This window comes from Cyprinus carpio, chromosome B15, assembly GCF_018340385.1.
Source record: "Cyprinus carpio isolate SPL01 chromosome B15, ASM1834038v1, whole genome shotgun sequence".
Classification (NCBI taxonomy): Eukaryota; Metazoa; Chordata; class Actinopteri; order Cypriniformes; family Cyprinidae; genus Cyprinus; species Cyprinus carpio.
Window position 1 is genome coordinate 6,122,499 of NC_056611.1, and position 72,089 is coordinate 6,194,587.

Genomic DNA, 72,089 nt, shown 5'->3' on the forward strand with positions numbered 1-72,089 from the left:
TTTTTTTATTAATATGAACGTTTTTTTCAATGAAACACAATTGAAAGTACTTAAAAAAAAAACTAACTTCATGAAAAGCAAGATACATCTAATTGCAAGACAGCAGCGCCACGCCAGCAGGGTCAAGCTGGAAGTGGGCGGAGCAAAAGTTATCTTACTAGGCATAGCGCCTCGTAGTGTTTTGGATGGAAATGGCAATGGGAATTGTATTTATATAGCACTATTTACTACAACCAGAGTTGACCAATGTGCTTTACAACATAATATCTGAAAACAGCAGTAACACAATGAAAAATAAAAGTAAAACCAAGAACAAGGAGAGAAAGAAAAAAATAATAATTTTAAAGTGTTAATCTACGTTGATGTCAAGTCAGCATTTTATTATAAGGATTTAATCAGATGATAGATAGATGAGGTAGACAGACAACAGAAAGCTTGATTATTAGAATATTTAAATGTAAAAATTTTTTTTTTTTTTACAAAAACAAAAAACACACAATACACAAAAATAAAAAAATATAAAAAAAAAAAAAAAACCAAAAAAAAAAAAAACAAACAAATGTTAAAGCAAAGCAGGCACACATTTAACAATAATTATCAAAATTGATAAAAGAAAAATAAAATAAATTAAAATATTTTAGGCCCCTTTTGTCCATGCACTCATCTAGAAAACTGTCCATATTATCCTTATACTGGAATTGGAAAACAAAAGGTTATTTTGCCAGTTGCTGGTCGTCAGCCGTTTAGGCATGTGAAGCTGAAAAAGAGCTTTCTTCTGGTCTTCCTCTTTCAGTTGGAGGAACCTGCAGTGTGGAGGTCTTTTGTTATCCTTGGCTCCTGAATGAGGTGGACAAACAAGTGTTAGAGATGCCTTTAATAATACTGTGCATTTGGTATCACATAATACTAAAAAGTCATGAGCTTTAGTCAGGATGTAGCAAGCATTATCAAGGTTTGAAGGTTTATTTATTTTTATTTTTTTCAAATGCCCCTATTTGAGATATAAAAAACATACCCTGTTGCAGATTTCAGTCTTCTGCTCTTCTAGCACTTGCAACATAGTGAGGACATGTTTCCTGTGAAAATAATTATGGTAATTTGTAGTCTGGACAGAGAAAAACATAAGCGAGATCAAGATACCTTTCAAGTGCAAAATTTCTCAAGAGAATGAGGCACCACTATTTTAGTATTAGACGAAAATCAAACTGACAAATAAGGAAAAGCAAATATTAATATATCATCATATTGAGTTAAGTCCCAATTATCTTTTTAAACAACAACTTACAGCTGTGAAACCAGAGGGTATCTCAAGGACCATGTACAGAGCATACTGGAAAAAACAACTTTTTAATTAAGGGGTCAAGGAAAGCACTTTTGTTTATCCATTCTAATGAAAATGAATTTATATAAGGACTGTCAGTTAATACATATTTTTCATCTTATGAATTACATTATGTGTTAATTAATTGATCTAATTTGGTTGTGAAAATACCCCCAAAAGAAAGAAATTATTCATTTCATTTAACATCAAATTTATTACACATTTAGGCGACAACGGCTTTACATAAACTATTCAACATAAAAGAAGATAATTTGAGAAACATCAAACAACAATCAAATATGTTCCACAAAAAAAAGAGTATAATTAATTTTTTTGGGGGGGTGAACAATATCTTTAAAGTGTTTTTTTCCATTTTTTTTAATTATTTTTATGAAATAATACTCTAAATAAGAAACTAAAACTGGCAGCAGGTGACAGTAAATGTCCTTATGAGTCATTCATTCGATTCCTTCAAACTGCTGATTCATTCAGGAATTCAGTGCTCACTTTATGAATGGGCATTTGAAACATTGGTTCACCCGATTTGTTCAAAACGCGGATTCATACAAAAAACTGAACACAGCTGTGTCTCTATGAGATGCACAAAAATTCTGCTGTGGCTTTAGTTTATAGGTAATGTTTTTATTGGCAAAACAGAGCAAAAACAGACAATATTGTGTTATACTGTATATAACAAAATAATATAATTACATAATGATATAATATATGTAATATATAAAACCCAATAATATAATTTACATAGAATTGTGTTATATTTTAAAATATAACATCGTATTAACTTCTTATTTACTGAACGGCTGTGTAAAATCTCATTTGGGACAAACAGCAAACATGCGCCAATATCTTGAATTTTAGGGGCATAATGAAATAGTTGCCATGCATCATATCAAGGTCCTTTTCTATAGTCTTTGATCATATGTGATCATTACACACACACGTTAGGTCAGTCAGCATTTATACACCAATACCTCATATAACCTATATGTTATTTAACACTTTATATATATATATATATATATATATATATATATATATATATATATATATTAATTTCTCTTCCTTTTCCTCACCATCATTATGAAGATCCAACAGTCAATGGAGCCAGCCAGCTGTTGTGGAACATTCTAAAATAATAGAATATCATCCAGTCACTCCTGGAATAAGAATATGACTTCACATCATTTGTATTAGTAGCTTTGTTTTATGAAAGCCTTATAAATCTCACTTTGTTTTTGATCAGCTACTTTATCTATCTATCATCTGATTTAATCATTATAAAAAATAAATGCTGACTTGACATCTACATAGATTAAAACTTTGAAATGATCCAAAACACTACGAGGCGCTATGCTTAGTAAGATAACTTTTGCGCTGCACACCTCTGGCTTGACACTGCCGTCTGATGTAAGTGTTCTGCAGTTCTGCAGCTGGGGGATCATTGAAAAGCAAGAGGCAAAAGCCAAACTAAAGCAAACACTGATCACAATAATGATAGTTTTTTTTTTAAATTTCAACATTTAATCAACATTAATCACGGGTGCAAAAGTGATATTGATTTAATGCCATTGACAAATCAACTATTTTTAACATTGATTCAATGGGTTTCACCTTCTCTCTTGCAATCTGGGTTTGTTTTCAGGTGCTGCATCTAGTCATGTGACATATGCTCACGTTACATAAAAAGAGGAGAGACTTTCAATCCCAGGATACTGATGAGCTTCTGTTGAGAAGGGTTGGAAAAGATCATCAATACTCTATAATGTGCTTTATTGAGCACCTGATGGCAATAGATTCATCAGTATTTAAAATTAGTGATTCAAATAGTCATGTGCTTCAGAAAGTTTGCATGCTAATCTTTGATTATACATTGAAGAAAAAAAAGAAAGAAAAGAAAATTAGAATGATTTTGGTTTAGTACTGCTGATTGTATTGGCTTGTAAGTGAAAAAGTTGAATTTCCCTGGAAAACCTGGAAATATTAAGGAATTTTAATATTGTGATTTCTTGAATGAAGTTTTCTTTGAATGTAAATGTATATAGTGAAAATAAATTTATAAACTGTATTTTGAAAAGATATAACTAAAAATCTCTAGCTATCTTCAACTAAAAATATTTTATTGGATAGAAAGTCTTGCTCTTTGAGTATAACATCTAAAAAAACATAAATAAATAAATAAAGCCATGGAAATAGATTAGTCAAAAAGTTAATAGATTGCTTTTTTCTCTTATTTTATAAATGTTTTATTATTATTTAATTATTAATTTTAAAAAAATGTTTGTACATTAGAAAAATGTTTTATACACATTATACACATTATTTTTTAAATGTTTGGGGTCAGTAAGTTTTTAAAAACATTTATTATTATTATTATTATTTTCTTTGAAAGAAAATAACATTTTGGTGAGCAAGTAAGCATTAAATTGATGAGAAGGGACACTTGTAATGTTTCAAATAAACACGTCAAAGAATCCTGAAAAAAGTATTATGGTTTCCACAGAAATATGAAGCAGCATAACTGTTTTCCACAGTGATAATAACAAGAAATGTTTCTTATTCAGAAATTTTAGAATGATATTACAATGATTTCTGAATTATCATGTGACACTGAAGTGTGAAAATTATAAATCACATTTTTAAAATATATTTAAATAGAAAGTTATTTTAAATGTTGGTAATATTTCACAATATTAAACAATTTTTACTGTATAGTTGGTAAAATAAATGCATCCTTGGTGAGCAGGAGAGACTGCATAAAAATAAATAATAAAAAAATGACAAAAATGACTGCCCCCAAACTTTTGAATAGTTATAAACTTATTTTTGTAATTTTACTTAAATATTATTTGTTAAGATAAATGATATTAAACATTCCAAATATTGAGTTATGTATTCTTATCAATTCAAAATGTATCTTTTTTTTTCATTCCAAACAGATGTAATTGTTAGGTTTCTAGGTTGCAGTATGAGCGTGAAGACTTGGTCGTCATAGAAACAATGCTAGGTGACGTTCATGTTTACTGTTCAAAAAACAATATCTCTGAACAAATCTAATGTGGAATTTAAACATATTTAAACACAAAATTCCTTAATAAAAATTACTTATGTATTTTTTACTATATTTGAGAATATTAACGTGCCAAAATGTTTGTGCAGTGCTTTATTTTGAAAACTCAATAAATATGGAAAGAAATAATAATAATGTTCTCAGTTATTGTATCATTTATTTAAACCTGATTATTGTCATGTTATCATAAATGCAGCCTGTGATTACAGACTGCAGACTTTAAAACATTGAGATGTAAAAGGATTTGTGATGCCGTGCTTTCTCTGATGGATAACATTAGTGTTATGATCTTCATCTGAATCCTATTGATATAAATGACTGACTTTTTACTTTTGACTTGGCTATGGTCCAGAAGACAGTCATTGATACCCCCACAAAGAGGGTAAGTCACAGAAGGCAGACATCCCAACCTGCAAAAAGTCATTTCAGGGAGGTATCCCGAAGCCCCCCCCCACCCCCCAAAATAAGAGGAAAGAGGACAAGGATATGACAGTTCACCACAGGACATGACTTTACTAAAAGTTATAAAAGCATAAAATATTATTTCTATAAACTATAGGCCTATGCTATTATTCGTTAATTATGTTTAAATATGTAGATTAATTTTACTATTTATATAAGCTGCTTATACTATTTATGTAAACTGCTTTTTTATTATTTTTTTCATTGCAATTTTAAACAGGTCTAAGTAGTTTGTTGTTTTCATGTAGCCTTGGCAACTAGCCTGAATAATATGAAACATGTCAACTCACCTCAACATGCCTTTTGCAATCATTTAACCCACCATGGGCAATGCTGAAGTCGCTGTTACAAATAGTGCAGCGAGCAAGACTGTCATTATCTTTGACACTTATAAGACTTTCGTGTAGTCTGCCGTAAATGTGTCTTATACTTTTTTTTTTTTTTTTGGCACTCTCCCTCTGCCATGGTGCTCCTGTTTCTAGATAGACATAACTGATTAATTTGGTTCAGGAGAAGAGATAAAAGCCCGCCCACACTGACAATTGATTGGTTGATTTGCCGAAACACAGGCCAATCAGGATGCTCTCTGTCTTACATGCGCTTCACACACGCACACTAACACACACACGCAAGGTCTCTCGCTCCCTCTCCCTCTCTGCCGTGCGCGCGCTACACGGTTTGAAACACAGTCTCTGTCTCGCATGCGCCTTTGCTCGCTCGCTCTAGATTCCGGGAGATTTTAACTAATTTGCAGGCATCAGGGAGCCGCTATCAATATACGGGAGACTCCCGGGACTTCCGGGAGACTTGGGATGTCTGCAGAAGGTCATTACTGAAACGGTCGGCTGTTCACAGAGTGCTGTATCAAAGCATATTAAATACAAAGTTGACTGGAAGGAAGAAATTGGGTAGGAAAAGGTGCACAAGCAACCGGGATGACTGCAAGCTTGAGAATACTGTCAAGCTAAGCCGATTCAAACACTTGGGAGAGCTTCACAAGGAGTGGACTGAAGCTGGAGTCGGGGCATCAAGAGTCACTATGCTCAGACGTCTTCTGGAAAAGGGCTTCCAAGCCACTTCTGAAACAGAAACAACATCAGAAGCATCTTACCTGGGCTAAGGAGAAACAGAACTGGGCCCGTATTCACAAAACATCTTAAAGGTGCTGTATATAGGGTTTACACCAAGTGGTTGAACTAGGTATTGCAGTCCAAATACAAAATATTGGAGAGGGGTTTTTTTCACCTGGCCCCTCTTCCTCAGACTTGACGCACACGCAGTTTCACAGATTGACGACACCAACAGGAACGAGCGCACTTGACGATGAATGAAATGAAAAACACTGTGTTTTCCGCCAACTGGCAACACGGGGTGCCAAAATACAATTGGGTAAACTGGCAGTGGGCGGGTTTCACAAACCAAAACAAAGACCCACATTCCAGCCCAGAACGCACATTTTCAAAGGATAATAACTAACTGTAGCATTGTTTTTCAGATAAACAAGTATGTTAACTTAGCATGTTTCTTAAATATCTGCAAACATAGTATGGTATTTTTATGCTTTAGTAGAGTCAAAATCTTAGATACAGCACCTTTAAGGCTAAAAGTAGCTCATAATTTGCCAATTTAGGAGAAAATCATAAAAATAAGTGGCGTGTCAGTCCTAAATTTAGGACTCCTAAAATTAAAGAACTAAAATTAGCTCCTAAATCTGTGAAACGTTAGGAGTAGTGAAGAGGACTCCTAAGTCACTAAGACCAAATCTGAACTATCCTAAAATGGCTGTTGCCAGCAATCACCTCGGAATATAAATATTTTATAAACATTTGACGATAATGACCTTTTAAAAACGTTTGGAGGTTATCCCAACTCCAAATTTTTGATTATATCCTTACTATATAGCTGTTCTCGCGTCCAGTTTGATTTTGTTTTATGCTTGCATGTCTTACTATTCGCCATGATTATTCTACTTTGCTCATTAAAAGGCTGTTTATATGCATATTACCAAAATTGTATTAGTCCTTTAGTCAGCAGAAAAAGAAAAAAAATCCACATGAAGTGGCGAAATCTCACTGTCCGTGACAGACAAATCGTTAACGGCTGGTCTATGTGGTAATATAGTACATCAGGCAGGACATTCATATGCTCACCTAACATTCATCGACCTCAAGTATGGCTTATCATCTGAAATATGTATGTAGTAGCAACTTTATATGGCAGCTCAATCTAATGTTAGCCTAGAAAAAAGTGCAAAGCTCACGTGTTTGTGCGGAGTATGGAAGCTCAACAGTAGCACGCTTGGGCTACTGCATGACAGATGGAGGCACCGGTGTGATCATTTGCTCTTAAAATACTTGATAATTTTTGGTCATACAGATAAGAGTAATACATCTTTTGTATCTGTAAAGACTCTACGTTTATTTGTGTGTACTCAGAATAACAACGAAATGTTGCGCTTTTGTAAAATAATGAAATCAAATAGGATTTGCTTTCTGCCACCTCGGACTCTGTGAACTTGAGCGCAATTCAAATAGAAAACAAATATTCTCAGATTATGTAATCCATATGAAACATGTATACAGGCACATACCACGGAGATGATGAGTCAGTGTCACCAATTTCATCTCTTAAACCCGAAAACAGAAAGCACAAGTGTAACAATAAATTACTAAAACGTTAATGCAGTGTACTTGCTGTTTTTCTCTAACACATTCATAATTATTATATTTGCTGGTGCACTGCGGCAAGCCTTTTTTGTGTGTGCTTGAGTGCTTATTAGGCTATGTAGGCAATTAAAGGCTCATTATTATGATTTATATGGTTTATTAATAAAAGTGCAACTAATAGTCGACTAAAGCTTAAAATGAATGACTAGGCTACTAGTCGACCAGACAAATCTTTAGTCGAGGGCAGCCCTGATGCACACTGACTAATTGTTTGCGAGAAGCAAGAGGCTGACAATTAGCTGAATATATAGCCTACTTGTTTAATTAGTGACACTTAGCCTGCATTTTAAAATCTTTATTGAATGTGGCAATTAACATTTTTATTTTAAAAACTTTATTTGAATATGGCAGCGTAATATTGCACTCTACAATATTTCTACGAATAAATCTCTGACAGACTAGTAGCCAATCACTGTGGGCATAGTTAGTAAGTATGCTGACATCGTCCATAGCAACGAGGTCAACCCCGCCCCCTTACTCTGAGCTTAAGACTTCTGTCTATTCCTTAGTAAAAGTTTGTCTCAGCAGCTTTGTGAATAGGTTTTAAGAGAAAACTCTTAGCTAAAAACTTTAACTGCTATTTAGGAGAACTCTTAGTGGTAAGATAAAATGTTTTGTGAATACGGGCCCTGGACTGTTGCTGAGTGCTCCAAAGTCCTCTTTTCAGATAAAAGAAAATTTTGCATTTCATTTGGAAATCAAGGTCTGGAGTCTGGAGGAAGACTGGAGTGGCACAGAATCCAAGCTGCTTGAAGTCCAGTGTGAAGTTTCTTAAGTCAGTGATGATTTGGGGTGCTGTGACGTCTGCTGGTGTTGGTTCATTGTGTTTTATCAAGTCCAAAGTCAATGCAGTCGTCTACCAGGAAATTTTGGAGCACTTTATGCTTCCATCTGCTGACAAGCTTTATGAAGATGGTGATTTCCTTTTCCAGCAGGACTTAGCATCTGCCCACAGTGCCAAAACCACTTCCAAGAGGTTTGCTGACCATGATATTACTGTGCTTGATTGGCCAGCCAATATGCCTGATCTGAACCCCATATGGAATCTATGGGAAAATCAATTTTGCATTTAAAATAAGTTTTTGGATGTGTGCAGACCTTCTCTTTTAGCAGCATCAGGCAATCAGAGACAAATACTAAATTCTGATTGGCTGCCTTGACAACCAATACACTTAACCTAAGTCTGAGAACCTGACACCTTGTACTTCTGGAGACTCCAGGTAGGTGGCAGTTCTGGAAAATTGTGGCGCTGGAGACTAAATGGTTTCTGGTGATTTCACACCTTATTCTTCACCTTAATTCCTAAATATTTTGCAGTCTTTTGTTATCCATGTGTTTTTGACTGACCCTGCTGACCCACTGAGTATTTTGATGTCCAATGGTTATGCATTAACCTTGCAATTTCTTGTATTGTATTAGTTTTTAATATTTCTCATGGGCTTTTAATAATTATTGACTTTCAGTCTGAGTTAAATTTCTCTTTTTTGGGGGCTCATTTTATCTGTAAAAGAAAATCTGCTTAATTATGCACACCTGAATATTAGACATGTTTTCACTTCCAGCCTTCATGAATAATTATATATCAATTATAAATCACTAAATATCGGATTAATAATAGTTATTAAGAATGATGTCGTTTGGATTTTGTAAAATGTGCTTGGAAAAAAATATGATCAGAATATCAACTTGCATAATAATTATGCATGTACTGTATATTTCCTCTTCTGCTGCCGTGGTTATGCAAGTAATGTTGTGACTGGTTGTTAAGGGAGCCAATCAGAATTTAACAGCCTGGTCTCTGATTGGCTGGAATTATAGCATATTGTAATGCTGGGTTGGGTTGAGCAAGTGAGCCACTGACATTTAGAGAGCACTGAGGGCAGGCATCAGGTGAGCAAGCTAGTGAAACGTTGCACGCGCAAAAGAGAAGGTCTGCACACATCAAAAAACGTATTTTAAATGCAAAATTGATTTTTGTGCGCTCAAAATACTTTCTTCTTTGTGCAACAAACATTTTCTCCACAAAACTCATTTTGCGTGCATGCAAAATGCACTTTTGCATGCTCAAAATATGATCTTTTGTGCACAGAATTGTGGCAGAGGTCTAATCCCATATGGCCCCGACCAAGTATTGAGTGCATAAAAGAACATTATTTAAATAACTTGAACTTTTCTGTTTTGCAAATCCTTTTCTTAAGAAATATTCTAATATTTTGAGATACTGGATTTTCGGCTTTCATTAACTGTATGGAAATAAATAAATAATATTAATAAAAAATCATATTCTATCCCCTCTTGTGGACAACATTAGTATAATGTGTTGTCATGCAGTATGTTTTTTTGAGTTGCCAAAAACTTCTTATTTGATCTCCTAAACCCTTCACTGATTCACACACAATTTTGTCATCTATAGGCACTAATGAGAGAAATGTTATTTAATTTTAGCCATTTTAAGTTGGGTTATATATTCTAAACCTTTTCACTGTGTAGCTGTGACTCAGCACACTTATCAAACTATATCTTCTAAACCATTTGATGAATCCAAATCCTTTTGATAACTTTGTATCTTCAGGGAATGTAGATTTTGGGGACAAATTGGAAAAAAGTTTGAAATGGTAGCTTTATCAAAAAGAATTGCAGAATAATTTACACATGGCAAAAATCAGATGAAAAGGTTAGACTGCCTTCCCTGTGGGCAAGTGATGTTGAAAAGACATCAAATTGACATCAAAACTGACATCCAAAATCAGGTCAAACATGAAAATTTCTTCCAGTGGTAATTGGGTGAAAATAGGAAGTAAATCTCACACTGAAATTGGTTTAATGTATATGTAGGCCAATATGTTTGATTTTCAGTTTAGACCAAATCAACATCATGTCAAGTTTTTGACGTCAGTTTGAATTGCACATTTGACCTTTTTTTGAATAATGTTTGATGTCAATTTGATGTTTTTTTTTTTTAACAGTTGCCCACTGGGCTTGCATGTTCTGATAGATCTAATGAACATATCAATGTCTACTGGTGTTATAATGCTTTATACAGTTGGTTTTCTTTTATACTTTTACTGAAGCCTGATGTGCAAATGCATTCCTTAATAAATACCCTAAAGACACTGCTTTACATAAAAATTTAATTGTACAAATGTCACATTGACAAATATATAAATTACATACAAAACTTGCAAAACAAAACTGCATTAGTGATACACAGAAGAGTACTTAAAGGATTTCAACCATGAACATTGGAATCATTGAATTCTTCTGTATATCATGACAATGTTCGAGTCTGAGCACTACAGATCCTTCATATGATACAGAGCATTAGTGAACTGAACAACTCTGGAGACGTTCCTTCATGTGCACATACTTTTCATGTGTAGTTCAGGTACATGTTTGTTCTATTAAATCTATTACAAAATGTTATGTTAAATGCCATTAAAATCAACAAGATCATGACCAGCATGATGTCGGTGTATTCATTCTTTCATTACTTACAGTAAGTATAAATAGTCATATTATACAACTGAATCTCACAAAAACTTTCAGAACACTTTTCACTCCAAAGACAACAGAAAGATATCATATAAAGATAAAGATATATTTCACAATAAGATAATTACAGCACATTCCATTACCATTTCTAAAATTACATTCCATTAAGTTCTAAAATGTCTTATTACCTTCATACAAAATATTATTTCTTCTTTTTGTTTTTTGAATTTGGGGAGAAATGTGAACATGTTTTTGTGAAATTTATTTACAATTTGTTCTTGAATAAGAAGTTTTTTTTATTCAAGAACATGTTTTCTCTCTCTCTCTCTCTCTCACACACACACACACAAACACAGACGTGGTCAGTGTCTTTGGCATTGACGGTGGATCATTACACACGAGTGTCTGATATGTTCCTGTAAGCGGGTTTATTTGCTGCGTTTGAGCCAGTCTCTCCAGGGCGTCTGGTTCTGCTCCGGGCTGATCTCTGGTAGAGTGGACGGCCGTCTGGACTTACGCAGGAAAGAAAGACGACCTGCTGATCTCTTCTGAGGCTCTTCTGTCTGCTGTTGGTTCCTCAGCTGCTGATTGATGATAATCTGGATATCATCCTGCAGGGACACATGAATAGTTCACAAACATCCTAAATTATAACATTTTAAATATCTCCTTCAACATATCCATGCAATGTATTCGGTACAATTTCAATAAATCATTATAAATGCATTCTTTTGCACATTATTATTTTTATTCGTGTGTATGTGCTAGTCGATAGCAATGCAGTAACGTGAAACAATCTTTCTTTTTTTTTATAGCAAATAAATAATGTTTCTTCAACATTTAGGAGCATAGGGTAGAGTTCTTATAAAAATAAAACCATACAAAAACATGATCATTTCTTGAAATAAAATAAACGTTGTCACACTTTATTTTAAGGACCCATTCTCGCTATTAATAAACCAATAACTACAACTTTTGCTTCAATAAACTCCTAATTTGCTGCTTATTAATAGTTGGTAAGGTAGTTGTTAAGTTTAGGTATTGGTTAGGATTAGGGATGTAGAATATGCTCATACAGAATTAATTCTTTATAAGTATTAAAAAACAACCAATATGTTAATAATAGGCATGCTAATAAGCAACTACTTAATAGTGAAATTGATCGCTTTAATAAAGTGTTACCATAAATGTTAAACGTTAACCAAAATATAAAATAAATGAATAAATATTTTAGCCAGTTGCCAAGGCAACATTTCTCCTTTTAATTTGAATTTAATGTACAAAAACTAAAACTGACATAATAAAACTATAGACATAAAAATAAAACAAAATACTAAAAACAACAAAAAACATAAAATTACTAAAACTTTAAAATAAATACTGAAAATCTATATAATTAAAACTAATGATTCTAAATATTAATAAAATCTGTAATAGTATCTCGATGCTAAAATAACACTGACAAGGTGTTGATTTCAAAATGAATTTATATTTTAACTTCTTGTGGCTACTGAATGAGAACAGGAAGTTTTGAGAACATATAACACATTCACTTACAAAAGAACATTATACATTATTTTATTATTATTTCAATTTGATCTGTTCTCTTATTTAATGCTCTCAAAAGCAGTTACACAGCACATGAAACAGCTGCAAACTTCCACTGTGAACAGCAGAGGGCGACAGAGTGTCCACAACAGAAAAACACACCTTCTAAACCCAGCAAGGAGCAAGAAACCAGTCCTAATTACTCAGTAAGTGAGGACTGAGAGGTTTGGAGATTCAGCTGTTGTAATTAAAAAACAGTTGTTACCTGCCAGGCCTCCAGTTCCTGTGACAGCTGTAGTTTGCGTTGAATGGCTTCCAGGAGTTGGTTGTTCAAACACATCATATCATGTTTAGTCCTCAGCAGCTCTGCTTCCATCGCTGTCTTCCTGCATGACAGAAAACCAACACCAAGACGTTAAAAATGCCTCTTTTCTATTAGACTATTTATTCATTTAAGTTTTAAAGCCATATCAGCAACAATGGCTATATTAAGGCCAACATTAACAATATCATTTTAATACATCATTTACAATAATATAACATTTTCTTAAGAATCACACAAAAACATACAAATAGCAACTTTTCTACAAGACAAAACTATTTAAGTATCTGTTCCAATTAAAGAATATTACTTGCATAACTGCTAATGAATACTTTCTCATAAACATTTATAGAATCATAATACCAAGTGCATGTTCAATATTTACTTAGTGATGGCATCATCACGGTCCTTTATGGCCTGCTGAACTACTTCCTGCTCCACAAGTCTCTCAGCTCGCAGCTTGAGCTTGGCGTTTTCTGCCACGAGACGCTCATTCTGAGAGAAAAGCCAAACATGAGGATTAATATTTGAAATGATTTTGCAATTGAGTCTATTACTGCTAATAAGCATATTAATAAAAAAAACATTCTAAAAACAAATACATAAAACAAAATAACTTAATTCACACTGAAAAACTAATTTCAAGCATTTAAGCATAAGAAAAACTAATTTCAAGCATTTAAGCATAAGCTTAATACTTTAAGTAATTTTTAAATACATTTTTCAGCAACATATTTGTACAGAAAGTGTACAGATAAAAATGTCACAGTGTTTAGAAACAAACAAGCACTCCTAAAACTACTGTATAACTGGATTTCATTAAATATTTATGAGCTTTCTTTGGTTGTCCAATCAATGTTAATATCCTTGTAAATATTAAAATAAAGAAAGTTAACACAGAGTTTATACATATACAGCATGAAAACTCAAAACCTGCCCATCCAGGACTGACGTTAAACACAGGGCAAAGTATAAACAGTGTAAAACACTGAACAAGATAAGCCAGGGAGATGGTAACGGTGGGTTTAAAGGTGAAGCTTCATTTTTTTGGACCAGGAGTGAAAGCGTCATTAGTTTTGCAAATGGACATTTTTCAGAAATTAAACACTTCACCTTTACCAAATTTAAGTGTGAAGCCCAAAAGAGAGTCGATGAGGACTAGATTCACAGCACAGGCTTTCTTCCTTCCTTCTACACAAGGCTGTTACTCAGTAGCTTTGTATTGTTTTCCAGCGTAAATGTTTAAAAATTCTTAAATCGAGATCCATTTACTTGAAAAGCAAAATTACATAAGTCTTGACATAAGTCTTTTACATAAGAAAAATCTACTTAATTCAAACCCAAAAATGTAACTTAATCTACAATTCCTCTTGATGGATAATTGCTCTTTTTTTAAGCATAAACTCACTTAATCTATATCTCTATAAGACCTTATTTTGCATTTCATATTGTAAATATATCTTGATTTAATGATGTTTAGTATATTGTATTTTAGGAAGATTTTTTTAATGCCATGACTTCATTGCATTGATTAAAAAACTTTTTGAGGCTGTGATTTGTGGAAGTGCAAATTAAGACATTTTAAGAAACCCTGACTAAGTATTCTTTCCTTCCTGAAATCGATAAATTCACCACTTGACTGCATTTGTTAACTGTCTTCATACAGCTGTGAATCCCCGTCAGAAAGCAGTGAATCTTTGTCCTAAAATTCCTCAGGCGTTGCCAGACCCTCCAAACAATGGAGGCATTTTTAAGGAACTGAGCCCAGGTCAGTGGCGGTGGTATTGGGCTGCTGTTAGTTTAATGCCTGAAGAACTGTTACCTGATCCTGCAGCTCCTTTATCCGGATGGCATTCTCACACGGATCGCTCACCGATCCCACAATGGACTTCCTCTTCTCCTGCAGACACAAATGATACAGGAGCGTTCAGCACTGCATGCTGGATTTGTGAAGCGTGGTGACGGCAGGGTGTATCTCTCTACAGCATCAGTATCATGTAACGAGCATAAATGGCCCTCTGTTCACTCTCCCTCAGTCTCTACCTCTGGCTACATTTGTGGCTTCATTGATCCCCACTGAACACACCCCAACCTGAACAAAACCTCTGACGCAATTCCCACTTCAATACACAGCTGGCCAAACTGGGTCAATACTGCATCAACAGCACAGTGGGGAGTTTGTTTAATATCCAGACCTTTTGTGCATTAAACATACTGTACATTCATTTAAATCCTAATGTACTGTTTGAGCTCACAGAAATAGCATTTCAGTTTCAGCAATTACATATATATATTCTGATATAATTGGGTGAATCTCACAAAAACACATTCAGTTGGCATTTTACCTACAAACTAATAAATGGAGTTGCATTAAGCAAATAGAGCCTTTTTTATATTACCATAATTTTTCAGCAATATTTCATAAATTAGTATTTTTTTCTGTCTATTTTCTGTAATGCACCTGAATATGACTTCGAGATTTTGTTTGTCTCTTTATTCTCTTTTGTGTGTATGCTAATATAAAATGGCAATTTTAAATACAAAAAAACTGTAATACTATTACAAATTTGCAGTGTATAATATTAGTATTAAAAGTAGTTTAATAGTATTTTAATACTGTACAACAAACACACAAATACAGTACTACACCAATTAATTAATTAATTAATTTATAATTTGTAATTTTATTTTTTTATTTTTGCATTGGGAATAAAATTGCTTCATTTTCTTAAATCACATCATAATATTTCCCACGTTTGATGCCGGATTGGAATATGATCCAGGAAGGTTATGTGAGATTTACCTAATGACAAAACAAAAGCCACGAGGACACACACTGATATGGTCTGGATGAAGATTTACAGTATGAAGATATATGAATGTGAATCATTGTTGCTGAAATGTGAGACAGTACGAGATGTCAAAATACTCCAGGAAATAAGAAACATTACTTGCAGCACATTATATGTCAGCTTCTGTTACGTTTGTGTCCCGTAGAAAACAGCTGTACCTGTAGTGTCTCACTGTGTGCTATCCATTGTGCTGCGTGTTTCAGTTGTCCCAGCATGCCCTGCAGGCTGTCATCGGAGTCCTGCTCAGCCTCTGATCTGTAGGCCACAGGCTGCAGCAGTACCAGGATGTAGTGCAGCTCTCGACAGACCTGCTGAGCAAGACACGTGTTCTAGTTGTGGCCAAATGTCAAATGAACAGACTAATGTAAATCTCTGAAATGTATTTAGCTTTGTTCCAAAACCTAGAGAGCTGTCTTGCTGTCTACTGCGGCCTCCTAATGGAGAAGCTCACAAGAGACTAGGGGTTTACAATGCTTTGCATATGCAGCACCTCACTGCTTCACATAATAGTATGCACAAGAGACTTAACTCAATTTGATTTCAACAGAGTAACAAATCTAACAGTATAACCATAAAAATTAAGGCTGTCAAAGATAATGTGCTAATTTCTGTGATTAATAATTTCTGTTAAATGCATTACAATAAGTAACACAGTATCAGCATTTTCCCTTCCTGATGTAGCTGTTATTAATTTATTTTCCCCACATTGTTTGACAGGCATTGCAGCAAATGATCACATATCGATACTAAATGTTTTAACTACTATTTTCATTCATTCATTCACTGAATTCGCAAAAAAAAAAACTTAGTAAGGGGGAAAAAATGAACTGACAGCTCAGTCAAACAGGGAGAGCTGAACCTGACAGAGAGAGAAATATCACTATATGTGACCCTGGACCACAAAACCAGTCATAAGGGTCAATTTTCTGAAATTGAGATTTATACATCACATAAAAGCTGAATAAATAAGCTTTCCAAAGTTTCCATTGGCATTATTTTGCAGAGATATAACTATTTGAACATCTGGAATCTGAGAGTGCAAAATAAAAAAAATATTGAGAAAATCATTTTTAAAGTTGTCCAAATGAATTTTTTAACAATGCATATTACTCATAAAAAATTCAGTTTTGATATATTTACGGTAGAAAATTTACAAAACATCTCCATGGAACATGATCTTTACTTAATATCGTACTGATTTTTGGCATAAATCGATAATTTTGACCCATACAGTATATTTTTGGCTATTGCTACAAATATGCTACTTACAACTGGTTTTATGGTCCAGGGTCCCATGTTACTATATACAGTACACTATATACAACACACTACATAAAGGCACAGCTAAATGTGACATTATAATGGGTTTATGTCAAAATTGTTCTAAGATTAAATTAAAAATTAAAACTGGAACAGTTAAAAAGGCACATATTTGAGTTAAATTGCTTTATTAATCTAAATTTATCTCAAGAAATCGATTTGAATAATCCAGCATTAACATCAGCATTAGTATCAGTGATATTTGCCTTCATTCATAGCACTAAGTAAAAACATGCCATTAAACAAATATTTAAATATAAAATATTTATATATATATATATATATATATATATATATATATATATATATATATATACTAACTTTATGTTGTTTCTGAATATTTTTTTATATTCAATCTGCTAATATACTTATAATTACATCATTTTAATTTTAGGTGTGATTAATCATGATTAAAGAAAAATCTAATTTACACCTTCACACCGATGTGTCTCCAGTGCGGCTGGATAGAGAAAGTGAACTTAACTAATTAACACAAAAAGCAAATCAACACATATTTGTTGTGTGAACTGATACCCCTGTATGTATGTATCTTTCTACTGGACGACTCAAATAGCTCTGAGTGTAGTGTGCAGCTAAAAAAAATATCAAATTGAGATAAAATAACTATAAGATAACAGGTCTCTTCTTCTGTAACACACTGATTTTAAGAAGAATGTGGTCCAGTTTGGCATTATCAGGTTACGCTGTATCACCTGTTCTTTGTCCAGGCTCCAGTCTGCGGCGTCCAGATTGTTTTCAAGCTCAGACAGTAAAGACGAGTCATTGTGACTCTTCTCCTGGAGGGCCACTTCCTCCTGCAGCTCCTCGACCTGAGACTGCAGCTCTTGAGCCCGGGATCGAACCCCATCCACTTCCCGCCAGGCCTCTGCCAGCTGGGACAGAGGGAAAAAAATTTTAACGCTCATGTGCAAATACGTATAAGAGCCATTAAATTTTCTCTGAAATAAATTGTTTTTTTTACAATTATGAGGGACATGTTTTTTCAAACTAAAAATATTTTGTCAATTTTGGTGTTTATGCACGCTAGAAACGTATTCTGCCTCTTACCAATCACACACAAAAACACACACAAACAACATAAACTTTTTCTTATTCTTACTCTTCCCTCAAACACAAAAGAAATAAACTCAAATACATATAGAAACTTGTATGAAGTTTCATGATTCATTGTGCAGAATATGCACTGAGAATGTGGTTTCACCCAACAGTATTTCTATATTTTACCTTCCAAATGCTTCCGTAAGCATCATTTATGCGTTTGGAATGCAGCACATATTGGATACTCACTTACTGACAGACAGCTGCTTTCTAATGCTCCATGCACTTTGTGTGATCATTCTGAAGACACTCGTGGCATGTGACTGTAAATGCACTTGCATCTCAAAATGCTTACTTAATGTAAACACGATCGGTTATGTCTTAAAGGCAGGACAAAATTAGCCTATTAGAGCTGCCGCAATAATGCAGAGAAAAAGAGAAATATCCATAACTGCACACTCTCAGATAGTAAAAGCACCTTGTGTTTTATTGCTTGTTGTGTGTTTCTTTGTTCCCCTTTATTGATATATAAATTAGGTTTGTTCGAATTCTTAACATGCAATTGTTCTGCTTTATTATTATTTTTCAATTATTTTTATAAAGTACTTTTATACGTCCTTTTAAAAAAATGCACAAATAAATGTGATATTGAAAGTCATTACTAAGAAAATTGAAGAATCGAATTGAAATCGAAATGTCTCTGCTACATTTGTACTGTTCATAAGAGCTGTGTGGACATTTTCAGTTCATTTTTGAATTTTCAGAGACAAATCCTGGACCAGATTCCAGTTTTACTTAAACTACAGAGCAGTGGTACACATTCTGCTGAGTTGAGTATAGTGTGTGTGTGTGTGTGTGTGTGTGTGTGAGTGACCTAACCTGTTGTATGTGTGTGTGACTCTGTTGTTCCTGTAGATCCAGGCGTGCATGTAGTGTGGACATAGTGTCTTTTAGTTCCTCATTCTCATGACAAGTCATCTTCAAGCGCTGCTCAAGTGTTTGCTCCCGCTGCGTGAGCCGTGCCACCTGAAAACACATACACACACACACATTATTATAGCTTTTACCCCACACTGTTCTGTAAGTCAGCAAATTCTACAATCGTTCACGTTCACGTTCACTTTATCGTGTGCTTCTAGTTACAGAAAAATAGTTATGTTTGTATGCGATTACAATCCTTGAATGGAAGAGAAGGTGAACAGATTTTGCTTGCTGTCCATGATGAAGGGCTCGAGTATGGTGAACTCTTTCAAAGAACTGCATTCTGTAGCTGTGTCCCAATTGAGGCTGCATTTGAAGAACAAAATGTGTTGCAGCGGCACAATGAAGGACGTCCCAATTCAAAGACAACATCATTCCCCGAGTGATGAAGGCTACTACAGATGGATCCTTTGCAGCCTGGCCCAAGATTCATTGCACACCAGTGACAACTGGATTTTGATTAAGAAAAAAATCTGGATTATGATTTTAAATCTAAAGGGATAGTTCACCTGAAAATTCAAATCATTTATTCACCCTCATTTCATTCCAAACCTCTATAATCTTATTTGTTCTGTGTTTTAAAATGTTGTAATGTTCTATTTGTTCTATGGAATGGATTTTGAAGAGTGTTAGAAACCAAACTGTTGTTGGTCCCCATTAACTTCCATAGTATGAAGAAAAAAAAGAAATACTATGGAAGTCAATGGGGATCAGAAACTGTTTGGTTACCAACATTCTTCAAAAGATCTTCTTTTGTGTTAAGCAGAAGAAAGAAACTCGGTCTCTTCAGAATACAGATTTAGAACAACTTGAGAGTGAGTAAATGATAACAGAAGTTTCTAAGGTGAACATATTAGGCAGGTTGTGAACCCTGTTTTGCTTTCGCTCACATCGACCTTTAAGGTGAAGGTGTGGCCTTTTGAATTCTGTGTCCTTCCAAGAATGCAGCCTCTGAATTGGGGCACAGCTATTGTTTAGTCTAGAATGCCACAAACAAAGACAAATGTAATGATACAGCAGGGAAAGTGCTTTTTTAAAGTTGCTCAACCAATCAAATTAGCTATCTGGAACTTACTGTTGCATAACATTTAATAAACAAGCATGCATGGACAGCAGGCGATACAGTATAGGCAACCATTTTTTACTGTAATTACAGTATATCATTTTGTAGTATAAAATACGATGCAGTGTGCGAGTATGAACAGTTTCTCACCTGTTCTCTGAGTGCGTTGATGATTTCTTCGTCCTGGGGTCTGGCTTGCCCTCTTTCTCTCATTTCCTCTTTCAGTCTTTGAAGCTCGCTGGTCATGGCTCGCTCCACTTCCATTCCCTAAACATACACAACACAGCTCACTAATCAAACCACTGTACTTCCGAACGCTTTTTCAGCTTCCAAATATATTCATAAATCAAATGGGCGATATCCAGAAGAAGCTACATTGAGAAAAGAAAGTAACAATAAAAAAAAGATGTGTTTTTCCATCAAGGAATGCGTCCCATTTTCACAATGAAAAGGAGTTAAGTTCGCTTGATAAGAGCTGAACAAAAGCACGCATTGGCTGATCAGGGGCCTCTGGTGATGAACCTGAATCAACAGATAACTGGACAGACGTCAGTGTGCATCACACGCCTTCAGAACCGGATCAAAGAGCCGCATGACTGATGCAGCTTGGCATCTTGGTCTTGGCAGTGGCATCATCGTGCCAGATGTGAGCGTTTATGGGATGGGGGTGGGGAATGACCCCACGCTCAACAGCATACGGAGGGGCGGCTAGAGGTCCTGGTTCAATTAGATTCAACTACCAAGCACCACAAGGTTAGTGGTCCCATGAGGAAAGGGCTATTCAGGACTGGCTTACGTTAACCAGTGCATTGTTGCATTCAGTAACGCTCCTGCCAGCTGATGCCCCAAGCCAGACAGCGTCTCCAAAATAAATCTCAATTTACTTCTGAGAATCTTATTTCGGATACAATCTTGTCAGATTGTATAACAAGGTTAACTGAAACACTAGCAGTGCTAGCTAAATTAAAAAATAAAAATTTTGCATGACACAGCTGTCAAAATAGTAAATTCGCTCAAAATTCAGAAGAAAAAAAACAAGAAAATACAAATGAGCTCATGTAAAAAATAAAAGCTATTCAACAAGTGTAATTCCATTTATGGAATTTGTTTACATGCTATGAAGCATCAATATTGCCGTTACTCATACAGCTATTAAAACTTCGGGAAATGGCTTGGATGATACCTCAGATTTTGCAGTTTGTTGAGGACAGGTGTGGCATTACGTAAGACTGGTCCACCTCACAGCAGGTGACCGGAGAACAGCACAAGTGTGAATGATTTACGAAGCCATGCAATTAAACTGTGACTGATTTGCTGAATCAGAGTCGCATGACCTCAGCAGCTCTACACTTCCAGGATACTTCTTTAAAGTAAACAATTCACAGAGATATTCCTAAATGTGTGTGAGGTATGTTATCAAAACTGTGTCAGAAGACATCCCCACTATTAATTTCCTTTTGATGTATGGACGAGAATTAACTTATTATCTTCTGTGCGCAGTGAAATAAAGAGTCATGCAGTCCTGACTGCACCATGGAATGCTGTAGAATAATAATAACAATACTGATGTACTACAAAGCACATGTTTTTTTTTTTTTGTCAAATCCTACTAGGTTCAGACCTGATCACAAAAGCAAGCATATACAAGTGTGTTTGTAGCATCCCGAGAGGTTTACACCCTGGAACAGGAAGGCACAGCTTTTCCTGCAATAACAAATGCTTGTGTTAAGGCTTCTCTGTAAACAACATGGGAGGCTGATCTCCTCTAAATTACCCTGAATTCTCCTGATTGACTCTCTTCTCGCTTTTGTGCGACTATGTCCAATACAGACTGTTAGGTACTAAGAGTACGTCACAAACAGTAACAAATACACATATCTAACCCAACCTGATCCTAAACCTCACACAAAGCTTTCTGTATTTTTAAGAAAACATTCAGTATTTAGTAAGATGACATTAAGCTGTCTTTGTGGGAACACTGGTCCACATACATACACACGTTTACTTTTGTTCCCAAAATTATATCAAAACCCACAGACATTCACACAGAAATACTCACCATTCAAGGCTTCATACACCCCAAAAAGAGCTGTTTACCATAACAGACAAAAGCACATCTGAAATCGAAGCATAAAAGCGCTTATCTGTAACTCCACTCTAGACTCCGCTTGAGAGCAGTTATAATAAAAACATATGCATGGTGGAAGCCGTGGTGTAATGAGTAAAACACACACTTCCTCTTCCTTCGTAGCAGGACGGGATACATAAACATCAGTGTTTCCTGATCTTTGATTTCTTGGAAAAAGCGCTCACAGACAGTCTCCACTGCTGCTTCAGTGTAGTGACGTGTGTTGAGTGGTGGATGAGAGGGAGTGGAGTTAGTATGAGTTAGCCATTACTCTTCATGACTACAGCATGTCTGTCGTACCAAACTGTGATTAAACATTAGTAAAATGAGCTCAGGAGTTTGAATCAGGTGTCCTGGCAAGTGTGCAAACAGAAAAAAATCTGCAAACCTTGACCTTGAGCATAACAAATCTGTAAGATTAGATATGAGTGGAGTGTGAGAGGAAGGTGTGTGAAAGTGGTTTCCAGACAGAATGAGTCAACAGGAGCAGGTGGAGCTAAATTTAGGTTTCTCGACATGTAGGTGACTTATGGAAGCTTGTTTCCACCATGGAAATATAAACAAGACAAACTCTTGAATTCTGACTTTCTTTCGCAAAAGACACTTTATGTTTTGCAATTCTATTGTTTGTTTGTTTTTTCTGCCACAGAAAAATAAAATAAAATAAAATAAAATATAAAACGGTAGGCTAATTGTGATTTTTTTACTGCACCATTCTGACTTTTTCTTCTCAAATGTAAATTTATATATTTACGGTAAATACTTATTTTTTCTATCCCGTGGCAGAAACAAGATTATAAGGACTCCAAAAAGAGACGGAATTAATTACAAAATCATTGGAATTTATAATAAATTTCCAACCAGTTTAAATGAAATTAAATAAAAGAATAAATAAAAATAAAACAGTAAAATTGCTGTTATAAAATATATTGTTCTGACGCCAATATTCTGTTATAATCCAGTGTTATATAATTGCGGTGAATTGGTTTCTGTTTTGCCTAAATAATAATAATAATAATAATAATAATAATAATAATAATAATAATAATATTAATAATAATAATAATAATAATAATAATAATAATAATAATATTAATAATAATAATAATAATAATAATAATAATCCTTTTAATGAAAAGTTCGTCCTTGTTTTGACTTTTGGAGTCCTGCTACTTGTTTTGTATTTCTCTCTCTTTCTCTCTCTATACAATGTTAACACATAGGGACCAATTCTCACTATTAACTAGTTGCTCATTAGCATGCCTAATATTAACATATTAGCTGCATATTAGTGCTTATAAAGCACATATTCTGCATGATCAGATTCTACATCCCTAATCCTGCCCAATACCTAAAATTACCAAATACCTTACTAACTATTAATAAGCAGCAAATTAGGAGTGTATTGATGGGAAATTGTTAGTTAATAGTGAATGTACAGTATGTTCACTTATCTAAAGTGTTACCTTTAAATCCTAAAATATTTTTCGTTTTCTTTATGCAAAATAGAATGACCTTAGTCATATCTTGTTGTGGTTTCACTCATATGGCCTAAAAGTAAACAGGAATGTCACAAACTCTTGGACTCACACACATATCCCAAAAAAAAACACAGAAATAACAAAAACCATGACACAAACTCTGATATTGTTGTGGTTTCACTCATATGGCCTAAAAGTAAACAGGAATGTCACAAACCCTGAGCCAAATACTGTGATCGTGCACACTTTACAAAGCTAAAGTCAACATGTCACAGATTCATAAAACATATAAAAAAAACCCATAAAAAAACACCAATTAATTAAAATAACTAAAATCAACAAACAACAATAAACAAACAACTATCAACCTACATCAATTACCAGTGCATTAACTAACCCCAGCATTTATTAATCTTTGTTAATGTTAGTAAATAAAAACAGTTCTTCATTGCTGGTGCATGTTAGTGCATTAACTAATTTTAACAGAACTTTTTTTATTTTAAAAATGCATTAATACAGTAAATGATAAAATATACAATAACTAAGATTAACAAATGCTATAGAAATATTATTCATCATTCATGTTACGATACTGTAAAGTGTGTTACCCATAGATTTGTATGGACTTTCTTCCTCACACTACATTCACAATATTTAGATGTCAGCTATTTTTCATATCATATCTGATATGAACCCAGGAACAGTGTGACTTCATCTTTATCTGAGCAAGAGACAGTATCAGTTGCATTATCGGCCTTTATAATCGTTACAGTCTTTTATGAGCCCTATGTATGCGTATGTGCTCCAGTTAAGTGTGTGGTTGGGTTTTGCTGTCTGGCTAATAAAGGACACATTCATTACACAATAAAAGCAACAAATGCATAAAGAGACCTGCCCTTAATGATCGCATCATCAAAACTGGCTTGTCACTTTGATCACTGTGTATATGAGTATGGCAAAAGGTTACAATGATTTTCAGAAACAGAAATCGTGACTAAATATAATTCATCATGTAAAAATGTATTTACTAATTTTTTTGTTTTAATTGCATTAATCAAATGTGAGTGAGTGTGGAGGTTTCTGGCCAAATGATGCATTTGAGCTCTCATTTCATGCCTGCGGTTCCAGTGTTACAGGATGAGTTATGCACAAGGGATTTATACTTATGTTTGTGTTTGTTCAGATCAGCAACCATGCTAAAGGTGATGCTTGAAAAGATGAACGGCGTGGTTGATGTGAAGTACAGTATGTGTCACTGACCCTCTGCAGCTGTTCTCTGAGTCTGTGGCTGTGTTCGCTGTGCTCCTGCTTCAGTCTGCTCTTCTCTCTCTCCGCCTCGCTCAGACTCTGGCTCAGCCTCTCGACCCGCGCCTGCAGCTCCTGCACGTCTCGCTCCAGCTCGGACACCTGACTCTCCCACTGCACCCGGCAGTCCTCCAGCTTGACCCGCAGCTCGTACCTGCCCTGCTCCAGCTCCTGAGGACACACACCGGTCAGGCCCTCACACAAACCAATCTCAGATATCACACTCTAATTCCAGAGTCCACTGCAGACATTTGTCTAACTATGAGTATATTTGCAACTACATATCAACTAGCAGTCATTAGTGTATTAGACTGTTAGTTTAGGGTTAGTAGAATAAGTTAACATGTAGTTGCAAAGTTACTTATTAGCCAGTAGAATGTATGACATTTGTTTTATGTATTTTACTTTTCAGCAGACACTTTCTTTTGCATATATATATATATATATATATATATATATATATATATATATATATATATATATATATATATATATATTTTTTTTTTTTTTTTTTTTTGCAAAAGTGGTCATAACTTTTTTTTAAGTAAATTACTTTAAAATGTAGATTAGTCTAATTTGAAGTTGAAAATTAAGGCTGATTAGCACTTTGTTAACTGCTACTACATCAAACTAGTACTTAAGACAGAACTAGGCTGTTTATGCAACTGACCCCTGAATTCCACAGATGTCAGAAAAGGCACAGTGTATGAAACAATGTGAGGGTGAGTAAATAATAACAAAATTTTAATTTCCAGGAGACCTATTCTTTTATGATAACATATTTGATATTCAAAGTCATACAGATTTTTAAAACTGAATCGGATTTGCAATAATTAATTGTAAATAATTAAATGAGAATACACCAACATAAAATCTGATCTTATATGAAAATGCTAAAACTATGAAAAAGAACACTTTTCCCCCGTTTAAAAGAGCAGTTAAATTTATTGTTGTATTACATTTTGAATACCTGCCTAAAATATACCTTTAAATATAATAATGCAGTGGCATCAAAAGTATTTGAAAAGTAAAAATGTCTGATTGTATTAGATAAAGAATCAAAACAAGTGACATTTGCGTTATAGAAAGCTCACTGTTCAAAGAAAAAAAAAATGTTTTTTTCCAAGTGTTGAGTTTATAGTTATAAATCAACAGAGATGGAGCTGAGAATGGAAACACCTGTGTGAACCTGATGGAAACTGACTAAGCCACTAAAAATATCAAGACACCTGTTACATAAAAGTAAAATTAGTTTTGAGAAAAAAAAAAAAAATCTAACATCATATTTCACTTGTTTTCATATTTAATAGGGGCATTTAAGTGTCCAAAAACATGTTAGGACCTCTGTGCGTATAGTATTACACATTTAATATAATAACAAACAATTATAGAGACATGGGTTTAAAAATGAATATTACGCTTTATGTAGAACAAGAACCTTTACAAGAACACATTGTCGCAAAAACGGAAACTCTGACGGCTCTGTAGACACGCCGCGGTCATGAAGTGGCTCACCTCCAGCTGCTGCGCGTGTTTGTCGTGAAGCGCGTCTCTCTCCTGCTTCAGCTGTCTGTTCTCCAGCAGCAGAGCGTTTCCCACCTGAGCTGCCAGAAGAACCTCGTCCTCCTTCTGCCGAAGCGCTGCGAACACCTCCTCACTGTCCTTATACACCGGCAGACCTTCATCATTACTGAACTCATAAGAGTAAAAGTCTTCCTCCACTTCCATCTCATGTGCTTTATAACACAGCTCTTCTCCCAGACTCATAGCGCCCGTGTTATGAGAGGAAACAATGAGCACCTCAGGTCTCCATGGGTGCGAGAAAAAAAAAAAAAAAAAAAAAAAAAAATGGAAGAGAAACCTCTGGTTGATACACTCATGGGTTTGTTTGCAGACGGATGATGGAAAGGAACTCGTATGGGTGGGGCTTGTGAAGTTTCAGGTGACTCGTCTCTTTAAAACTAATATATATATATATATATATATATATATATATATATATATATATATATATATATATATATATATAGCAATAATTTACAACTGTGATAAAATAATTAGTTTTGATGGCATATTTCATATATATATATATATATATATATATATATATATATATATATATATATATTATATATATATTTTTTTTTTTTTTTTTTTTTTTTTTTTTTTTTTAAACGAGGCATAGGGTATGGGGTTATTGTTGAAAAACATGTTCATAAAAAGAAAGGAAAGGGATTCATAAATAAATTGAGCTTAAAATTGACAGCATTTACTGAAGGAAAAAAAAAAACCTAACAAACAAAACAACCTTTTCCACTTGAAACAAAGCGATGGGGGGGAATTCCAAAAGGGGGCGGGGCTACGGCTCTTTTTCAGTCTCCGCCCATTTGGACTGCTGCCTGCAGGCTACTGTATATCCTTCCTAGAAGTCAGTGAAATTTCAGATTGTTTATCAGTGCAGCAGCAGACTACTCTGAAATCTCTCTCCCCTGCTTTTTTCCCCACTGCACTTTTATAGTGTGTGCTCTGAAGTGTTTGAGACATGAAAGAGTATTTCTTTATATATTTTTACTTCTACACTGTTAAAAAAAAAAAAAAATAATACTAGTAATTTCTGAGTGAAAATTGTATCTACACAATTTTTTTTCTTCAGTGAACACAGTGTTAAATATGTATTACATATTTAGTGAAACTGTGAATGATTAATATATGTATATATGCAATATGTTAATATTTGTTAGAATTATCATTACTCTTTGGAACACTGCTTGTCCAATCAAATTTGTCAGCTAACTAGAGATAAGATAATAAATGGATACGTAATATAACAGTCTACAGTAGTCCGAGGTGTAATCTCATGTGGCTTTTTATTTCTTATATTCTAACATTATTTTATGCCTTCATAAAATACAAAACTAGTTTTTGTTTTTAAGCAGACATGCCCTTATCAGATAAGATTGTTAATTACAATGTTCCTGTAGGACCTTGATCATCTTAGACCAAGACCTTTATATTTGGAACTGATTTTATTTTTAAATTCATGAATACCACATCAGAGTATTGAAAGAGGTCCATATTTGTCTAGACAGGATTTTATTAAATCACAAACACAAACACAAACACAAACACAAACATTTTATATATATATATAAAGCAGAAATCATGACTGTTCAGATAGTTATCCAAGCTTTTTGAGTTATGACTATTTCTAATGAAACTGTTTAACCAAACTACACTGAGTTAGAGAGAAACAAATTATTACAAAAAATACAAATAAATGTTTATGTTGTGTCTCTGAAACCAATAAATAGCTAACATAACACATGTAGTTTTGTTTATTACTGGCAGCAGCACAATCTTTTCCCATGTGTTCATGTAGCCACCCACAACCTAACCACAACACACTCCACGTCACAGAAACTCTTTTAAACGTTAAACACAACAGCGTTAAACTCACCAAAACACCTAAAATAACACTTGATTTCAAGATTAAACCTCTGAGAGTCAAAAAAAAAGTCACAAAACTAGTTCACCAATCATGTTAAATTTTTTATTTAAAACATATTTCGCCAGACACGATGCCTATTGTGCAGTACTGAGACATTTTTAAAAAATGACACGTTTTCCCATTGAGTCCTCGTCGATTGAATGAAACATTCTTTCATATCAGCTGCAGCCAATGCTGATCATGCCACTACTGGTGCCACTCATGTCAACTAACAGAACACAAAGAGGTATGAACACATTCTACAGCATTGGACTGGCGTTTTTTTTATTCAATAACTTTTTTCCAAACATGTACACAGAAATGTCAATATACAGTGTGTATGTGTGTGTGTCTGTGTATACACAGACACACACACACACACACACATATACATATATATACATTATATATATATGTTGGTGTATATGATATTCTCTAAAAAGTCAAGGGCATGGGACATGGCTGCTGTGCGCTTAAAGAGAGGAAGGTAGGTTTCTGCTGTATTATTTGAGTCCACACGAAGGGTTCAGGATCCGCTAGACAGACAGTGGAAGGTTATACGAGGGTTACAGAGCATCTCCAGTGCTTTCAGTGGAGCACGTTGGGAGAAAGAACGTGTGGGAGCTGCCTACAGAGTGGAGAACACCAAACACTTCACAATACTGACCTTTTCCCTGCTCTGAAAGACGGGAAAGAGAGCCAAAAAGTGTGAAGAAAACTACTGGAGCTAAGACAGTACCTCAATTTGTTTTGTGAAGTTTAATCACAGAAACGCTGACCTCATGACAGACGCTCTGGGTGGAGTTTCCTGTTATGAAAGTTGACTTTTATTATGTTTTTTGATAGATGGTGCACACTGCTACAGTATTGAAATGACACTGTTCTCCCTCCCAACAGTACTTCAGATGAAATAGGATGCGGGATTGCGAAGGGGAAAAATTTCAAAATAAAGGTCCCATGTACAAACACACCGTTGGGTAAAAGTGCTGATCAGGTTTTTAGTCTCCAGTCCTCACAAGGCTCTAATTCTTCATCAACACTCTTACTTTGGGACACGTCATACACACTTGCCTATTCTTTGGTACAATTCAGCTCATTTATCACAGAGCTAAACATCCAATTCAAACTATGCAGCTCTACATGAATGGATAAATTACTGACAAGAGCGCGGGGAGGGTCAATCAATCCATGAATGTGCCAATAACATTCCTAGCTCCTTTTTTTAAGTCAAGGCATCACCAGTGTGATTCTTCCTCATGTATCTACAGGTGTGAGTACTGTAAAGTGTGCGCGTGTACACGAGGAGGAAAGTGTGTGGGAACAGAGATGAGCAGAATGTGAGAGTGGATTCGGAGGGACTGGTGTGGACTTCAGACCTCTACATCATACCCAGCTGCATCAGAGAGTTGGCGTATGCCATCGGCTTGACATTTGGATGAGGCTGAGGAGAGGAAAAAAAATAAATCCGTTTAAAGACTGCATTTTTCACAGGAACACATGCTTAATCAGTCATTAAATTACTCTTTTTTTTATTATTATTATTACATAAATGATTTTAAAAGGGTTTTTGCAGGTTTTATGAAGGTAAATTTTAATTAAAAATACTTTTAAAGACCGTTATAAGACCAATTAAAGACAGTCCTGCAAAAAGTCATGGCAAAAGTCTTGTCTTCTGTGAAATTAATCAAAATGAAGTGAGTTTATGATTAAAAAGAACAAATATCCACCAATGGACTTTTCATAACCCATTTACAGGCATTTGTTCTTGTTTTAAACTAAATTTTGTTCAGTTTTTCAGAAAACAAATCTTCATTTTGCATCTCAAGTAAACTGATTTTGATTTAAGGATGTTTAAATATTTGTTTTGAAAAACAAGACCGAGGAAGATATTCATTTTTAATCCCACGATGTTATGAATTTTAAAATGTATGGCTTTTAAAGACCTTTGTAAGACCTGCAGAAACACTAAATAATATTTAAATAATTGAACAGTGATCGCAAGAAATGTTTTATATGACATTTTCAGACAAACAATGTTTCTACAACAAATGTTGTTGCATTTGAACCAAAAATCATGTGATGAAAATGAACAGATATTGTTATTGTCAATATCAATATCTCAAAGGAGGTCAATATGAAGCTGATAAATGCAGTAATTTTAATAATAATAATAATAATAATAATAATAGTAAAAACTAGTGCTGTCAAATGATTAATTGCGATTAATCGCATCCAAAATAAAATATTTTGTCTACATAATGAGTGTGTACTGTGTATATTTATTATGTATATATACAAAAACTCTTATTTTGAATGCAATTAATCGTTTGGCAGCACTAGTAAAAACACACGTATAACAATTGAAACTATATTTATTTTTTTATAATAATAATAATAATAATAATTACCAAGTTAGAAAAAAACAACAACTAAATATGCAAAAAATTATTTGACAAAAATAGAACTTGCAAAATAGATTTACTTAGATGGCAACTTCTTGAATCTGTAATCCTTTTATACTATTTTTCACAAAAACAGCAAAGTCTGGACATGGACCATCATGCACACTTGTTTTTATGCAGCCTCACAGCTAGATTTAACAAAGTTTTCAAGGTTAAACATTTATTAGATATTCAAAGCCTTGTTTAAATGATATTTAAATGATGTACATTTGCTGAATGCTGAGGGTAGTTGAGAAAGTATGTTTAACAATGTAGTTATAAATTAGAGAGTAAACAAAGAAAGTAATCAGTATATAAAAGAGTATTATAGCATTTGCTTTTCTAGAAAGCCAAATGCTATAATACTCTTTCATATACTGACTACTTTCTTTGTTTACTCTCTAATTTATAACTAAAATTGTTAAACAGAGACAGTGAACTAATGAAGATGAAGAACAGGAGACGCTAACGTTCACAGCACAGTCAAAATAAAAGTCATGCTTCAGACACATCGGCTGAACAGAAAACTTATCAGCCAATGCAATAATTCAAAAAATGCCAAAAATGGGCTGATGTATCAGTGACGAATAGGTTCACACCTAAAAATGAGTGAACGTAAATGTAAATAAAATGCATAAAAATGAAAGTCCACTGACCACAGCAGTAAACTGGTGGAACTCTGGCTTGAGGTCGGATCCCCTGAGATGAATGTAAGCTCCTTTATTTCCCATCTGGTCACTAAAAACAAAACAGAAGCACACAGAAAGGAAAGAGACACATTTAATTCTGACCTGACCACAATACTTTATTTTCAATAAGACTGCATTAAATCATACATTATCCATCGTTTATAACTGTCTGTGGTTTTAAATTGACTAAATGTGGCAAATTACATCAGCTGCTTTTTGTGCCATATTCTAAGCGAACCACATAATGTAGAGCAAAATTATGCTGATTGCCATTAGATGATCATTTTCTTGACGGTACGCTGAAGCAGTAATCAGGCTTAGGCTTAATGCAGTGCTAATCAGGCTAATGCACAATAGAATTTTCTTATTTGGGGGTACAATACGATCAGGACACGTTTTTGACACCCAGATGTTTTTATGGCTATTGGTTAACTGGAAGCTCATTCATTAATCCAAATCTCATGATGCACTGATAAGGACAGCGAGAGGTTTCCGTACCAGTAGTTTGGCGCTGAGAACACGGTGATGCACTTCCCTGAGTGAGTGACCTCGTAACCCTCGGCTTTCACCTCATGACTGCGCACTATGTACTGCAGCTTGTTCTGTTCCAGGAAGCGCTCCGTGACATCAGGCCCAAACTGACAGCTCACACCCCGCTTGCTGACGGACCGTCCGTCCTGGAGGAGAACACACATCCTTCAAACATAGCTGTGACTGAAAACCTTGGCTTAGCTGAAGGAGGGGAACAGAACTGACCTGCGGCTGAGGATCTGACCACAGGAGATCACACATCGGACCTGCACAAGAAAGATACAACGTACAACTTGAGTTCTACATTGTTCAATGAAAACACTTCATAACACAATGCTAGAGTGTGGTAACATTTTTCTTAAATATATACATGCATGGGTGTGTGTTTATATATACATAATAAATAAACACAGTACACACACATATAATACGTAAACAAAAACTTTTATTTTGAATGCGATTAATCACAATTAATTGTTTGACAGCACTAATATTTAGCTTTTTTTTATTATTATTTGGATTTATTCGAAACATACAAGTTTGTACACTATTTGCCTTCATATTTAACAAGTGAATTTGTCTTGAATTTTGAACACTTCATAGGTCCCATACTTGGAACAAAATAATCTTTACCCAGATTGTTTTGTTTCCATCCACCTATTTTTATGCACATTTTTGAATATCGCATTAAAAAAAACACTAAGATGAGCATAAATTCTTAAAGAATATGCATATGCGCACAATTGAGTAGAATAAATGTTTTATCCGATAAGAAAAAAATGTGCATAAACTATGATGGAAACACTTTTACCGAATAAATTCCTCCATGCGCATCAAAAAAGACATGTGGCTTTGAGATGGAACAGCATAAAACTGGACCAACCAACGGACCAATCTCAATGCACAGCATCTGAAATGCTAGTTTTGTCATTCTCAAATGCTTGCGCAAAGTCTCATTATAATTAACTTCCAGAACTGCATTTCCAAACAGCATGCTCCGAAAATAAAATAACATGACTACGTTTCGTCTGCCCGCTCTGAATCTTCAATGATTCAGAGTCGACTATATAACAATATGCTATTTACACTAAGAGCAAATAGTTATAGATTCTATTTACACTATGTTAAAATAGCAAGATTTTCTGCTATATATACTACTTATTGCAAATAGTGTAATTATCTGCACTTCAGTATTGTAGTACATTATAAAACAGTGCGCAATAATGAAGTATTGAGTGTAAATTATAATTTTAATTCAATTATTAAAAGAATGTCACCTTATTGGGAAAATACATCCCACCCTACACCTACCCTAACCCTACCCGATACTTTATTTTCAACTTTTTGATTATTTCCTTAATTTTTATAGAAAATAAATGCCTTTCCGATACGATATGAGATTTGGAAAGGGAGAAAAAAAGTTTGGCAAAAGGTGGGTTCGAACTCGGGTCGATCGCATCAAAAAGCACACGCCTTACCATCTACACCACTGAAACTGATGTATAACGTGTCTTTTTTCAGCGTTGACTATCCCAGGCACACGTTGGTGGGCGGAGTTAGTGTAAATAGACACTCCGTAACTTTGTACAAGGTGCACTTTCAGATTTCAAACTTTGCAGGATGTTTTCATTCACTTAGAGATGTGTTGCACACTGCATGAAAGGTAATTTTAATCAAATCCATAATAGGGGCACTTCAATTTTTCTTCATGATATTTAGCTCAAGATTTTGTTCTCTTCAGCTCACTGGATAGAAACAGTGCTTTATTCGTGAATATGTTATGCGATATTCCAGTTTCGCGCACGAGTTCAATTCGCATCTTTGGATGCAAACATAGCTAATGTTGGTTGAATCATGTTGTAGTTATATTTATAAGTTGATGTTTAAAAAACATTAAAAAAATTAATGTCATAAAAAAAAAAAAATGTATATATATATATATACAGTACAGGTCAAAAGTTTGGAAACATTACTATTTTTAATGTTTTTGAAAGAAGTCTCTTCTGCTCATCAAGCCTGCATTTATTTGATCAAAAATACAGAAAAAACAGTAATATTGTGAAATATTATTACAACTTAAAATAATAGTTTTCTATTTGAATATACTTTAAAAAAATAATTTATTCCTGTGATGCAAAGCTGAATTTTCAGCATCATTACTCCAGCCTTCAGTGTCACATGTAACATCCAGTCTATCACATGATCATTTAGAAATCATTCTAATATTCTGATTTATTATGAGTGTTGGAAACAGTTCTGCTGTCTAATATATTTGATGAATAAAAGGTTAAAAAGAACTGCATTTATTCAAAAAATAAAAAAAATTCTAATTATATATATTCTAATAATATATTTTCTTTACTATCACTTTTTATCAGTTTAACACATCCTTGCTGAATAAAAGTATTGATTTTATTTAACAAAAAAAGAAAGAAAAAAAATTACTGACCCCAAATTACTGACCAGTAGTGTATATTGTTATTACAAAATATTTAATATTTTAAAAACATAGCTTCTTTTTTTTTTTTTTTTTTTTTTTTTTACTTTTTTATTCATCAAAGTATCCTAAAAAGTATCACATGTTCTGAAAAAATATTAAGCAGCAGAACTGTTTCCAACTTTGATAATGAATCATCATATTAGAATGATTTCTAAAGGATCATGTGATAATGATCCTAAAAATTCAGCTTTGCATCACAGAAATAAATGATAATTTCAAGTATAATAAATTTAAAAAAAAATATTTTAAATTGTAATAATATATCACAATATTACTGTTTTTTCTGTATTTTTGATCAAATAAATGCAGGCTTGATGAGCAGAAGAAACTTCTTTCAAAAACATTAAAAATAGTAATGTTTCTAAACTTTTGACCTGTACTGTATATATATATTTTAGTTTATTTGTAAGCCATATCACACAGACCAGACATGAACAAAATTTCCGTGTGATATCAGACATGTCTTACCAGAGTCTGGAGGCTGTCTGTTCCTGTCTATCTTTCTAATGTCCTCTAAGGTCACGCCGTCCTCACTAAACAGTCCTCCATGCATCACCTGAAACACAATTCAGATCATACTCAAATCCAAAGACAAAATCCAAAGTGGTGTAAACGCTGAATCTGATGGCCGGCCTCGTGTCATACCAGCACTTTGTTATTGATGCACTGAGCGAGAGGAAGCCACTGGAAGACTTCACTGAAGAGCTGGAACATCTGGGCGGTATACTTCGCTTTCACCTCACCCTCGAACCCGTACATCTGATTCATGTTATCCGTCTCGTGGTTACCTTCACACAACAGACATTTCAGATCCTGACATTTATCCACCACACACAGACATGTTTGGGAATCTGTACTAGGAAACGCTGGTGTGTCCTCACCTCTAAGCAGGTAGAAGTGTTCTGGATATAGCAGCTTGAAGCCAAACAGTGTGAGAATGACTTCTAGAGAGAAAGAGCCACGGTCCACAAAGTCACCATTGAACAGCTGAGAGCCTGAAGTCAAGGCTAAATCACTGGATCTCGAGGAGGAGGGGGGATATGTACATATATGGCATTTATAAAAAATTTAAAAAATACTGCAAACAGTTAGACTCAGGTAGGGCTGGGCGATATATATAAAAAAATATATCTCGATATTGTCACAATTTTTACGATATTCGATATATATATATATATATATATATATATAATTCCACTAATTTATGGCAAGTGAAAAATAGGCCTATTTTACCAGTGAAATTCTGAGTAATTCCACTAATTTATGGAACAAATGAAAAATACTATAACAGTGAAATTCCTAATAGTAATTCCGCATTGCCATAGCCTATGTTTCTCTAGTCACACAATAACTACTGAGTTAGTGCATTTCTACAGCGACCACAATTGCAAACAGTACAGTCGAGATCTCCTGACAGAACACAGACCGGCTGAATGATGCTTTCATTAGATCGCTAAACTCCAGCTTGTTAGTGCTTTCAGATCATCTGCGGCTGCGCTTCTGCAATGAGGAGCGAGCGTTTGCATGCGCATGGTTGCCAGATTGCTTAAGATAAGCAAAACACCAGGAAGAAAATGTATCTATGTAACAGCAAAGCCGTGATTCAGGGATTTGAACTCTTGATATCTGGCAACCGCACTCATGATACCTCACGTAGTAGACGTGTGTAGAGAAGTCCGCGGTAACATGTACTGTTTTTGGACGTTCAGCGCGTTCATTTGGGAAAGTATGCTTGAATTTGAAATATTCGATATTCACGATATTTTCAAATTTTACATCGTCGTCAAAAATATTGCGATATTATTGCTAATATTCAATATATCACCCAGCCCTAGACTAAGGTGATGCTTTAATTACTTATTTTAATATTATTCAATGCAACAATTTATTTTAAATTACATACTCAAGAGAGCAGTCATGACAACATCACAGACCCGAAAGGAAAGGATACGTAAGGATTAGTTATAGATGGTAAACCGTTCAACTCAAAGATATTTAGAAGATCGTAGTACTGGCCATGTGTGTCTCCACAAATAGTTATTTTCTCTGTCTAAACAACAAGAGAAATCAACAGTGAGAACAGGAATATCAATTTATCATCACAGGAAATTACTGTAAGGACAAAAACAACAAAGAAAAAATAGAAGTTTTTTAAGTGACAGAACACTCATTCGATCCTCTTACCTCTTTTAATGTTATTTCAACAAGACTTGGAAGTTTGGATAAAACTTCTTTAACTTGGACCAGCATCTGAAAGACAGAAATATTGATTATGATCAAGAGTCAATGAAAAGATGGTTTCGTGGGATATATTGATTTATTCAAAAATAAACAAAAAATGCAAAGACAATAACTTGAACATGCAACTTTCCTTGAAATAAAATTTAAGTATTTTTGTATAATAATTATGAGTATACTCACACAGACAGAGATTTTGATATATTTTGTAAGCATTTGACTATTTAAACACAATAAGCCATGAAGAAGAAATCAATTCAGTACTCAGACACTGTGCAACAAGATCTGTGTGCATGCATTTGAAGAGCAAAAACATCTTAATGATATGATCGATATATCGCCCAGCCTTAAGTAAATAAATAATATATGAACACAGTTATGTTTCAAGATCTGTGTGCATGCATTTGAAGAGCATTCACCTGGTAAGCACACTTCCTGTGCAGCTTCTTCTGGTCTTTGAACCAGGCCATCAAGTCTTTCATGAACTTCAGTGTAACCTTCCCATCTTCAAGTTTAGGTCCAGCATAGTCATCCTCGATTGCTGGTGGGAGAGAATATACATATACATAAAAAAAGATCAATAAAAAAAGATCATAGTATCTCTAAATCATTAAAAAAAAAACATAAATTTATATTCTGAAATCTTTTTCAACTGCAAAGAGTTGTCCAGTTATTTTCTTGATTTTCGCAACAGGTCAACGAAAAGACCTAATGTCATCATATAATTTCTCAGTACCACACACTTTTGCTGCCGTGTTGAAACGAAACATTGTACAAAAAAATTCATAACAGCTGACCCTATTATTAGCATTTTTCTTTGGTCACCTTATTGCTACAATAAAATCATTTTTCCTTGAAAATAACATCAGCATTTTTTGCAAATGCTCTAAGCATATTGGGAAATAAGACAAGAACATAAAAAAATCATTTGCACTTCATTTTAAGGTGTCCTTATGACAGTGTAATTACACAAATGATTGCTTATAATAACATGTAGGGTTATGTTTAGGCTCGATTGCTTGTAACTTACAACCGGCAACCTTCCGGTCTCTTGAAACCAACACAGAAGTGACTAAAACTGCAATTCATCATCTGGCCACTAGATGGTGGCTCCAAAAGGGAGTCAGTCCCATTATTCTTTACAGCAGAATAAAACATGTTTACAGCCTGGTTCAAAACGTGGTTTTGGTCTATATAGCTAATTTTGCCCTTCATGAAAACTGTGAGGGGGGTGAATTTTTTTATAACTCATCCATTTAAATTAAGCCTTAAAGTTCTGCATAATTAAGGGTGTGGCCACTTGATTGACAGGTGGATTGCCGCTGCTGTCACCACTGTCGAGCTAGGTGGGTGTGGTTTCAGCAACCAGCTCCACCCACATCCCGCCTCTTTGCCCATTTTTGATTATCCGAGAGTGACGTCCGGTGAATCGCTGCAAAGATGGCGACGGCTTGCTCCACCCACTTTAGGCTTCAAAAATGCTGTTCAGAAACCTACGGGTGACGTCACGGACACTACGTCCATGTTTTTTACCGTCTATGGTAATTAAGTATAAATTGCTCCTTATAAGTGAAACTTCCTCAAAGCACTTACTCATGTTCTCGATGTCTAAGGAGTCTACGACTGATCTCTTGAGCTCGTCGCTGGCGATGGCCCGTTCAAAGGCCTTCTGTTTGACAATCTTATTGCACTCCTGGTACTTCATCTTGGCATCTTTGTCATTGGGACGAACTCTAACAACCTGTTAGCAATGAAAAGACAAAAGCACAAAATATTACAAAAAATATTTTAATGAATGAATAAAAAAACAAAAAAAACAAATCAAGTCTGTGTGCAGAGCTGAATGTTGTTTTAAGGCTAGAAATTCTATTTTAAGGCACAGTTATGGCATTTACCCCAAATGCCATAAATATTTTGGATTTTGAATTTTTGCATTCCGGTAGGCCTATTTGTTTTAAAAAAAAATCCGGCATTTACAGTGCATTAGATCGTGACAGTGCATGCGTGCGTGCAGACGAGGACGAGCGAGCGCGGGTTTGGATAGATGTATTTGGAGGTTGTTGCTCACGTCTCGTTCTGCACATATCCACATGTTTCCATATTCGCAATGTATCTGAATGTTAAACTATAATATTTAATTTTTTTAATGTAAACTAGACGGAAAAGATTATTCTCTTCACACGAGCAAAAACGTCCTTGGCATAACAGCAGAGTGGACCGGTATTCTACGGTCTGTTTAAACTGACCAGTGTAACCTTTTATATGTTTGGTTGACTGTACTTAATCTTAATAATGAACAGACTGCGATGTAAGTTTGAAATTAGAATGCACTTTAGATGTTCTGTGTCATTTATACCAAACACAAATGTTGCTGGTTGCTAGTGTGTTTTTGCAGCACTACTATTATTTATTTATTATATATTTTATATTTTTCAGTTTAATTGATTTTTATTTATAAAATTTTATTTAAATGTATATTTAAGTTTACATTTATGTTCCAACAAACTTGAAAAATTCTGCTTGATAAATGCTCTAAGACTTTTAAGCAAATGATTGACATATATATATATATATATATATATATATATATATATATATATATATATATATATATATATATATATATTACCTACCTGTTTTATATATTTAATACTTGTCAGTTTATTGATTTGTTTGGTTAACTTTGGATAATTTTTTTTATTTTCAATACCGTGCAGTGCACAAAATTAAGATTCAAGAGATGGTTCAAGTCAGTGCTTAATAAATGATGATAAGTTTAGAAATGTTGTGCATCCACTTCTTAGCATGCAAATGAAGGGGAAAACTTCAATATATCGGCCCTAAAAATCGGCAGCACATATCAGCCATCGGCTGACCCTGACCTCTAAACATCGGCATCGGCTATAGAAAAACCCTTATCGGTTGATCTCTACTGCAAATATAACATACATGAAATAACTCCCATCCAGCATACATGAGTCACCTCGTAGCAGATCTAAACAGGTGGAGCTGGGGAAGGTGGAGGGTTTCTGAAGCAGGCTGCAACTGCTACAGCAAGCACTAGCCAATTATTTGAATGTTAAGCAGCAAGCTCATTGGCTGCTAAGTTAGACCCATCGGACTGTGCCATCTAGAGCTTCATGCCAGAACTTTGGATGTAGGCCTATTCTCACACAGCCCTATATACTTTAAAGGCTCTGGCATAGTTATCATAGATATATTGAGTCTGCTAAAGTGATCTGACACCACAATAAAAAGCATCAGAACCAAATGTATCGTTTGTATTTAGTGATCAAACTGGAATTTGAAAGCTGAGACTTTTTTGTTCCATATTAAAAGTAACAAATCACAAAGGTTATTGCTCTAGTCAAGTTGACGAATCAACAGAAAACCTGAATATTTTAAGTGCAGAAATGTCGGTGCATCGATATTTTATATTTATCTAAAAACACTGTGTTAAAGTGCTGAGAATATGCCGAGTCTCACCGTTTCGTAATCTTTGAGTGCTGCTTTGAACTTGCCCAGGGCCATGTTGGAGGTGGCTCGCCGATAGTAGCCCTTAATGTAGTTCTTGTCCAGCTCCAGAGCTCGTGTGGCGTCCACCAGCGCATAGCCGTAGCACTCGGTGCGCAGGTACGCCAGACTCCTGTTACTGTAGTAGATGGCATTGCTCGGGTTCAGCTCCAGTGCTTCCGTGTAATACTTGATGGCGTTCTCATAGTCTTTATCTGAAATAAGAGCAGGAGACTATTAAAACATCACAAAGCACTGCATCTATGCCACTTTTGAAGAAATAGTCAACACTGCCAAATAAGTGCCTAGAAATGAGCAAAATATTGAACTATATCGAACTTAAATGCTACTGATTTTAATCATGTTAGAGACTTACCAAACTGACAATCCAAATACGTTTTAAGAGGGTTTTTAGACAGTGATTTAAGTAATTAGAAATTATTACTTGAGAACCCAAAAGTTATATTTTAGCATACATTACCACAGAGTTATTTCAGTTTCATTGAAATACTATTATATATATATATATATATATATATATATATATATATATATATATATATATATATATATATATATATATATATACACACACACACACATACATATACATTAGCGCTGTGCAAAAAATTGAATATGATTTTCATGCGCATCTCTTCAGTAAAGGCACTCCTGTGATTAGTAGTATATCTCCAGCACGTGCGTTCAGATCAGGGTTGCCAAGTTTTCACAACAAATCCTACACAAACGACAAGCTACTCAAAATCGATTTCAAAATTGCAGGCGATTCTTTGTCGATTTTGAAAACGATTTTGTGTAAATTGTCAGTTAATTACGGCTCTGTGTAGTAAATGCCAACCAGTGTTGCCAAGTCTGTGGTTGTTTTTCATGTTCATGGGTTGAAGCGACCCCAGTACCAATAACGTGATATTTAGCCCCTAAAATGAGAATATTACCAAGGCAACCCTGCCAAAAAACGTGTATTTTAACCCCGGGATGCAATTTTTATCGGGGAACCTCCTGGAAACGCGATTGGGCTAGTTTTGGACTAGTTTTGAGAAGCAACTGGGCAGGATTTGTTGTGAAAACCTGGCAACCCTGATCTGAACACACATGCTGGAGATATACTACTAATTACAGGAGCGTCTTTACTGATGAGATGCGCATGAAAATCACATTAGATTTTTTGCACAGATCTAATGTGTATATATATATTGTTTTGGTAGTTATAGCTCAGCATGTATATGTACCTTTGACGTGGACAGTATACCGTACATACATTTTCAATGGAGGAACAGAACGCTCTTGGACTAAATCTAAAATATCTTCATTTGTGTTCCAAGATGAACGGAGGTCTCACGGGTTTGGAACGACATGAGGGTGAGTAATTAATGACATCATTTTGATTCTTGGGTGAACTATCCCTTTAAATAAAGGAGGAAATAAAACGTATTTATGAATGAATGGATGTCTGAAAAATGCAAAGAGGTGTTATAAACTATTGCAGAAATAATAGATGGCTCAGAAGTTGTTTTAAAAATAATTCGGATAAACTGCGTGGAAATGAACAGCATTCACTGCACCGGCTCATGCATTTATTTGATTCGTTTACTTTAGATGCTGGAAACATCCCACGGTTAAAAATCTGCGGAAGATGAACACGAGACAACACGTGATGTTTGAGATGAAATGAATGAGGACAGATCTGACGAGAGTGATGTGTAACAGCACCATCGCGTCTGAAACCACCTGTTATCGCTCTCTCCTCGTCATCGGTGTATGTAACGGATCGTGACGATTAACGTACACAAGAAGAGCGTGTGATGAGTGCGCGCTTCATCAGGAGTCTGTCTGATTCATCATGTGCTGCTCACACTCTTATAGCGCTCATCAGTCCTCGCGATGAGACAAACACATCCCGCGCAGCCCTATCCTGTCACTACCTATCGAGTCTCTTATTTACACGAGATAACCGACAAGCTTTTACCTTTAAAGTAGTTATTCGCCTTCTCCTTGAGTTTCTCTGCACTGGCATTCTGCTCTTCTTCCGCCATCTTCTCACTGCCGTATTCCGTCATCCTGCCGTGTGTACGCGGAGAGCTGTCGCAAACACCTGCATGAGGGTCGTGAAGCGCTGTTCGCCGAACCTCTAGAACAGTCCAGACTGAGCTTCAAAACACCTCATGACAAGAATTATAACCGGTTAAACATATTTGTTTATAATATGAACGTGTGAAAATTATTGCAAAATGTTGCCAATTACTTACTTATTACTTATTACTTATTATTACTTATTACTTATTACTTATTATAATTACTTATTACTTATTTTCACTGTCAACATTAATTTAATTTAATTAATTAAAAAAAAAACAATGATTTATAAATTAGACAAGAAGATGTCGTGGTTAAATGAGTGAAGTAAAACTATACGACACATAGAAATTACAATTTGCCTTATCTGAGCAAATAATCGAAAGGTGAGTTTCATTAGCTATGTCCAGCTGGACAGTGTGTAATGTTTTGGTTGAGCCTGTAGTGGGCGCAACTGCGTTATTTTACAGGTTTGACTTGAGTGGGTCATAACCACTGATCTATAATATAGAACATATATAGATCAGTGGTCTTAACTAATGCTTCGTATTATTTGCGTTTTTTAATTTGTTACATTAAACACAAAATGTTTATAAATGATTTTGGCAGTATTTTAGATGGGCAGATGTTGCATTAATGCCTGTAGTAGGCTATTTATCTTAAATACTGAGTAGCTTATGTGAGCTTTTAAAAAGGTAGTCTATATTTTTCATAATAAAAACTCATATACAATATAATATGCATGGCCTATGTTATAGAGATGAGTTGTTATGCTTTAGGTTGCCAGTGTGTGGATAAAAAAAAAGAAAAGAAAAGAAAAGAAAAGAAAAGAAAAGAAAAAAGTTTTATATCTTTTTTAGAGTCACATCAGATTTATGGGTTTTATGGTATATGATGCATCTCTATATTGTTTGATACTTGGTGTTATTGTAATTTTTAATTGTTTTATGACATTTAATCAAGTATGTGTATATTTTAAAAAAAATGTTTATAAAAAAGTTATTTAAAAGTTTTATTCTGTGATGTTTTACATGGTATTAGGCTACTATTTATATGATCCATTAAAGTGAATGACAAGACAATCCAGTGATTTAAACAGATTTTGCAACAGGTTTTGTTTTACATTTTTAACTTTGCATCTAGGATGAAAAACAAACCACTCTCACTTCCCAGAATTTAAGCACACAACCTCTTTTATAACATAAGGAATTCATTTATCAACAAAACAAACAAATAACTCTTAATTAGGAGCAACATAGCAGACTTTGGGAGGGAACACGGCCAAAATAAATACCAAAACAATTCTAATGGAAATGAAAGGCTAACCTAGAAACTTGAACAATGAACTAATTACACATGCTTCCCTACCAAACTAACTAACAGGTTACAGTGAACGTACCAACTTCCCTCACATGCATCAGTGGTTAAGATAATAGGAAAAGAAATGCACCAACAGTATTCACATTAAGAGGCAACAGTACTTGCAACAACATCACCTACGTCAAGACAAGTGTGATTTATTTGTATAGCACTTCTCACGATACACAACATTTCAAAGCAGCTTTACAGAAAGTCATAGCATATGTCTATTGAGACGTACACACTGCAGCTAAATTCAGTTGTCAGTTCAGTTGCTTGACCCTGCTCTGTACACATTTACAGGAGTGACAATTGCAGTCTACAACTGAATTAACAAAAATGCAAAAAAAAAAAGCAGGTAGTGAGAAACTGCATTTTACTGAAATATGCAGCATGTACAGAACCAAACTGAACAGCTTGTGCTTAATGACATATTCAAATGTGTGTCAGAGTTGTGTCTCTCTGCTGTATATGCAGTTCTAGAAATCACGGAGAAAGTGGTACATCTTGACTTATTAGTGTTGCCAGATCTTGCTGGAAAAAAAGCAAATAAGAACAAGCCCACAATACATTTAAAACATTTATATATATATAAATGTATATATATAGATTGTGACCTGCCTTATTATCTCTATAAACATGATCACTTTTTACGAGACAGTCATTGAATATTTGGCATGAGAGCTTCGAAGGGTTGAAGGGGACCAAACAACTGTTTCTTGAAGCGCTCTTCTGCGTCATCATCATGTGCCCACACAGAGGCGCTGTCATCATGCAAAGAATCTGTGCAAAGGATCATGGGAACCCAAAGTGTCCATCAGTTGTACCCTTTGAAATCCTTCATTCTGAAGGGTCCTTTGAAGGGGCCAGTTTTGAGCACTTTGGTTTGGAACTACCCTTCAATATGGCGGCCATGATTGTTTTCACTCCGAAGTGCCCTTTGGAAGGCGATATATCCCATTTGGAACAAACCGCTAGTTTACTATGTTCCCATTGCCCTGACACCAGTTTGTTTCCATAGCTCCTGATTTGTTCACACCTGTTCTCTGTTCCTTTGATTACTCCTTGCATATATATATGCATATATATATATATATATATAAAAGACCCGTGAGCCCTTACCGTGTTCCTTCAGAGCACCTTCACTGTCAACAAACAATAGTGAGTTGAAACTGAATAAAGTAATCAAATGTAAAGAAAATCAATCCACAGTATCAGATTGTGCAGAAAGCTTTCCGTGGAACAGCATCATTTTTGCAGCTCAATACACTTTTAACTCATTTTTAGTATTGAGCATATCCAGCAGGAGACTGTTTGACTGATGTGGATGTTTAAAAAAAAGGCATGAACAGAATGTGGCATCATGTTTTCATAACTGTTAGAAGCCATGAAACTAAAACGCTATTGATTGCAAAGCTCTAGTCTAGTCATTCAATCACCTTTGAGAGCAAGGGGGCCCTCTGGTGGTTCAGGAGTCCTACACAAAATAAGTACTTAGCATCTAGGGAGGACTGGTGCTGGCTTTGACCCATTGAAGCTTTCTGTAGTGATGAAGAGCTATGGCAGAACAAGCAGATATATTGTAGATTTAAAGGCCATCAGCATAACAATGGTGGGTGAGACCATGATAGTAGGGGTAAATAATATTGAAAAGAACAGGACCAAGAACACAGCCCTGTGGGACACCTTGAGTGAAAGGAGGAGTGAAAGATCAGGGACAGCAATGAAGTGTTATCTCTCAGTAAACAAAGAAAGAGCAGTACCCAAGATGCCTGCAGCTGCAAGACAAGAAATAGGTATATCATGGCACACAGTGTCAAAGGCTGTGCTTAAATCAGGCATTATGAGGATGGTAGGACAGTCAGAGTCAGCAGATAGAAGAAGATGTCCTGTGGTCTGAGTGAAAACCAGAATGATAAGGATCAAATAGACAACAGAATGCAGCTGAGAAACAACTTTTTGCAGGAGTTTAGAAACAATGGAAAGATTAGAAATAGGATCTTTAAAACAGGAGTGATAATAGCATTTTATAGTAACAGACCTAGAGGAAATAAAGCAGTTTATCAGGTTAGCAGTGGGAGAAGAGATTACAGATAAGAACTGCTGGATCCAACTAAGAGGAAGATGTGCTATTTTTCTTTCTTTTTTTTTAATTACTGTGGAGCACTAAAAGAAAATGGTTTGGTGAGAGTAAAGCTAGGCACTGACTGACAAGGGTTTGGAGGATATGATGGAGAACAGTCACAAAAAACTCAGACAAAGTGGGTGGAAATGATTCAGATTTCAGTTGTAAAGGTGGTAGGAGCCAAAGATATGAAGTTCTGGGTGGTAAGTTTACTGAGAGCGGGCAATGCGGTGAGGAACAATCTTGTGGGGTTCACATGGGGTATCTTTTATCTTAATCACAGACTGGACATCTGACACACACACTATAATCTCTGAATGTTTGCTTATCCATGATTACAGCACCTCCTGCAGCAGTTAATGAGACTGGATGGACAGACCTTTATGAGTTTTCTGTCTGTATGCGAATGACATCTCAGGATTCATAAACCTGTGGCTCATTCACAGACTGATTCATGGTGGCTAACTTAAGAGTATGTGTCTTTTTCCTCATAATACTCCGCCTCTTTGTGACACAGACAACCCATCATCCCTGGACCTGAATGATATCATGATTCAGTGTCAATAGTCTTGGTCAGTTATGTGTGAAACTCACAAACATATCGTTGAGATGTCATTCGTGCAGACGGGGGAAGTTGATTACATGAATGTTTCCCTAAAACATCTGGCCGGCTGACTCACAAAGGACGCCATGCCGTGAAGAAACACAGGCACCAGGGTGAATCAGCAGTGCTGTGAAGTGGCTCCAGGAGGAGTGAAGGTAACAGTGTGTGTGAACTTTCACTCCCCATGTTTAGGGGGTGAATGTGTGTGATCATCTCAGACCACTAATTTCACTCCGTGTGTGGGATATAGGCATTCCTGTAATGTAGAGCCATTTTGAACACTGTAACTTAAGGAAATATATCTAGAAAAATGTGTTTACTTCAGAAATATGACACTTTTTTAATTATAAGTTTATTGCTACCAGGAATAAAAATAGATTATTAAAAAAAGGCTTAAAGGGATACTCCACCCCAAAATGAAAACTTTGTCATTATTCACTTACCCCCATGTCGTTCCAAACCTGTAAAAGCTTCGTCCGTCTTTGTTGTTTTCTTTGAAATCAAAGCTAAATACACATAGAAACAGCACATGCTTGTGGCGTGGCTGATACAGAAGAGCATACACAGCATACAGTGATATAGAGAGACACAGGGGAGACTGTTGACAAAGGAATTGTTGAATAAAGTCGTTATTTTTGTTTTCTTTACTTACAACAAGTGTTCTCGTCGCTTCATATCGTTACGGTTGAACCACTGATGGCAGATGGAGTATTCTGACGATGCTTTTCATACTTTTCTGGACCTTGACAGTGTAACTTACTTGGTAATCTATGGGACAGTCACAGGCCTCCCGGTTTTCATCCAAAATATCTTAAATTGTGTTCCGAAGACGTATGAAGCTTTTACGATTTTGGAACGACATGAGGGTAAGTGATTAATGACAAAATGTTAATTTTGGGGTGGAGTATCCCTTTAACCATTGCTCAATGAAGGGTAAACAGTTAGCTTTTTATTTTCTTTTTTTATTTTATTTTATTAGACAGGAAGGAACAAACCAATACCACCAAACATTAGTGTGTGGTTTTATCTCACTAGTGAGGAAATAAAAGACCCGGACCTGAATCACAACTGTCCATATTTTTAAAAGAACAGCAGTCTTACTTTAGTGATACTCTTTAAATTAAGACATACATATGGTCACATGATGGTATACCACATAATGGTATAAGGTGACCATACATCCCCTTTTTCTCTGAAATGTGAAGTGACGTAACACAGTATGGTGACCCATACTCAGAATTCGTGCTCTGCATTTAACCCATCCAAAGTCACGCCCACTCACACACTCACAGAACAACAATTACACGGGACACGAAGAAACCAGTGAATTCATGAACCGTGACAGTACCCCCTCTCCTAAGAAAGCCTCCTGGCGTCCCTTACCTGTCGATTGTAATCATCAAATAGGGAGTGATCCAGGATGTCTCTAGCAGGAACCCAACTTCTCTCCTCTGGACCGTAACCCTCCCAGTCCACCAAGTACTGGAATCCGCGTCCCCTCCGCCTTGAGTCCAGAATACGATTAACCGAATATGTAGGTTCCCCTTCTACGAGTCGCGGTGGGGGGGTAACTGGGACAGGCGGATTAATATGGGAGTGAAACACAGGTTTTATTTTGGAAACATGGAAGGCGGAATGAATCCTCCTGGACACTGGAGGGAGTTTGAGGCGGACTGCCACCGGGCTAATGATCTTGGTGACAGTGAACGGGCCGATAAATTTGGGAGCAAGTTTATTAGAGACAGAACGGAGAGGAATGTTCTTGGTAGAAAGCCACACTTTTTGACCAACGACGTATACGGGAGGCCTAGACCGGTGGCGATCGGCTTTGGCCTTGGTGCGCGCTCCCGCTTGGAGTAGAGTCTCGCGGGCTCTAGTCCAAGTGCGATGACACATCTGGACGAAGGAGTGAGCGGAGGGAACCGCGACTTCAGATTCCAGACTAGGAAAAATTGGTGGCTGGTAACCTAGACTACACTCAAACGGAGATAGGCCCGTAGATGATACTGGTAACGAATTGTGGGCGTACTCCACCATTGACAGTTGTTGGCTCCATGACAAAGTATCCAACTACACCAAACATAAAAAAGCTAAACCCAAACCCAAAATTCCCCTCTCAGTTTGGCCATTGCTCTGGGGATGAAACCCTGAGGACAAACTAACAGTCGCACCCAGTAATCTACAAAACTCTTGCCAAAATTTGGACACAAATTGAGGTCCTCTGTCGGAAACTACGTCTGTCGGGAGGCCATGTAACCGAAAGACGTGGTCAACGACTGTTAACGCTATCTCCTTGGCTGAGGGTAATTTGGGCAAGGGAATGAATTGGACCGCCTTCAAGAACCGGTCCACCACGGTCAAAACTACCGTGTTCCCCCGAGAGGGAGGGAGGGCGGTGACAAAATCTAGTGCGATATGGGACCAGGGTCTCGAAGGGATCGGCAGCAGTTGAAGGAGCCCATCTGGGGGTCGATTGGAAGTCTTACCAGTGGCACAAACTGAGCAAGCCAAAACAAAACTGTGAACATCGCGAGCCATACGTGGCCACCAAAATCGTTGCTTGACTAAAGATGTAGTGCGACTGACTCCTGGATGGCAAGCCACATTGGATCAATGCCCCCACTGAATAACGCTGGACCGTAATCCCTCTGGCACAAATAAACGGTTCGGTGGACAGTCGACCGGAGGCGTTACCCCTTGTAAGGCCGTTTTGACCTTCGATTCGACCTCCCATGAGAGTGTGGAGATAATTAGGGTCTCCGGAAAAATGCACTCGGGGAGTAGACGTGCGATCGGAACGGTCAAAAATGCGTGATAATGAATCGGGCTTGATGTTCTTGGAGCCCGGGCGGTACGAGAGAGTAAAGTCAAAACGTCCGAAAAAAAGTGCCCACCGAGCCTGCCTGGAGTTCAATCCTTTAGCGGTTCTAATATATTCCCGATTCTTGTGATCGGTCCAAACGATAAAAGGTACCCCCGACCCTTCTAACCAGTGATGCCATTCTTCCAATGCTAACTTGACTGCCAACAACTCTCTGTTACCAATATCATAATTACGTTCGGCAGAGGACAAACGGTGAGACAAAAACGAGCACGGATGCATTCTGTCGTCTGTAGAAGAACGTTGGGATAGCACTGCACCTACCCCCACCTCTGACGCATCGACCTCCACCACGAACTGACATGATGGATCAGGGGTAATTAAGATGGGGCCTGAAACAAAGTGGCCTCAGCTGCGTTTGACCACCTGAACGTAGTTCTGGGGGAGGTCAAGGCGGTCAGAGGCGAGGCTAGTTGGCTGAAATTGCGAATGAAACGCCGGTAGAAATTGGCGAACCCCAGAAACCTCTGTAGGGCCTTACGGGAATCTGGACTTGGCCAATCCACCACAGCCTTAACCTTCTCAGGATCCATACGCATTCCTTCAGACGACACGATGTACCCTATAAAGGAACAGACTGTGCATGAAAAGCGCATTTCTCCGCCTTGACAAAAAGCCCATTCTCTAGCAGCCTCTGACGTACTCGTCGAACGTGCTGCACGTGTTCCTGGAGAGAAGAAAAAATCAATATGTCATCCAGGTAGACATATATGAACTGATCGACCATATCTCGCAGCACGTCGTTGACGAGTGCCTGGAAGACTGCTGGGAAGTTGGACAAGCCGAAAGGCATGACCAAGTATTCAAAGTGCCCTCTGGGGGTGTTAAAAGCAGTCTTCCATTCATCTCCCTTTCTGATGCGGACCAAATGATAAGCATTACGTAAGTCCAATTTAGTGAAGATCGACGCTCTCTGCAACCTCTCGAAGGCTGAAGACATCAACGGCAAAGGATAAGTATTCTTTACCGTGATGCTGTTCAACCCCCGGTAGTCAATACAAGGTCGCAGGGATCCGTCCTTCTTCCCCACAAAAAAGCCCCGCTGGAGAAGAGGAAGGACGAATGAACCCCGCTGCTAGAGAATCAGAAATATATTTCTCCATAGCCTCTCTTTTTGGAACAGAAAGTGAATATAACTTGCCCTTAGGTGGAGACGTACCTGGCAATAACTCTATAGCACAGTCATAGGGACGATGCGGAGGGAGAGAAGCAGCTCGAGACTTACTGAACACTTCCTTCAGGTCCTGATACTCCTTGGGCACGTTTGACAAATCCACTGCTTTCTCCTGAAACGCAGAAACAGAAACAGACGAACAGGCAGACACAACACAGGACTCATGACATTTACTGCTCCATTCCAACACTGATCCTTGCTGCCAGTAAATCCTAGGGTTGTGTTTGATGAGCCAGGGGTGCCCTAAAACAATGGGTGCGAGGGGGGAGTCCAGAATGTAGAATGAAGTAGTTTCCGTGTGGTTGCCAGATATGATGAGTGTAATGGGTCCAGTGGTGAATGAAACGTTAGGTAGCGCTTGGCCGTTAAGGGCGTGAACAGCAGTGGTGCGGGTGAGAGGTAACAGGGGAACGTGAATCTTGTGTGCAAATGTATAGTCCATGAAGTTACCTTCTGCCCCGGAGTCCAAAAGTGCTCGACAGTTGTGAGTGTTGGCTGACCACCTTAGTCTTACCGGGAGGAGCGTAGATGTTGATGAGGTCTTCTCAGCGGAGATCCCACCCGACAGTAGCCTCAGATTTACTGCCGGGCTCGCCCTTTTACCGGGCAGTCATATGCGAAATGTCCTGCAGTCCCACAGTAAAGACAAAGGCCCTGGGATCTCCGCCTCTCCTTCTCCTCCCGGGAAAGCCAAGCTCGCCCAACCTGCATGGGCTCGTGATCATAGACGGGGCTCACCGCATCCGTGCCGCTGGATCGCATGGTCTCTGCTGCTCCAGAGAACTGAGCGGGTACCCTCAGCCGTTCGACTCGCGTGAGTCGGGAATCCACGCGAAGTGCCAGTTCAATCAACCCATTGAGTGTAGTAGGTAAATCCAGAGCGTAAATCTCTCTCAGGACGCGGTCAGCCAGCCCATGCAGGAACATATCCCACTGCGCCTCCTCGTTCCACTGACACTCTGCCGCCAAAGTCCGGAACTCGATAGAGTAATCCGATACAGATCTTCCGCCTTGTTTGAGGTCCGCGAGGATCCGTGCCACTTCTCTTCCCGCGACCGCGTGGTCAAACACCCTTCTCATCTCGGCGGCGAGTGTCTGGAACGAGGCACAGCATGGGTCTTGGTTCTCCCACACCGCCGTCCCCCATAGCGCTGCCCTCCCAGTCAGTAGCGTGAGTGGAAATGCCACCTTGCTCTGTTCAGTGGCAAAGGTCCTGGGCTGCAGAGAAAAATGCATCGAACAACGTGTAACTCAGTCATGTTCCTCTCCTGGACATCCATCCGTGAAATACTGGACTTGATGAATTACTCCTGAGGAGAAGAGGATCCGCTTGCTGCTTCCATCGTTTGGTCAGATCGTTCTGTCATGACACAAGAGGCGGAAGCAATGATGCAAGTAACTCTTTATTGAGTAGAAAGAACACAAAGTAGTACTGGAGCTCGGGTGGGCTGGTGGTGCAGGGACTAGGTGGTCAGCGTGCTGGTGAAGACAGGTGACGGTGGATCTCCAGATGAGACGAGACGAACATCACAGGACACCGAACAGGAACTTGAATCTGGAACAGGACTGGAACGATACACGACGACACAACCTGAGAACACCCAAACAACGATCTGACAAAGAGAGGAGAGTGCGATGAGTCTTTATAGGTGAGTGAATTGGCAGCAGCCGGTGCGGTGAATGAGATCAGCTGGCGTGCTGATCAGCCGGAACGAGCGGTCACGCCCACTCACACACCCATACACACACACAGAACAACAATTACATGGGACACGAAGAAACCAGTGAATTCATGAACCGTGACAGCAGCACCCAGGGAGCAGTTGGGGGTTTGGTGCCTTGCTCAAGGGCACCTCAGTCATGGTATTGCCGGCCCGAGACTCGAACCCACGACCTTAGGGTCAGGAGTCAAACTCTCTAACCATTAGGCCATGACTTCCCCCATGTCCTGGCCAGGATGTCTAAATTGCCTAAAATGTCTGTGTATGTATTTGTTTTCATATTGACAAACTCTCTACAGTCCTAATACATTATGTACGCATTACAGTATATATATTGTTTCAGCCATTTCTTTCGACCTGTATCCCACTTCTTTGCACGATTGGTCAATTAAGTACCATACCAGCACGCTATTGGTCAAACTGCTTTTCAGTCATTGGCAAGTATCATTAAAAACAATCATGAAAGCAATCATTATGAAACCAAATTTTAGGCATTTTTTAAGAAATAAAAAGAGGACATATCTATGGAAGTAAATAAATTTAATAATCTTACAACTCTGATTTTTATCTCGCAATTCTGACTTTTTTTTTTCTTGTGATATACTGTGTAAACTCGCAATTGCTAGTTACAAAGTAAGAATTTCAGGATTTAGAGTCACAATTGCGTGTTAAAGTCAGAATTGTGAGATATATTCGCAATTCTGACTTATTTCTTGCAATTCTTTATCCCATTTGTGATATAAACTCACAATTGGGCTATAAAGTAAAAATTGCACAAAATAAACTCACAATTCTTAGAAAAAAAGTCACAATTGCAAGATATTAGCTCAAAATTCAGAGAAAAAAACAATAAAACATAAAATTTATAATATACAACCTAATATCTGAGAATTGTGACTTTATTTCTCAGAATTGAACATTTATATCTCACAATACTGACTTTATTTTTCAGAACTCCAAGTTTGCATTTCACAATTCTGCCTTTGTTTCCCAGAATTACGAGTTTAAATCTCACAATTTTGACATTTTCTTACAATTGCGAGTTTGTATCTGGTTATTCTTACTTTATTTCTCAGAATTGTGTTTATATCACACAACTATGGGGGAAAAATATATCTGAATTGTGATTTTAAAAAGTCAGAATTGTGAGATAAAATGTTTCAATTACCTTTTTTTTCTTTTTTTTATTGAGGCTTTTTACCCATACTGAGATGAAATTATGAAGTGGGAGAGAGTGAGTGGGTAGACAGACGGGGAATAGAAAGGCTGTGTGTGTGGTGGGGGGTGGGGGGGGGAATTTAGAGGAGCAGCTTCGTGGGTGGACTGATGACTAGTATGGGGATTTTAAAGTCCTGAGAAAGTTTAAACAAACTCATGGAGAGAATTGTAAATCCATGGCTACTGAGAGACAGAGAGACAGAGAGAGAGAGAAATGGAAAAATGAATGCCAGACATTCTGGAACATGAGTAGTGGGGTGTTGTTAGAGAGCGCCCACAATAATTAATGAAGCACAAATGTCGTAGGGAGCTTAAAGGAATAGCTCAAAAACATAGTATATACACATTCGTCATGTTTTGTGTCAGCATTTCAAACAAACACATGCCTGTATCTGTGGAACACATAAATAGATGTCTAGCAGAATGTTCATGTTGCTGATGTTCCAATTGCTTAGAGTTCATATATGGCCAGGGGTCATAAAGAAAGTACACTGTGAAAAGAAAAAAAAAAAGCTTCACCATTCTGTAAAAGTTCCTCTTTTGTTTTGTTTTTTTTTTGAAAGAAAAAAGTCAGGGTCTCAAAAAAATGAGGGTAAGTAAATAACAACAACAACAAAGAAAAATGGAGAAGAAATGAGAGAAAAGGGTCATTTAACATTGTTCTAACAGATCTCAGGTCAGTTGGGAAACCAATAATATTTCTGTGGTGGTTGTTGTTGTTGTTTAAGATTGTACATTTTTGTGTGGTGAATGTGGTAGATGTGAACCACCACAATCCCCTAGTACTGTGTAAGAGAGCTACAAACAGGAAAGCACAACTTATATAATGTTCAGATCTAGCGTTTCTGTACACCTCAAGAATCAACAACCTTCAATAAATTCCTTCCGTTTTCTTTCACTATACCTCCCTCTCTCTGGAATTAATTAGAGGCTGTGGGATGGAAGGAGGGTTATCTGCAGGAGCTCCACTGGAGGTCTGTCAGGGGCATTTATTGCAACCACATGTGCTTTTGGAGGGAGTGGGTGGACTTTGGTCACATTTAAAACAGAAACTGAATATAAGCCAAAGTTTAAGTAAAGTACATGTTAGATGTTCCAGATTTTATTATTTTATAACTGACTGGTTTCATGAGACTTTCTTCTTTATCTTTATTCATCCTTTTCCATTCATCAACTGGTGTAAATGGGGTATGATGAGAAGAAAAAAGATCCTGACAAGTATCACTGCAGTTTTAAATGACTGATCACTGAGTGAACTTTCCATGTCAATTGAATTAACAATTAACAATAACAAATAAATATTTTAATAATAGGCTATTTTAAAACACATTACGGTTGCATTGTAATATTTTATAACAGTTAAGCACATCTTTTTATGTACATGTTATGCACATAATAATTGTGTGGCCCAGTAGTGCACAACATAATGAAATTTCCACAACACAACTCATAGGACTATTTTTGTTTTTACGACTGCTTTCCGTTGTGTTGTGACTTGTCTACATTGTGTTGGGCTAATTTTGTTGTGTTACAACATGTTTCTGTAGTGTTGCAGCTTGTTTCCTTTGTGTGGTGCTTATTCAGCTGTTTTGCAAATGTTGTGTTATGCCATTTTTTGTGTGTTGCATCTTGTTTCCATTGTCTTGTGACTTGCTTTCATTGTGTTGTGCTAATTTTGTTGTGTTGCAGCTTGTTTCCATTGTTGCGACTTGTTTCCATTGTATTGCAACTTGTTTCTGTTGTGTTGTGCTAATTTTGTTGTGTTGCAGCTTGTTTCTGTTGTTGCGACTTCTTTCTGTTGTGTTGTGCTAATTTTTTTTGTGCTGTGACTTGTTTCCGTTGTGTTGTGCTAATTTTGTTCTGTTGTGACTTGCTTCCATTGTCTTGCAGCTTGTTTCTAGTGTGATACGGCTTGTTTCCATTTTGTTGCAGCTTGTCTCCGTTGTTGCAACTTGCTTCCATTGTGTTGCAGCTTGTTTCCATTGTGTTGTGACTTGTTTCTGCTGTGTTGCGACTTGTTTTCACTGTATTGTGCTACAGTAATTTTGTTGTTTTGTGACTTGTTTCCTTTGTGTTGCGACTTGTTTCCATTGTGTTGTGACTTGCTTCCATTGTGTTGTGCTAATTTTGTTGTGTTGCAGCTTGTTTCCGTTGTATTGTGACTTGTTTCTGCTGTGTTGCGACTTGTTTTCACTGTTTTGTGCTAATTTTGTTGTATTGTGACTTGTTTCCTTTGTATTGTGACTTGTTTCCTTTGTGTTGCGACTTCCTTCCCTTGTGTTGTGCTAATTTTGTTGCAACTTGTTTCCATCAGAGTATGTGAGCGGAGTGGAGCTACAACAATTTCCCCTCCGCGCTCCAAGCGCTCAATAATCACACTGCTGCAGCTCCGCTCTGAGTTCACCATTTCCCACTCCTCGCTCCACTGGTCAGAAACACAGCTCCGCCTTCGCTCTGTGGCTACATTTATTTCACTAAGCTTGAAAAATCAAAGTTCTGTTCAGAAATTATATTAAACATAAAATAAATGCATAATACTAGAAGAATAGATTTAACATGGTTTATTGGATCACTACAATTAGCCCAAGTCCATATTAAATTACTACTTAACTTGTTTAGCTTACTTGATTCCTGAATATTTGTGCCCGATATGTACAATATGTGTGAGCTTGTGTGCTCTGTCCGTGTGCAGCAATGTAGCAACACATTAGTTTAGAACGGAAATTAACAAGCAGTACAATTTACAACATGCTTTATCCTCCCACGCTTGTCCATTGCCATTTTAACATTCACATGTGATCCACATATCTATCAAGCTAACTAATTATGTTTAATGCATGAGTTGACATACAGTATTTTGTGCTCGTGACGGAGTGGTAACGGAGTGGTAGCGGAGCGTTCTCGGAGCGAGTGAAAACCTCAACGCACCGACTTTCAAAAAATCCACTCCTAGCTCCAGGCAAAATCACACCGGTCCACTCCTCGCTCAGCTCCCACTCCAATCCACTCACATACTCTGGTTTCCATTGTGTTGCGACTTGTTTCCGTTGTGTTGTGCTAATTTTGTTGTGTTGTGTCTTGTTTTCTTTGTGTTGTGACTTGCTTCCATTGTGTTGCAGCTTGTTTCTATTGTGGCTTGTTTCCATCGTGTTGTGCTAATTTTTGTTGCATTGCAGCTTGTTACCATTGTTTTGCAGCTTGTTTCTGTTGTGTTGCAGCTTGTTAACATTGTGTTGCAGCTTGTTTCCATTGTGCTGCGACTTGCTTCCATTGTGTTGTGCTGATTTTGTTTTGTTGCAGCTTGTTTCCATTGTGTTGCAGCTTGTTTCTGTTGTGCTGTGACTTGCTTCCGTTGTGTTGTGCTAATTTTGTTGTGTTGCAGCTTGTTTCTTCGGTGTTGTGCTAATTTAGTTTTTTTTGTGACTTGTTTCCATTGTGTTGTGACTTGTTTTCACTGTGTTGTGCTAATTTTGTTGTTTTGTGACTTGTTTCCTTTGTGTTGCAAATTGTTTCCATTGTGTCACAACTTGCTTCCGTTGTGTTGTGCCAATTTTGTTGTGTCACAGCTTGTTTCCATTGTGTTGTGACTTGTTTCCATTGTGTTATGCTAATTTTGTTGTGTTGCAGCTTCTTTCCATTGTGTTGCAGCTTGTTTCCATTGTGTTTCGACTTGTTTCTGCTGTGTTGTGACTTGTTTCCGCTGTTGCGACTTGTTTCCACTGTGTTGTGATAATTTCGTTGTGTTGTGACTGGTTTCCTTTGTGTTTCGACTTGTTTCAGTTGTGTTGTGACTTGTTTCCTTTGTGTTTCGACTTGTTTCCATTGTGTTGAAGCTTGTTTCTGTTGTGTTGTGCTAATTTTGTTGTGTTGTGGCTTGTTTCCATTGTGTTGTAACTTGTTTCTGTTGTGTTGTGCTAATTTTGTTGTGTTGCAGCTTGTTACCATTGTGTTGCAGCTTCTTTCTGTTGTGTTGTGCTAATTTTGTTGTGTTGTGGCTTGTTTCCATTGTGTTGCAGCTTGTTTCCATTGTGTTGTGCTAATTTTGTTGTGTTGCAGCTTGTTTCCATTGTGTTGCGACTTGCTTCCGTTGTGTTGTGCTAATTTTGTTGTGTTGCAGCTTGTTACCATTGTGTTGCAGCCTGTTTCCATTGTGTTGCGACTTGTTTCTTCTGTGTTGTGCTAATTTAGTTTTTTTTTTGTGACTTGTTTCCATTGTGTTGTGAGTTGTTTTCACTGTGTTGTGCTAATTTTGTTGTTTTGTGACTTGTTTTCATTTGTGTTGCGAATTGTTTCCATTGTGTCGCGACTTGCTTCCGTTGTGTTGTGCCAATTTTGTTGTGTCACAGCTTGTTTCCATTGTGTTGTGACTTGTTTCCGCTGTGTTATGCTAATTTTGTTGTGCTGCAGCTTCTTTCCATTGTGTTGCAGCTTGTTTCCATTGTGTTGCGACTTGTTTCTGCTGTGTTGTGACTTGTTTCCGCTGTGTTTTGACTTGTTTCCACTGTGTTGTGCTAATTTCGTTGTGTTGTGACTTGTTTCCATTGTGTTTTGACTTGTTTCCATTGTGTTGAAGCGTTTTTCTGTTGTGTTGTGCTAATTTTGTTGTGTTGTGGCTTGTTTCCATTGTGTTGTGACTTGTTTCTGTTGTGTTGTGCTTATTTTGTTGTGTTGCAGCTTGTTACCATTGTGTTGCAACTTGTTTTCACTGTGTTGTGCTAATTTTGTTGTTTTTTGAATTGTTTCCTTTCTGTTGCGAATTGTTTCCATTGTGTTGCGACTTGCTTCCATTGTGTTGTGCCAATTTTGTTGTGTCATAGTTTGTTTCCATTGTGACTTGTTTCCATTGTGTTATGCTAATTTTGTTGTGTTGCAGCTTCTTTCCATTGTGTTGCGACTTGTTTCTGCTGTGTTGTAACTTGTTTCCGCTGTGTTGCGACTTGTTTCCACTGTGTTGTGCTAATTCCGTTGTGTTGTGACTTGTTTCCTTTGTGTTTCGACTTGTTTCCATTGTGTTGAAGCTTGTTTCCGTTGTGTTGTGCTTATTTTTTTGTGTTGCAGCTTGTTTCCATTGTGTTGCGACTTGTTTCCTTTGTGTTGTGCTAATTTTGTTGTGTTGCAGCTTGTTACCATTGTGTTGCAGCTTCTTTCTGTTGTGTTGCGGCTTGTTTCCATTGTGCTGCATCTTGTTTCTGTTGGGTTGTGCTAATTTTGTTGTGTTGCAGATTGTTACCATTTGTTGCAGCTTGTTTCCGTGGTGTTTTGCTAATTTTGTTGTGTTGTGACGTTTCCTTTGTGTTGCGACTTGTTTCCATTGTGTTGCGACTTGCTTCCATTGTGTTGAATGATGAGACTAATGAGAACATTCTTTGTTCCATCGGTTACGAAACACATGTGTCAAACATGCCAATCCAGCCCCGACCCAATCCAGTCTCTCTGCGGCGAGAGTCCCCTCGTAGGGACTGGGGAGCGGCTCACCGATCTCAGCAGCCCAGCAAGAGGCCGGATCTGAGGATGGTTATTTTGTCCAAAAAAAGTCCTGAGGGTCAAGCGCCCTGGACCGTGTGGGTGTGCCCCCCTGGGGAGGGGAGCGAAAAGTTCCAACAGAAAGTAGATGCTCCTTCCTGGCACCTTCAGGGGGCCGTTGTACAATCTCCGCCGCCACTGGTGTTTTGGGGAGCAGCAGCCTCCAGCGAAATGTTACATGCTGGGTTGCCTCCTGCCACGTTTCAGGACAGCCCCCAACCAAACGAAGTGTCAAAATTAGTGTCCCTTTTGGAGAAGCTGGCAGCGTGGAAGCTACTGCCAAATATCTCCCCATGGGTAGACAGGACTGTAGCGAAAGGCTACAGGATTCAGTTTGAATATCGTTCTCTGTGTTTCAACGGCGTGGTCTCCACTTCCGCGAAACCAGAACGAGCTTATTTGTTGACACAGGAATTGCAAACGCTGCTAGACAAAGGGCCATAGATCGTTTTTCCCTGCCAGACAGACAGTCAGGCTATTACAGCCGGTATTTTCTTGTTTCCAAGAAAGACGGGAGTTACATCCGATTTTAGGTCTTTGAGGGTTGAACCGCTACCTCAGAACATACAAGTCCAAGATGCTGACAATCAAAATGATTGTGTCTCAGATCCAGTCAGGCGATTGGTTCGTGACTATCAATCTCAAGGACGCATATTTTCACATCGAGATCTTGCCAGAACACACGAAGTTCTTGAGGTTCGCTTTCGGGGGCGAAGCTTACCAGTATCGGGTTCTTCCATTCGGCCTAGCCTTGTCACCCCGCACGTACACAAAATGCATGGATGCAGCTCTGGCTCCTCTGCGACTCCAGGGCATCCGCATTTTGAACTACATAGACGACTGGCTGATTCTGGCTCAGTCTCAGGAGCTAGCACTTCGACATTAGGATGTCGTTCTAGCTCATCTCGAATCTCTGGGGTGGAGACTCAATGCCAAGAAAAGCGTTCTCTCTCCTGCTCAGAGGACAACTTATTTGGGGGTGGTATGGGATTCGGTCACGATGCGGGCACAGCTTTCTCCTGCATGCATCAAATCCATTCTAAACACCCTAAAAAAATCAAGCTAGGCCAGGAAGTCACTTTTCATCACTTTCAAAGAGTTCTAGGTCTCATGGCAGCTGCTTCCACTGTGATACCTTTGGGTCTCCTGCACATGAGATAATTTCAGTTGTGGCTCAGAGCCAGGAGATTTCATCCAAGGGCCAATCCCCAGAGGCAAATAAAGGTTACACGCCAGGGGCTTCGTACCCTATCTATGTGGTTCAGACCCCTGTTTCTGACTTTGGGTCCCACTCTAGGTCCGTGTTGTCATCGCAAGATGCTAACGACAGATGCTTCCCTCACGGGCTGGGGAGCGGTCTTAGATGGCCATCCAGCCCAAGGGATCCGGAGAGGTCATCTTCTCGAATAGCACATCAATTGCCTCAAAATGAAGGCTGTATTTCTTGCCCTGAAATACTTCCTCCAGCAGTTGAGAGGCTACCATGTCCTAGTGCGGGTGGACAATACATTGGTAGTCTCTTACATAAATCGCCAGGGCAGACTGTGGTCACGCCGCTTGAACGAGTTAGCGCAGCAGGTTCTGCTTTGGGCACAGGACAAGTTCCTGTCCCTCAGGGTGATTTACATTCCTGGGCATATGAATGTGGGAGCAGATTTGCTGTCCAGACAAGCTGTGACACACAGGGAATTCCCCCCCGAAGTAGTCAGTCAAATCTGGGAAAGATTTTACGAAGCAGAGGTGGACCTCTTTGTTTCACAGGAGACGGCACAATGGCCCCTCTACTTCTCTCTGACTCATCCAGCTCCCCTGGGTCTGGACACGATGGCCCATGCATGGCCCAGACTGCATCTTTACACATTTCCCCTGATCACTCTGCTCCCGGGAGTCCTGGCCAAGGTCTGTCAACAGGGGTCTCGCCTCTTACCGATAGCGCCCCATTGGCCGACCAGAGTATGGTTCTCAGATCTAAAATCCCTCCTTGATGGCTCGCCGGGGGCGATTCCGATCAGGAGAGATCTCCTACGGCCTCTGGAGACGTGAAGGTGTTCTGGACGGCCTGTGGAGACGTGAAGTACCTCGACCTCGGGAACCATCTCGGGCACCGCAACGGACAGCGCCTCGGGCACCGCATCGGGAATGGCCTCGGACCCTGCCTCGGGCACCGCATCGGGAACGGCCTCCGCATCGGGCACCGCCTCGGCCATTGCATCGGGCACCGCCTCGACCTCGGGCACCGCCTCAGTCTCGGGCATTACATCAGGAACCGTCTCTGGCACCGTCTCTGGCACCGCATCGGGCACCGCCTCGGCATCGGGCACTGTCTCGGCATCGGGCACCGTCTCGGCATCGGGCACCGCCTCGGCCTCGGGCATTGCATCGGGAACCACCTCGGCCACCGCATCAGGCACCGCCTCGGCATCGGGCACCGCCTTGGCATCGGGCACCGCCTCGGCATCAGGCACCGCCTCGGGCACCGCCTCGGCATCGGGCACCGCCTCGGCATCGGACATTGCATCGGGAACCGCCTCGGCATCGGGCACAGCCTCGGCATCGGGCACAGCCTCGGGCACCGCCTCGGCCTCCGGAACCATCTCGTGCACCGCCTCGGACACCGCCTCGGCCTCCGGCACCATCTCGGGCACCGCCTCGGCCTCCGGAACAGCATCGGGCCCCGCCTCGGCCTCCGGAACAGCATCGGGCCCCGCCTCGGCCTCCGGAACAGCATCGGGCCCCGCCTCGGTCTCCGGAACAACATCGGCCACCGCCTCGGCCTCCGGAACCATCTCGGGCACCGCATCGGCCTCCGGAACAGCATCGGTCACCGCCCCGACCTCCAGAACTGCATCGGGCACCGCCTCGACCTCCAGAACAGCATCGGTCACCGCCTCGGGAACGGCCTCAGGAACGGCCTCAGGAACGGCATTGGACAAGGACACCGCCTCGGGAACGGCCTCGGGATCGGGTACCGCCTCGGGAACGGCCTCGGCATCGGGCACCGCCTCGGGAACGGCCTCGGACAAGGACACCGCCTCGGGAACGGCCTCGGGATCGGGTACCGCCTCGAGAACGGCCTCGGCATCGGGCACCGCCTCGGGAACGGCCTCGGCATCGGGCACCGCCTCGGGAACGGCCTCGGCATCGGGCACCGCCTCGGGAACGGCCTCGGGAATGGCCTTGGACAAGGCCACCGCCTCGGGAACGACCTCGGCCTGCGCATCGGGCACCGCCTCGGCCTCCGCATCGGGCACCGCCTATGCCTCCGCATCGGGCACCGCCTCGGCCTCCGCATCGGGCACCGCCTCGGGCACCGCATCGGTCTCTGGAACCAACTCGGGCACCGCATCGGACACCGCATCGGTCTCTGGAACAACATCGGGCAACGCCTCGGCCTCCGCAACCATCTCGGGCACCGCCTCGGCCTCCGGCACAGCATCGGGCACCGCTTCGGCATCAGGCACCGCCTCGGGAACCTCGGGCACGTCCACCTGGACGACAGCGGCCCGCTCTGGAACGTCCTCCTGGACGGCAGCGGCCTGCTCTGGAACGTCCTCCTGGACGGCACCGGCCCGCTCTGGAACGTCCTCCTGGACGGCAGCGGCCCGCTCTGGAACGTCCTCCTGGACGGCAGCGGCCCGCTCGGGAACGTCCTCCTGGACGGCAGCGGCCCGCTCGGGAACGTCCTCCTGGACGGCAGCGGCCTGCTCGGGAACGTCCTCCTGGACGGCAGCGGCCTGCTCGGGAACGTCCTCCGGGCTTTGAGGAACGGCTGACGCCTGTCTCCTCCTCCTGCGGCCTCTATGATGGCGTGCCGGTGGCTCCTTGACGGAAGACTCAGGCGTTGAGTCAACCATCTTGTCTGCCAACACAGGTGTAGATTCGACCATCTTGTGCAGTGGTGCTGGGCTGGCGGTCATCTCATGCTGTGGTGCTGGGCTGGTGGCCATCTTATGCTGTGGCGCTGGGCTGGCGGCCATCTTGTGCTGTGGTGCTGAACTGGTGGCCATCTTGGGCATTGGCGCTGGCTCAGCGGCCGTGATGTGAACCCTCCTGGGAAACTCTGGGATCTGGCACATCCTGGAAAAGTAACTTACTACTGTCTCCGCGGCCATCTTGGGCTGTGGCGCTGGGCTGGCGGCCATCTTGTGCTGTGGCGCTGGGCTGGCGGCCATCTTGTGCTGTGGCGCTGGGCTGGCGGCCGTCTTGTGCTGTGGCGCTGGGCTGGCGGCCGTCTTGTGCTGTGGCGCTGGGCTGGCGGCCGTCTTGTGCTGTGGCGCTGGGCTGGCGGCCATCTTGTGCTGTGGCGCAGGGCTGGCGGCCCTCTTGTGCTGTGGCGCCGGGCTGGCGGCCATCTTGTGCTGTGGCGCTGGCTCAGCCGATGTATCCCACCGATCAATATGGTGCAGGTAATTAGTAAAACCCCAAAAGTCCAGGATCTCCAGCCCCATCATCTCCCATTGAGGCAAAGGATCATCTAGGCAATTGTTGAATAAGTCTTTCAGTGCTGCATCATTATAACCTAGCCCGACTGCCATGGTCCAAAACACTTGCGCCAGGCCACCCACCTCACTCCCCCTTTGACGAAGGGTGGTTAAGTTCCGGAATCTCCCCCTCCGTTCCTCCATGGTGGCTGGGGAACAGATTCGAAATCCCACACCGCTGGATCTAGGCATGACGGAGTCCTTCTGTCACGAAACGCACACAGACAGGTAGATCCAAATGCAGTATGTTTTATTAGGGCAATCCAAAATCATAAACAGTCCAGGCAGGGGTCAAAACCAAAACATAAACAGTCCAAAACATGAAACACGAACATCCACCAGGGAACCAGGAAAACGCAGGGTGACATTCAACAAGGACTCCGTAACAATGACAGAAACAACAAGGGTATTTATAGACAGGTGCAAACAAGGTAAGTGGTGACAGCTGAACACAAATGAACAGTGATGAACAGATAAGGCTAGTGGGAAATGTAGTTCAGAAGGGGGTGACAATCAGGGGAAGTGAGACCTCTAGTGGCCACCCAGGGAGACACAGAACAGACACTGTGACAGTGGCGTAACTCGGAGCAGCTTTTTATTTGCCATGGGGGCCGCAACCGGAGGGCCGCTGCCACTAGGCAAACAATTTCACATTGGGTGAGGGATGCTATTGCCCTAGCCTATGAGCCACGTGGTCAAACGTCGCCTCTAGGAGTAAGGGCCCATTCAACCAGGGGGGTTGCATCTTCAATTGCTTTAGCAAGAGGTGCCCCCCTGCAGCAAGTGTGTGATGCAGCAGTTTGGTCCTCTCCGCACACATTTGTCAGATTCTATAGTTTGGATGTCCATGCTACTCCGAGCTCGCATGTCCTCGAGTCGACATCCCAGAGTCATGTCTGAGACCTCTTAGATGTTTGTGCGCACACACTACACAACCTTGAGGGTCCAGACACATTTCCAGTGCGACGGCATTGGTATTCTCGTTCCCATTAGCACTATTGAGTGCAGCATCGAGAGTAGCTTTTGAAAGGGAACGTCTCGGGTTACTTGACTGTAACCCTGTTCCCTGAAAAAGCGGGAACGAGATGCTGCGCCTCAATGCCGCACTGTCGACGTGCCTGGACGTCTCTTCAGACAAAGGGGTAACCTGAGGATGTGTCCGTTTCACGTCTAATTATAACCTGCAGGTGCAAGTAATCAATGACGTAACTCACCGAGGTTATTTAACCCTCTGAGGTCTAGGGGGTTTTGGAGGCCTGGAGAGGTTTTGACATCCCCTGACTTTTGTGCTTTTTTGAGTTGCTTATAAATAGATACATGGCTAAAGTCTAATAACACTGTAATCAGTACAAACTGGGCTACAATAATATGTAAATAGCATGTATGTACATGATTGTGTTTTTTTTAGAAAACAACGTTTATGCGTCGTTAGTAAAAAACTACAATTTTGAAGTCACTGAAATAAAGTCATAAAACACCTAGAGAACATTTGTTCACAAGACTGTCAAACCTGGAGCTTGTAGCCTAGAATTTTTGCTTCAAAATGATGTGAAAATCATCTTGTTTACTCACTCAGGTGAGTGACTGAGAGGGAAGAGTTACAAGAAAGAATGTGAGGACAAAATAAATGTGTATATTTTTATGTTTGTAGTTTATTTAGAATATATTTAATTATCCCCCAAAATAACTTGAGATACACTTGCGAGTGCAGTTAAACAGTTTATTAGGAACAATCAAAGCTGACTTTCAAAGCTTAATTTTTAGCATCATTACTCCAGTCACACAATCTTTCAGAAATCATTCTAATATTCTGATTTGCTACTCAAAAAAAACCTTGGGAGAAACCAGGCTCAGTTGGGGGGCCAGTTCTCCTCTGACCAGACGAAACCAGAAGTTCAATTCCAGGCAGCAGCAAAGTCAGATTGTGCAGAAGAATCATCTGTTTCCTGTGGTCTTGTCCCGGTGGTCGTCTGAGACAAGGTCTTTACAGGGGATCTGTATCTGGGGCTCTAGTCCTGGTCTCTGCTCTCTTTCAGGGCTGTAGAGGTCCTTTCTAGGTGCTGATCCACCATCTGGGGCTGGATACATACTGGATCCGGGTGACTGCAGTGACCCTCTGACTTGGATACAGACTGGATCTGGTGGCTACGGTGACCTCGGAATAAGAGAGAAACAGACTAATATGTGCGTAGATGCCATTCTTCTAACGATGTAGCAAGTAAATCGGGTGTTATGGGAAGTGTTCCCGGTTCCGGTTTACCTAATTAATGCAGCCTAAAAATACTTTAACGGATTTGGATATTAGAAGTGTATTAGTATGTTATGTGTAAGCCAGGTTAAAGAGATGGGTCTTTAATCTATATTTAAACTGCAAGAGTGTGTCTGCCTCCCGAACAATGTTAGGTAGGTTATTCCAGAGCTTGGGCACTAAATAGGAGAAGGATCTGCCGCCCGCAGTTGACTTTGATATTCTAGGTATTATCAAATTGCAAGAGTTTTGAGAACGGAGCGGACGTGGAGGACTATAACGTAACAAGAGCTCGTTCAAATACTGAGATGCTAAACCATTCAGGGCTTTATAAGTAATAAGCAAGATTTGTAAAATCTATACGATGTTTGATAGGGAGCCAGTGCAGTGTTGACAGGACCGGGCTAATATGATCATACTTCCTGGTTCTAGTAAGAACTGTAGCTGCTGCATTTTGGACTAACTGGAGTTTGTTTACTAAGCGTGCAGAACAACCACCCAATAGAGAATTACAATAGTCTAACCTTGATTAACATTTCTGCATTTGACATTGAGAGCATAGGCCGTAATTTAGATATATTTTTGAGATGGAAAAATGCAGTTTTACAAATGCTAGAAACGTGGCTTTCTAAGGAAAGGTTGCTATCAAATAGCACACCTAGGTTCCTAACTGATGACGAAGAATTGACAGAGCAGCCATCAAGGCTTAGACAGCGTTCTAGGTCATTACATGCAGAGCTTTTAGGCCCTATAATTAACACCTCTGTTTTTTCAGAATTTAGCAGTAAGAACTTGTCATCCAGTTTTTTATATCGATTATGCATTCCGTTAGTTTTTCAAATTGGTATGTTTCGCGGGGCCACGAAGAAATATAGAGCTGACAGTGAAGTCATCAGCATAACAGTGAAAGCTAACACCGTGTTTCCTGATGATATCTCCCAAGGGTAACATGTAAAGCGTGAAGAGTAACGGCCTTAGTACTGAGCCTTGCGGTACTCCATACTGCACTTGTGATCGATATGATACCTCTTCATTCACTGCTATGAATTGATGGCGGTCATATAAGTACGATTTAACCCTCTGGAGTCGGTTAACGCGTATACGCGTTTTGGGGTATTTTCTCCTGATAACCCCGAAAAGAACTTAAATGACACTTTCAGTTTTGATCGTACAGATAAGAGCAATACATCAATCGAATCTGTAAAGGGTCTACTTTTTTTGTATACAGACATAATAACAACAAAACTTTGTGCACTTATAAAATAAAGATAACAAACCAGGAGTGCTGTCTGCAGCCTTTGTCTGCGCTGATCTTCAGTTACAAACGCGTCATTAAAATGAACTGTAACTCAGTGAATACCTCAACACAGAGACATGAGAGAGATATCTATAGAAAGCTTGACATGTCTACTTTTAAACTAAACAAGTGCTGCCGAAAACAAATATACAGTGATAAAGTAATCCATATGAAAACAATGCGATGTCCGTTTTTTACGTCTCCCTTCATTATCTTCTAATGCGACCACGCCCCCGCGCTGAACGCGCCTTTCAGATTCAAATGTTTCACTGAAGCGCGCGGCTTTTGAATACGCCCACACAGCAGAAGACAACGCAGCGAGTCTGTTCTTCAAGTTTTTTTTATTTTACTGTTTGCTTCGCGATGAGAGGAATAAGACATAATTCACCCCAAAAAGATGTGTTTAACTGCACTCACAAGTGAATATTAAATTATGTTGTGGGATAATTAAATATATTCTAAATAAACTACAAACATAAAATTATATACATTTATTTTGTCCTCACATTCTTTCTTGTGACTCACCCCTCTCAGTGACACAGCTGACTGAATGGCTCATTATGCAGCTCATTATGCAGGCCTTTGTCTTCTCAGGTGTGAATTCATGATAGTTGACGCCTACCTCGCATATGACTTTTACCTACAAAAAGTGTCTTAGAAAATTTTAAATCAATATATTGTTTTCTGTAAGTGAGTAAACAAGATGATTTTTCACAATCATTTAGAAAAAAAAAAATCTAGGCTACAAGCTCCAGTTCTCAAAAGTCCTGGGAAACCAATTTTCTGTATGTGTTTTATTGCCTTATTCAAGTGATTTAACATTTTTAGTTTTTCACTAACCACGCATAACATTTTTTTTTCTCAAAAAACAAATCATGTACATACATGCTGCTCACATATTATTATAGCCCAGTTTGTGCTGATTACAGTGAGATTAGACTTTAGCCATTTAGATATTTATAAGAAACTGAAAAAAGCACAAATGTCAGGGCATGACAAAACTTCTCCAGGCCCCAAAAATACCCTTAGACTCCAGAGGGCTAAACCATACTAATGCACTTCCATTAATGCCAACAAAGTGTTCTAGTCTATGCAAAAGAATAGTGTGGTCAATAGTGTCGAACGCAGCACTAAGATCCAATAGCACTAATAGAGAGATACAACCACGATCAGATGATAAGAGCAGGTCATTAGAATAGAATAGAAAAGTAGTTAGAAAATAGAAAGCAGTTATCTTAAATAGTAAAAATATTTCACAATATTATTGCTTTAGCAAATGCAACTTTCTGTATTTTGGATCAAATAAATGCAGTCTCATGTGTCATGTTGAAATACATAAATGAACACCACATACCTGGCATTTCCAAAATGTATATTGTTTATGTGCTCTGAAGGACTTACTTTTTTGAAGAGATGTTGAAGAGATGGGAGTGTGTGCCTCACTTGGTCTTAGCTGTGTTCCAGGTTCCTGAGTGGGCTGCTTATTTGCATTGGCTCGCTTTGCAACAGGTTATTATTTATCTGAAAAAAAAAGAAAGCATGCTGTTTACGCAAATAAACTGCATTATTAACATTATTGTGATGGTCACTGATACTATTAGTAATTTATAGGAAAAAAATAACACAATTACCACATAGCACATTTATTGTCAGTGATATTTACAGCTTACTTGATACACTTTTTTTTGTTACCTCAGACGATTGCAAACACCAATGATGGGGTATAACACATTAAAAATATTTACACAAGAGCAGATATTGATTAACAGAAGCTTAGTTATATTCTTGAAAACACAAGCATGCTTTGTATGAAGGCCTACACAATATATATAGTTATAAACATATGTGGCTATATTCGTGAACAAAGAATAGCCTATCACAGTTTAATCATTCTTACTGACATTAAGCTAGCAACATTATAACTCATATTACTTTTATATCGTATTGCTGTCTATGTTATAGAACATTATAAAAAAAAAAAAAAACATCCTGGCATCATGAAACATTGAGATGATGTAAATGAAACTTAATAATGTTTCATCTGATTATACATTAAGTCAGAAATTATAGTCTGGAAAAAGTCTAACTAGTAAAATGTGTACAAGTTATATGAAAACTAATACAAGTAGATTAATAATAAAAAAGACTCACTCATGTTTATCACTGCTGGGTCAAGCCGGTTCATTCTTCTTTCTGAGGTAATCCACATCTTATTCCTCTCAGCGGTCTTATTGAGGTGAATTATGTCTTATTCCTCTCAGCGCGAAGCGAACAATAACATTTAAAAAACGTGAACTATAGTCTCGCTGCTTTGTTTGCTCTGATGAGGGCAGTTACCCTCGCGAGCCTCAAGATTATAATCTCAATAGCGCGCTTGGCGCGTTGGTGTGGTCGCATTAGATATAATGAAGGGAGACGTGAAAGACGGACATCGCGTTGTTTTCATATGGATTACTTTATCACAGAATATTTGTTTTTGGTAGCACTTGCTTAGTTTAAAAGTAGACATGTCAAGCTTTCTATAGATCTCTCATGACTCTGTGTTGAGTATTCTCTGAGTTACAGTTGATTTTAATGACGCGTTTCTAAATTAAGATCACCACAGACCAAGGCTGCAGACAGCGCACTCTGTTTGTTTTCTTTATAAATGCACAAAGTTTTGTTGTTATCATGTGTGTAAACAAATAAAAGTAGACCCTTTACAGATTTGATTGATGTATTGCTCTTATCAGTACGATCAAAACTGAAAGTGTAATTCAAGTTCTTTTCGGTCTTATCAGGAGAATTTGCCTCAAAACGCATATCCGCATTAGCCGACTTCAGAGTGTTAAGCCAGTTCTTGGTGTGTTTGACACACGTGCTTCACAACCGGTCGAACAAAGAATGTTCTCTCGAGATGCTATTGAGCACAGCATCTCGTTCCCGCTTTTTCAGGGAACAGGGTTTCCATTGTTGAAACTTGTTTCTGTTGTGTTGTGCTAATTTTCTTGCACTGTGACTTGTTTCCTTTTTGTTGTGCTAATTTTGTTGTGTTGTGGCTTGTTTCCATTGTGTTGTTCTAATTTTGTTCTGTTGCACCTTGTTTCCGCTGTGTTGCGACTTTTTCTGTTGTTTTGACTTGTTTCCATTGTGTTGTGCTAATTTTGTTGTGTTGGGACTTGCTTCCATTTTGTTGCAGCTTGTTTCTGTTGTGTTGTGGCTTGTTTCCATTGTATTGCGATTTGTTTCCAATGTGTTGTGCTAATTTTGTTGTGTTGCAGCTTGTTTCCGTTGTGTTGCGACTTGTTTCTGCTTTGTTGCAACTTGTTTTCACTGTGTTGCGACTTGTTTTCACTGTGTTGTGCTAATTTTGTGACTTGTTTCCTTTGTGTTGTGACTTGTTTCCGTTGTTTTGCGACTTGCCTCAATTGTGTTGTGCTAATTTTGTTGTGTCGCAGCTTGTTTCCATTGTGTTGTGACTTGTTTCCATTGTGTTTAGCTAACACAACGGGACAAGTGATTAGTCAGCAGAAGAGACTGACAGCTGTGTGTGAATGTTTTGCTAATACTTGTTTATAGATCTGCTGTTTGAATTATTACTTGCGGCTAAGAAGGAATATTTCATTTCCTGCATATTTCTACTTTGCATTTTCGTTGGCATTTGTATTTTTGATTGCACTTACTGATCATTTTAATAATTGCCCTCGGCTAAGAAGGAGCCAGTGTAATTTGCATTGCACGCTTCCGGCATTAAAGTGCAAACTGTAGTTTCGATTTGAGGAATTGCCCTGCTATAGGCTATTGGCTGTGATAATTAGAAGGTGGCCACAGCGACTGAGGAGTATTTTAACTACTTGGTCACTGTCATAAATTAGGACAAGCGATTAGTCAGCAGAAGAGACTGACGGCTGTGCATGAGTGTTTTGCTAATTCTTGTTTATAGATCTGCTGTTTGAATTATTACTTGCTGCTAGGAAGGAATATTTAGTTTCCTGCCTATTTCTACTTTGCATTTTCATTGCTGTTTGTATATTTGATTGCACTTACTGGTAATTTTAATAATTGCCCTTCCGGCATTCAATCTGAGGAATTGCCTGTGACGACTGGGTAAAGGAGGAGCTGGAAACAAGTGTGAGTATAGACAATTTAATGAAAACCAAAACAAAACAAACAAAAATACAAATACTGCAGGGGAGACGAAAATCCAAGATGGTGGGAGACGGTGAGTAATCCAGATGGAGATGGTGAGTGGGCAGCAGGAGAGGATGGCACAGGAACTGCGGGGAATCGAGCCGAAGGTAAGGTGGTGATGCTTGTGCAGGTGCTAAGAGTGGATGAGGTTCCAGGGGGAAGACACGGACATCCAACGCAGAACAAAACAGAAGCATAGAACAAACCAACATGAAACAACGCTCTCACAAACACAAGACGTGAGACAAGCCATATATATAGGGAGAGGGTAATGAGTGACAGCTGCTGCTGATGACAATTAACGGAGACGCCCACAAGCTAATCAGTGCAGACGCGAAACACACAGACTTCACCACAAAGTGCAAAACCCAGAGAACACGGTTTACCAACCGTGACATTGCCCTGCTATAGGCTATTGGCTGTGATAATTAGAAGGCGCCCAGAGCTGTTTTCACTTTAGTGTTTTAGACTGTGGATTTATCTGATGTCAGCATCAGCAGAAATGTTCAGCCCCCCTTGTGTGAAGACCAATAAGTGTAAAGACCTGTGACTTTACCTGCGCAACTTCACCGAGCAACAAAACTGGCAAGGCACTTAAGTATATTTTTTATCTTACCTATACTAACTCTCCTTTTCTGTCCTCTCTTTTC

At 38.5% G+C, this 72,089-nt stretch overlaps 2 protein-coding genes across 3 annotated transcripts; both read right to left on the reverse strand.

Moving 5' to 3' along the window:
- Positions 1 to 10,711: 10,711 nt before the first annotated feature.
- On the reverse strand, positions 10,712 to 26,962 carry LOC109111525 (BICD family-like cargo adapter 1). 2 transcript variants are annotated; one of them, XM_042738997.1, is made up of 10 exons: positions 26,661 to 26,962; positions 25,101 to 25,316; positions 20,382 to 20,498; positions 19,067 to 19,213; positions 17,842 to 18,021; positions 15,967 to 16,116; positions 14,779 to 14,856; positions 13,342 to 13,451; positions 12,900 to 13,020; positions 10,712 to 11,697 (listed from the first exon to the last, which is right to left on the reverse strand). In XM_042738997.1, the coding sequence occupies exons 1-10, from the start codon at positions 26,910 to 26,912 to the stop codon at positions 11,515 to 11,517; spliced, it is 1,554 nt and encodes a 517-aa protein (XP_042594931.1). In that variant the 5' UTR covers positions 26,913 to 26,962; the 3' UTR covers positions 10,712 to 11,514. The 2 variants fall into 2 exon arrangements, with proteins under 2 accessions (XP_042594931.1, XP_042594930.1); XM_042738996.1 differs by having other exon boundaries at positions 15,967 to 16,119.
- Positions 26,963 to 28,681: 1,719 nt separating this feature from the next.
- LOC109103470 (serine/threonine-protein phosphatase 5-like) lies at positions 28,682 to 42,706 on the reverse strand. The gene is made up of 13 exons (XM_042738998.1): positions 42,532 to 42,706; positions 40,518 to 40,759; positions 38,625 to 38,772; positions 37,451 to 37,572; positions 36,978 to 37,043; positions 36,745 to 36,843; positions 35,675 to 35,780; positions 35,439 to 35,581; positions 35,262 to 35,349; positions 32,519 to 32,559; positions 32,261 to 32,439; positions 31,730 to 31,811; positions 28,682 to 30,073 (listed from the first exon to the last, which is right to left on the reverse strand). Exons 1-13 carry the CDS (start codon positions 42,620 to 42,622, stop codon positions 30,011 to 30,013), a joined length of 1,470 nt encoding a protein of 489 aa, XP_042594932.1. The 5' UTR covers positions 42,623 to 42,706; the 3' UTR covers positions 28,682 to 30,010.
- Positions 42,707 to 72,089: the final 29,383 nt, after the last annotated feature.

What these genes read in the sequence shown, in the direction of transcription:
- LOC109111525 (XM_042738996.1), bottom strand. Translation starts at nt 26,912, where the DNA reads ATGAGTCTGGGAGAAGAGCTGTGTTATAAAGCACATGAGATGGAAGTG. An exon ending in TCAGAGAACAGCTGCAGAGG is followed by an intron (nt 20,499 to 25,100) that starts GTCAGTGACACA and finishes GTGTATGTTTAG; the next exon opens with GGAATGGAAGTGGAGCGAGC. An exon ending in TCAACGCACTCAGAGAACAG is followed by an intron (nt 19,214 to 20,381) that starts GTGAGAAACTGT and finishes ATGTGTTTTCAG; the next exon opens with GTGGCACGGCTCACGCAGCG.
- LOC109103470 (XM_042738998.1), bottom strand. Translation starts at nt 42,622, where the DNA reads ATGACGGAATACGGCAGTGAGAAGATGGCGGAAGAAGAGCAGAATGCC. An exon ending in CTTAGACATCGAGAACATGA is followed by an intron (nt 37,573 to 38,624) that starts GTAAGTGCTTTG and finishes CTCTCCCACCAG; the next exon opens with CAATCGAGGATGACTATGCT. An exon ending in ACACTTCTACCTGCTTAGAG is followed by an intron (nt 35,582 to 35,674) that starts GTGAGGACACAC and finishes TGTTGTGTGAAG; the next exon opens with GTAACCACGAGACGGATAAC.